General features: G+C 41.3%; 1 protein-coding gene across 10 annotated transcripts; it reads left to right on the plus strand.

Annotated features, from left to right (window-relative positions):
* Positions 1-1,538: 1,538 nt before the first annotated feature.
* Positions 1,539-39,169, plus strand: SEMA6D (semaphorin 6D). Of its 10 annotated transcripts, none has more exons than XM_032762666.2 (19): positions 1,551-1,858; positions 23,525-23,674; positions 24,023-24,134; positions 24,708-24,768; positions 24,852-24,914; positions 25,002-25,103; positions 25,335-25,425; positions 25,680-25,799; positions 26,298-26,386; positions 27,094-27,311; positions 27,428-27,559; positions 27,774-27,929; positions 28,019-28,192; positions 28,889-29,029; positions 29,127-29,204; positions 30,138-30,229; positions 30,575-30,631; positions 32,819-32,986; positions 35,471-39,169. In XM_032762666.2, the coding sequence occupies exons 2-19, from the start codon at positions 23,572-23,574 to the stop codon at positions 36,772-36,774; spliced, it is 3,261 nt and encodes a 1,086-aa protein (XP_032618557.1). In that variant the 5' UTR covers positions 1,551-1,858; positions 23,525-23,571; the 3' UTR covers positions 36,775-39,169. The 10 variants fall into 10 exon arrangements, with proteins under 10 accessions (XP_074925746.1, XP_032618557.1, XP_032618607.1 ...); XM_032762716.2 differs by having other exon boundaries at positions 1,552-1,858; positions 30,168-30,229; XM_032762686.2 differs by lacking the exon at positions 1,551-1,858 and adding an exon at positions 1,908-2,226.
* The last annotated feature ends 15,357 nt before the right edge of the window (positions 39,170-54,526 follow it).

Here is a 54,526-nt window from a genome sequence, read left to right on the forward strand (position 1 = left end):
CGCTTAGCACTCCACTGCCCTGGGTTCAGAGCCTGGAGAAGGGGGAGGGTGTAGAGTAACCCGAGAGGGAGAGCGGGCTTGCCGCGCTCTGGCCGGAGCTCCGGCCGGGGGAGAGCGGGGCTTTGAGAGTAACCCCAGAGGGACGGAGAGCGGGGCTTGCCGCGCTCCGGTCGGGAGAGCGGGCTTGCCGCACTCTGGCTAGTTGCAGACTCATTGAGGACTCTCATAGAATTGTCAGATGCCTTTCTGTAAACACACACACACACACAAATACTTCTCCGCCCCTTTTATCCAAGGAAAGGAAATAACAAGTATAGATCAAAATGCAAAACTACCAAACCATTTATTTTCATCCTCTATTCTACATCACTACAGAGCCTGGCCTTTAATCCGAGTTCTGCGTTAACTTGAAGAACAATGCTACACTTTTCCTTGTCATGACCAGATGCAAAGGCAATTCACTTGTGCCCAGGAGATCTACATTTTGTCTCCTGGCTCCTTGCATGCCTCTGCTTAAGCATTTTGTATGGTATGTAAACCACAGTCACAGGAGCTTTCCTTTCAGCCCTGAGGACAGGTATGCCGGACTTTACAGACGCAGTTGACAGCCCTTTCAAACCAGCTGGAACGGAGCCCCGGCCAGAGCGCGGCAAGCTCCGCGACGCGGCAAGCTCCGCGACTCAATCCGGCTGGAGCCCCGGCCAGAGTGCGGCAAGCTCCGCGACTCCGCTCTCATGGCTGGAGCCCCGGCCGGAGCGCGGCAAGCCCCGCCGCCCGGCTGGAGCTCTAGCTGGGAGAGCGGGGCCATGCCGCGCTCCCGCCGGCGCTTCACTCAAAGGAGCGGGACCATGGAGCAGACCGCAGCCGGGGATGGGGTAAGTTTAAAAAAAAATAAATAAAAAGGTGCCCTTTAGGCGGGGGGTCCGATTCCCTGGCAGCAGGGGTCGTTGGAACAGGAAGCGGAATGACCCGCACCCTTCCGTCCCCTTCCCACAACGCCAAAATGGGACCAGGTGCTCTGTGGGATAGCTGCCCACAATGCACCACCTCACAACAGCGCTGCAACTGGTGCAAGTGTGGACACCCTGCAGCGCTGGCCGTACACAGCTGTACGAGCACAGCTGTAACTACCAGCGCTGCAAAACTGCCAGTGTAGCCACAGCCAATGGGTGTAGCGTGCAGCGATGGGAGCCGATCTCCCAGCGCTGCCGCCCTGATTACACTGACACTTTACAGCGCTGCATCTTGCAGCGCTCACGGGGGTGTTTTTTCACACCCCTGAGCGCGAAAGTTGCAGCGCTGTAAACTGCCAGTGTAGCCAAGCCCTAAGGCTGAACTTTGCGGAAAGACTGTGCGTGCAGCGCCTGTTGGCAGCCGCTGTTTGTCCTCGGGATGTCTGAAATAAGCCCTGCATAATAAAGGCAGGCGGCGGGGGAGAGCGGGAGAGAGCAGGCTCCTCCATGACCGCTGCCAGTGTGGCTGAGGCGCTTGCCGCTGGTGTAGCAGCTCCTGGGCGGTGGGGGGGGCTGAGGAGGAGGAGAGGCCACGGAAGGGTCACCCAGCGCTGGGGGCCTCAGCAACAGCAGCCAGTGAGGGCAAGCGGCCCAAGCCTGCCTCTGCGAGCCTAGGGGGGGTGGGACCCTGGGCTCCAGCCGCCTGATTGTTGGGAGGGAAGGAGCCGCTCTTGACGAATTGACTGGAGATGGCTCGAATTACACCGTTTGCTGTGCGCGCGTTTGTTTTGCTCCCGGTTTGTCCCGGCGCTCCCAGAGCTGGCGGGGTTCAGGATTACGCCGGAGCAGCCCGACGCTAGCCTCCGGCTTTGGGTTTTGCCGTAGCGCTCGCCTTCCCGTATGAGGTAAGCGGTTCATTTGCAGCCCTTGGTGCTGGCAGGGCTGAGGCTGAGCCGCGGCAGCAGCCGCATCTCTTGCCGTCGCTGGCTGCACAGTGCCCAGGCTAGTTTTGCAGTGCGTATTGCCAGGCTGGCGTGTAAGGGACAGAAATAGGCTGAGCAAAGGTTATTTTTACTTGCTTGTTGCCGACTCTGCGTGACTGGGGGAAGGGGAGGAGACGGGAGAGAGGGTAAAAAACTTCCCAGCGTCTGCAAGGACGGTGCCGAGCCCGTCCCCGTCTGCGCAGTGATTGCATCGGCGTTAGAGGCTGCGTCCCCGGGCTGCGACGCGCAAGTTGGTCTCGGGAGCCTAGTGGTGTTTATTTTGGGTACAGGTAGGTGGGTCCGAGGCCGGCGGGGAGGTGCCGTCTAGAGGCCATTGGCACTGATCCGGGCTGGGCTGGAAGAGCTGCGGGCTGTGCTGGGGAGGGTTTGTTTTGAACGCCTCCCCTCCCCCGGCTGTGCCAGCCCGCGCTGCCCGTAATGGGATGGGGAAACCTGGCAGGACGCATCGGCCAGGGAGAGCCCTTAGCAGCCAGCCTGCCGTGGGGACCCTGGAGCGCACAGCCGCGGGGGATGGAGGGGGGGGCAGCGCGCCGGGACGGGGGCAGCAATAGGAACTACCTGTTACTCCTGCCGCGGTGCTGGCAGCCTCCTGCTGTGCCCCGCTGCATGGTTCCCCCGCCGCTCCCCAGCACTGCCTCGCGTGCGCCGCTCTAGCCAGGCGCCGCCGCTCCCCCAAAACAGCCGTCCCTGTCCCAATGGCGCCCTCTCCTGCGCCCCTCCCTGGGCACGTTAAGTGGCTTTGAGGTTGCATGTGAATTCACCAGCCCCTCGTGAATTCAGGGGGTGCAGAACAGAGTGTGTGTGCGCGCGCTGAGAGCCATTGAACCAACCTGTAAACCCCGGAGATAATGGAACCCACGTCAAACCAGGGAGTGCAGGAGCATCCACCACTACCCCTAGTTCCAGCACCTACGGAGAGCGCTTGCCACACCTGGGCTAGCAGGCTGCGAGCTTCCTGATGGCGCGGGGCATGCAGCGCCCGTGCCCAGCGAGCCCTGGTGCTGCCTGCCTGGGAAATTCCTCTACGTGGCAGCTCCAGTCTGCTGCTCCCGTCGGAGCCGGATCAGGCCCCTCTATCCCCCGTTAGAAATGATTTATTGGCTAATCATGACCAAACCTTCGTGGTTCCTCCAGTAGTCGGTACTAGTCACGCGTTGGGAGCCAGAGGGAGCTATATTTCAAGCTACCATCAATTATGGATGGAAACAAATAAGAGAGTCAATTCTGCATTATCCCTTTGCAATGGCAAGAATATCTTAACCCTTTCACCCTGCTCGCCTGATGACAGCAACGTTTTGTTTAAGTGTAAAGTGGCGAAACTTTGTTTCGGTTCTGCAGCAACTGGTACAGCAGCTTATACAGAGTAATTAGCAGTGGGTTGTCACTGCCTTTATTATTTATAAACCCTGGAGAGAAATGAAAGGCTGCGCAGATATTTCTAGGTGGTGATTAGTCCTGTGTTTTAAAAGGGATCTTTTTCAAATGCCCTGTCATTGTGTCTTGTATTTTATGTCTCTGCTCCATAAACATATTGTATGGCTGGAAAATGCAATTAAATGCTTTAAGCTTCTGAATTTTATTAATTTAAAACACTATAGTTCCAAGTGTGTAGCATGCATATAGGACTCCAGTAAGGTAGAGGACATAGAGGTTCTCTGGTTCCCAAATTGTTTAATAGTGTTGGTCAAATTCTGCTAGTTTTAGGTCTGTGAGAAACCCCTAAGAAAAATTTGGCCCTCCATGTATAAAATAGCTACATACACACACATATATCTATGCAGACGGATGTACTTGCTCAGGCATGTGTCAGCAGTAATGTGACTGTTCGTAATGTATACAGATGTAGTACTTACTTTGCAATCAATACTGTAGTTTATAAGTACGCCCCACACAATCCCAGGGAACAATATAGAGAATTTGCAGCAAAGAACTGTCACTGAAAAATTAATCATCCTTGACTTATGTAAAATCCATGACATTTTGCTTAGTTATTTTGGGGGGGGGGGGGGGGACATGTCTGTACTAGAATAACTTTAGCTCTCCATTAAGTTATTAGTGTTCCAAAGAAGCATGAAAGTCTTTTAGTAATGGCATTAATTCTTCCTTCTTTTAAGTGTTGTTGTCTTGGTGGAATTTCTTCCTAATTCTTCAGAGGCTTTTTAATACTTGTGTATCACTCTCATGGAAATCCTTTTATTGAGGATTTTTCCAAGATTCCTTCTTTATATTCTTGAGAAGTCTGGAAGCTCATTATGAGGCTGTACTAGCTCTCTAGCGGCAAAAGGATTTTATTTGGCTTTATTCACGCTATAAAAATCTATCCACCTCAAATGTGTATGTATCTAATTCAGTAAATTAAGCTGTATACAATCATGTTTAATGTAGTGAGTGACAGGCATATTCTGTTATGTTGGCAGATATTGTATAAACATTTACTCTGGGTTGGACAAATAGAAATTGCTAGATGAGCCCTGTGATTTTTTTTCTCTATATAATCATAAACTTTAACACTTTTTATAGGAACTAATATACTTGGCTGTTTTTAAAAACAGAAAGAAAGAGTTTGCATTAGGAATTTACTATCATTTTAAATTATTTTCAAAGGATAGCCAGAACTGTAACCCAGAGGCTTTAAATTGGGTTATTTAACAGGCTGCTCACTTTCAGCTGCATCTTTAGTTACATTGAACTACCATTCTCCTTCGTATCCTGCAGTCTGTCACTACCTCTTCATTTCTGCTCGGGACGCAACAAAGATATCATCATCATCTAAACATGCTGTGTGTGATGCAGGAGAGTGTGCTAAGAGTACAGTGACCAGCTTTGTCACAGTTCCACAAGCCAGCTGTGTGCTGCATTTGTTTCAATCACTGATGCCCTTTTAGCTGGACCATCTCAGATTTCTGCCTCTTTTGTATGGCTGATTTGTTATGAGTGTGGCAGCAAACACCTTAGCCTTTGGAACTGCTAGAACTTTGATCTAGTCTTATGAAGTTCACGCATTTAGAAAGAATGCTTAATCATGTGTCCAATTCACTGTGTCTAAATAGGTTCTAGCTCAGATATGTACCATCAAATGAGATACAGGATGGTAAAGAAGTAGTTGTAAAAAATCACTTAAAAATCTTAAACTACAAGGCTCCATGTAGATATGACTAATTGTCACAACTGCTGGTCTGATTACATGCGTGTTTTAAATTACTGCACTTAACACAGGAATGGGTCTTGCTCACATTGAAGGCAATAGGAGTTTTGCCATGGAAGTAGGCTAAGGCCCCCTTTTATATACATATTGAAAATGGCTTGGTTACTCTTCTTTCTGAAAAAGAAACAAAAAATCTCCGGCAAGAAATCACATGAAGAGCATATGTGGATATCGCCAGTTCTTACCATGCATGTTATAGTGAGTAAAATGATAAAAAGTAGCTTTGCTTCAATTTTTGTCTTTGCCTTGTAAGACCAAGGAAATACTTGCATTGTTTGTTTATTGCCCAACTGGTCCCTAATATTTACCAACAAATATTTTCATTTTTTTGCTTTGATTAATAAATACAAGAAATTGGGGGGGGGGGACTGCCCTATTTCTTGCTAAGCAACTAAATAAGAAAATAAGATGATCACATACTATAACTCCAGTAAGAAGTGTAAACATATATCCTGCTATTGGAGAAATTAAAAATTTGTCCCAGGAACAGTCAAGGAAAAGATGGAAGGCATAATATTTGCATTGGGTAATACAAGCAGTCCTATATGTAATTAAAACGGTGCAAATGTTGATCTAATCAAAACTGCTGTTAGAACAGATTATCTCTTTTATGCATCAGATAAGCTTGCTGCAGTTACAGTTAAAATCCGTCTAAGCCATTTTATTAAGTTGTTACTTGTTCTGTGAATAGCTGCCAGCTTCAAGTTCAAGTTCTCATGTCACATGAAAGAAATGTTCAGTGAAAATCATATTGCTAGCCTTATGATGCTGTTTTCAATAGCTGTGTGTATTGTCTGCCTTAGTCCACTTTCCCTTGTCATGCCTTGACAGTAATTATAGTACAGCTAATAACAAAAGTTGATTCAGTTTATTCAAACAAGAAAACTGTTAAATTGTCTAACTTCCAAAGGCAAATGTTTGTCTAACTAGAGAGATCAAATCTGGAGTGTACATATGTAACATATGAGGTGTGTTTATTTCCCTAACTTTTCTGTTCCATTAGGCTTTTGTTAACTAACCTAGATTAGCATTTTAACAACCCTGAAGTGAACTTCTGCCATTCTTTCTACTTGGGCACTGTGTGTAGATCATCCATCATTCTGTCGTTGGCCACAACAGGCTACTGGCTTCATAACCATTTGGAGCTACACAGAAACCATCCGACTGTGAACAGCACAGCTGGCTACAGCAATTTTGTCTTCCATACCACTGGCAGCATTGTCTGGCTATGGTAACTAAAGTTAACATCCACAACATGAAGTTTCTTTTGTTTGGCAGGTTTGGCCTTGCCCTGAGGCAGCTCAGTGGCCACACCTGCAGAAAAGTCACAAAATGGTTACTAGAAATAAAAAGCACCAATGGACAATTTTAAAAAACCTGGCTTCAGGATCGCAGTCTGTTGCTTAGCGTGTGATTATTAATTCAATTATTACTTGAACGAGAACATTTTATTCAAATCCTACTCGGTTTCAGTTTGGAGATTATGGCATATTTTGAAAAAAAAGATAAAGAAACAGAACTTGCTTTGACTCAGCCAGTCAAACTGCCAAAGAGCACAGAAAGAAAGAGAAGACTTATTCCATGTATTCTACATGTTATTGCAAAAGCTCTTTTCCTTCCACAACGGGAAACATGTGATTTAGCAGAATCAGTGCCCAGAATCTAATAGTTTCAACAGATGCTTTTCGCAGATTTAGGTACTTAATAATAAAAGAACTACATACATTCCACTATTTATTGCTTTACTCCTGAACTGTGCTAAGAAAGCCAGGTAACCAGCAAGTGAATACAGTCACAGCTCTATTGTAATCTTACTTGTTGGGGTGTAAGCATAATTCAAACAAGTTGGCCTAACTGGCTGTCTCTTGGTGGAAATCCATGGCTTTCAAGAAGTAGGGAGGTCAAGAAGTGTTATCAAAAATGGGGGGGAGGGAGAAAGTGGAAAAAGGGGAGGAGCACAGGACTTAAGCAAGCGAGTGACATTTGTTTTGTCCAGAATGTTGAAGAACATTGTAAATTAAATCAGTCCCTAGACAGCTTTGATTTATACACTTACACAGTCGATTGCCCTTGGTCTGTCTGACCTTGGTAACATTACAGAGGTCATATTTACAAACAGATATTCTTCTTGACTAATGGGTAATTACTGAATAATGTTATTTTCTGCCATTTCTGTACAGGTTTTTCATAAACACAAGCCATACAGTTCATCTCTTTTCTTCAGCTGAAATAACTGTGACAACATCCCTCTTGTAATATCTTGAGTCGTAGTAATGTGCAAGATCATGTCCCAGCCCCTCCCATTGGTAGGATTCCCCTCAGAGTTTACAGTGCCATAAAACAAATGGTACTTATCTCACTTTTCTAAAACATCTCTGCATTAGAGCCTTATTGAGAGTCATCTTCCCCATACTGGCATGCGAAGATCCACCGTGTGCTCTGGTCCCTTTTCCCAAGGATGTTTATTGGCATCGCAGTTATTCAGGCCCTAGGAATATTACCACATGGACAGATGATGTTGTTGCTACTCCACTATGTACTGTGACATACACTAGTCATAGCGTCAGAAGAAAATTCTTGTACTCATGTTTGAAATCCTCCTTCCATCGTTCAGTCAAACACTACCCAGGCACCAGTGTGTCTGTGTGTGCTTTGGGTTGTTCTGGGAGGCTGCAGAGGAGAAAAAAAGTATATATGTATTTAAATTTCAAATGCCAGAATAAGATCCTAAGCATACATATAAGAGGTAAATTTCAGGGTGGTATAAAACCTTAGCTGGTGTTTTGAAAACACTGAAGTGTTAGTAAAGTAGCCATTACTCTGCCCATTATTGTAGGCTGTATTTAAAAAAAAAATTTAAGGGACACATCTGCAGTGCATGTCTCCACAGTTGAACAGTACACAATTAAATGGATGGGCATAAGATCTTACTACTACCCTGGCTAGAGCAGGCTTGATAATTTACAGAAGTGATGCATTCAGTGTCTAGGATCAGATAATCAGCAGCCCAGTACAGAATCACTCTCCAGTCCCTGCAGTTGGCTAAGAGCCAGCTTTTTTGCAACTATAGCTATTCTGTATATTACCACCTGGAGAAAGGGCGCTGAGGTGAGAGGGGTACAGATAAGAGTGTGAAAGTTGTCAACAGTGAGAGAACAATGTCCCCAGGCACCTCATGAAAGGAGTAATAAGAAAAAAAATCATCTTACAGAGTTGAATGGTTTAGTTCAGTTTGCAAAGATCTGCTTCTCCATGACAGCTCCTTAAATCCAACACATGTATTGAAGATTAAGACACTTGAAAGGCTAGTCATTTGTTTTTGCTGACTAAATCATATACTTCCATGATGTAAATGCTGTGCAGATATTTTTAGGAATACATTTTTTGAATTAATGATAACCTAGGACAAGCATAATCAAATCACATGCTTTGGGGATTAATCTGATTCCCTGCAGAGGGTAGGATAGAAAGTTTTGCTCTTTATAAACAGCTATACAAGTTTTTTCAAGATGTGCAGTGGATGGTGTTTTCCTTCCCCTGAAGCATCAGGCTTTGCTCCCTGCCAAAGAAAGGATACTGGACTTGATAGAGCAGTGGCCTGGCATGGAAAAACTACGGTCATATATTTATTTCATTTTTTGCAGCATACATATAGTTGTTTCATGCAGTTGTAGAGATAGATATATACACATGCACACATGTATTTTGTTTGGCTCAGATGTACTTGTTCATTCACACAGGCCCAAATTCATCTCTGTGTTGGAGCTATCTGTAACAACGGCTGAGGGCAGTGGTCTATGCCCCCCTATTCACAGTCCGCAGGGAGCAATTAAGGGAGGAAGGATGGTATAATGGTCAGGGTGCTAGCTGGGAACTTAGAATACCTAGATTCAGTTCCCTTTTCTGCACCAGGCTTCCAGTGTGACCTTGCGCTAATCAGTTATCCTCTCTGCATCTCAGTTTCCCAATGGATATAAGTTTCTCCTTACCGCATGTAGACGGGCCAGCGCTTCCTGCTGGTTATCCTGGGAATTAGCTCACTTCAGCCCAGAGCGCCCTCTGCAGGCCAGTGATCTGCCTTCCAGCTACTGGCCCCCCATGTCCCTCCCAGGACCCCGGTGCCCCTTTAACTGGGTCTCCCCTTCCCAGGGGAACCCCCATCCCACTATGCCTCCCCTTTGCCTCAATATTGGCTACTGCCCAGTCTCACCCTGTTTACTGGGGCAGGCTGCAGTATCAGCCACTCATCACAGGCAAAGGGGTTTGGACCTGCTGCTGTTCACTGAGGCAGGCTGCAGTATCAGCCACTCATCAAAGGCAAAGGGGTTTGGACCTGCTGCCTTTGTCTACTCCTGGGCTGCCCCCTGCAACCCCCAGTACCTCTCGGACTAATGCTAGGCTGCAGCCTGGGGCTTTCCAGGCAGGAGCTCCCCAGCTCCTCTGCCTTTCCCCAGCCCTGATCTACTCTAAGTCTCTTGTCTAGCTCCCTACAGCCAGGCCCTTCTCCCTTTGGCTCCCAGCCTCTTTATAGGGCCAGCTGGGCTCTGACTGGGGCATGGCCCAGCTGCAGCTGCATCTCCCAATCAACCCAGCTCTTTCCTTCCATAGTCCTCTGCAGGGCTGGCTCTAACCCTTCCCAGGGCAGGAGCCGGGTGACCATCCTGCTACACCACACAATATCCTTGACCTCCTATTCTAGGAGCAGTGGGCGCTGTCCGGGGTTCTCTGCTCGGTGTCCCCGTCAGGCTCCCTTCTTATGACCCTCTGACCGCACTTCTATCCCTGTTCTTTTATTAATTGTCCCCCGAAATCAGTTGGGTTCAGAGGTCCTGTAGATCCTCCCCTTACGCTGGAGCGGGGATCTGTTAACAGGGGCAGGCTTCTGCCCGCCCACTTCCCGGAAACCCAGTAGGTACACTGCACAATATGTTGTGAGGATAATACCTTTAAGATTTAGAGATGCTCAGATACTATAGTGATGTGGGCGATAGATATAAGAACCTGGCAGCTGGTGCACGCTGGCCCCATGTACAGGCTACAGCTGTCCTAAATTGTGCCCCTGTTGCAAAGAGACATGACAGTGGTGCAAGAACATCTACCATTCCTCCTTCAGTCTCCGAAACCCCACCCACTCCTACTGCAGGTGCCTCCTATTAGGGTGGGGAGTAGAGCCAGCTTTGCAGCTCCTGCAGATGGCCTTTTGCACCAGGAATATCCCGCCATGGGTCACAGCACAATAATGAATTCCCTTTTCTCGCAGTGTGTGCATGTGCATGTATATGATACATTTGCAAATATACACTCACAAACAACAAAAGTAGCAAATGTAATAATGTGATCCAAGTGTTCAGTGTTAGGCTAAAAAGAAGTATCTGCCATTATGTGAAAATCTAGCGTGACTGGAACAGAGTCTGCATTTGATTAGACAATTTAAAAAATGTAAGAGACTTTACACTTGAGGGCAATGCTGCAAAACAATTGCACAGTACATGTTATAAAATTGGTTTGCCTTCACCAGATTTCGATGCACTGTGGCTCAAATGCTAAATATGAAATGTCACATGGTAAATTAATGCTTTTTGATGTCATAGAGTAAACAAAAGCAACAGGGTAAACAATTACACAAAAGTTTAAATAATCCATGAGAGAAGAATATAATTCACAGTGCATTCTCTTCTCTAGCACAAGAGAAACATTCCGTACCACATTCTTTCCCTCTTGTAGTTAATCTTTAACACTCAACAAGATAATATTAAGAGTTAAGTTTGAGCTCCAGCTTTGTATACTCTTTCACGCCTGCATTTGCACATGAAGTTGATTGGTCTGACAAAAGTGGCAGAGCACGTTTTGCATATCCCAAGGGGTCAGTTTAGTGACCAACTACTAGATTAGTCCATAGAAGAGGCCAACATATATTCAAAACAGTTGTTCACCCATTTTTACAGGCTAAATCAAGTGTGTGGGCAAAATTTGAGGCTGGCTAAAAATTCAGCCTTCAATGTGTATACTAGTAACCCTGCTCCCAAGATACTTAGGAGGCTGTGATCTGTTTGTTGCCATGTGTGACTCTTCTCTTTCCCTTCACCTTTTCTACCAGCCATTTACTTCCTCTTTGAAGTGATGGCACTCCTGCGAGCCTGCTCTCCCCCACCAAAGCAGCATTCCCAACCAGCACCCTTCTAGCCAGCAGCCACACCACGACCTTGCACTGACATCCAGCAGCTGCAGTATCTTCCATCAGCACCACCCCCGCAACCAGGGTCAGCAATACAATGCAAGAGGTTTGGGATGGGGAGGAGGTGTGGAGGAGGATATTCTTCATGAAGGAAGATTCAGCGCTACATTGTCTGGGCCACTGGCTGTTAGACAACAGATATGCCCCCTCCACAGTGCAATTCTCTCACTCCTCAGCATCCTACTCTCGAGGGCACTAAGGGCCTCTCCAAATACCCTCCTTTCCATTTCAGAACATCTCAGCCCCCTTCTCCTGCAGGCATACCCAACCCTCACTCTCTCATCCCTCATGGGCTGGCCCGAGGTGCTAGTGGACAGTGCTGATGCTCTGGGAAGGAGTCCTAGGGAGGGGCCGTTTTCTCCATCGCTGAAAGATGGTAGTGCTCATGAAAGAGAGAAACTGATGATTCTGTAGCTGAATAAATTGCACCTTAGATCTACATTATATCCTCACTTGCACGCACTGGTTTATACCTGTCCCACAGCTCTCCCTATCAAGGACTACTAACCATGCTGAAATGAATGGTGATGTTGCAATATAAAATCAAGCACTATAGGTCTTGTATAAAAACAGTTGTTTATTACACTTGTGACTCCCATCCACATTTGAAAGTTAGGTCTCCACTCATGAAAGGTATCAGTTCACTTTGGCTTCGGTCTTTTTGTTTGTTTCTAAGTCTATATTAAAGCCTATATCTAATCATATAAATATTTGCATCATCATTAGAGAGCATGGAAACTCCTCTTTAGATTTCAGTCTCAAAGAAACTTCACACCCAAAGGCAGGCACCCATGGAAAACACTGGGCAACTTTGACATCCATTTAAAAATCACAGGAACATGGAAGTTAATTCTTAATGGGTCTCATGAAACACAGGTTCATGAGCTGAGAAAAAAACAGAAAAAAGAAAAATACCTGAGTATTGATGGACCCTGAAGTGTTGTCTTGCTGGTAGGATTGGTCCCTGCAGGTCTGGACCAGAGCACTGAGTGGAAACTTGCATTATTGCTGTCTGTGCTGCACCTGTTCTGGGAATAAATGGAAGACCTACATCTCCAGGACTGGCAATATGGCACTTTTCTAAAAACAAAGCAGCTACATACCAAAATCCGTTCTTCACTTTCATACCACACTGCTTGGGTGCTGTAACCAACACATTCATCATATCATAGAGCAGTCCCAGTCCAAGGCAAGCAGTTTACATTAGTAAAATATAGGTCTGTTAAGATGGTTAATTAGAATACTGCATAAGCAAATGTACCTTGCACTTTGTCACTAAGCTCAGGCTCTGGCAAACTGTCAAAGGGAGTAAGTCCCACAGGAGCTATATTGAGAACAGCTCTGGCAGCAGATGCAGCTTCAAAACAAAGTTTGCTTTCAACTGTAGAACGTGTGTAATGCCCTGGCAATGGACAGAAAATGGAGTAACGTATCAAAAACCAGCGTAAAGAACGATAATTGAAGGGATCACGTATGTTTTGGTCTACTCTTATTTCATTTTGGCTGAAACTGCCTTGTCTGAGTAAATTTTTGATCATAAGAGAGTTCAGTCCTCTAAGTGTGTTTAATCAACCACTGAACTTTTGCATCACTATGCCCAGAGCGCGGGGCGCTCTGCCGGTCGCCGTGAGGGCGGCATGCCTGTGGAGGGTCCGCTGGTCCTGTGGCTTCGGCGGACCTCCTGCAGGCGTGCCGCTGAATCTGCGGGACCAGGGACCTCCCGCAGGCAAGTCGCCGAAGGCAGCCTGCCTGCCGTGCTTGGGGTGGCAAAATACCTTGAGCCGCCCCTGATCGCTATAAGTCACCCTAGCCCAGTGGCTCTCAACCTTTCCAACTACTGTACCCCTTTCAGGAATCAGATTTGTCTTTTGTACCCCATGTTTCACCTCGCTTAAAAACTACTTGCTTACAAAATTGGACATAAAAAGAGAAAAGAGTCACAACACTGAAAATTATTACTGAATATTACTGAAAAACTGCTTTCTCATTTTTACCATATAATTACAAAATAAATCAAATGGAATATAAATATTGTACTTACATTTCAGTGTATACTCTATACAGCAGTATAAACAAGTCCTTATCTGTATGAAATTTTAGTTCTGACTTTGCTAATGCTTTTTACATAGTCTGTTGCAAAAGTAGGCAAATATCCAGATGAGTTGAGTACTCCCTGAAAGACTTCTGTGTTCCCCCAGGGGTACGCGTACCTTGGTTGAGAACCACTGCCCTAGCCATTTAGCTAGCATTCTGTCATTTCTTCTAGAGTAAAGGGAGGTGTGCTCTCTTTGTAATGTTACTGAAGTGTAACTAACAGTACATTAAGCCAATTAAGATCAAACCTGTGATATTTAGTACTATGGTTTCATCACTTTAATATTAAACAATGTTTTACTTTGACATAGCTCAAGAAGTTTTGATGCAGCCATCTTTAAACAAGTCAGGCAATATCTTAAAGAGACGAATCTTCTATTTGCTGTTTCAGAATCAGTATCATGGCTCCAGATACTAAATTTCTCCAGAAATTTTATAAAAATTGTCCCCATAAAAAGGTATGAATGTGTGTATATTGCAGGATAAAATGGAGGAGCCATCATATCAAAAGTGTTTATGGACCATATAAATGCACACATTTTCTTCAGTTCATTTTATGACTGATGTGTTTAATTCTATGCAGTCTTCAAGTAAGCTCAGGGGCCACAACAATAGTGTAAGTATGTGACTTTGTATTGTAAGGCCAGAATATTCTCCTTCTCTACTCTTTATTTGATAATTAGCCAAAATGGGCTAACATCAAGCTTTTAAATATGGATTTACCATGGGACAGCTAACGTGTGAGACTTAAATGTAGAATAAACACCCTGTGCCAAATGTTGCCCTCAATAACATACATGCAGAATCACTGAAGTCAATCCATGTTGAAAGGAACACACATGAGAGAAATTCCATGGAAGAAACCAACTTTGTCTACTTTCAGTAACTATATCAGTATATTTAAATCAGTACAACCCCCCCACCCCCTTTGTGTGGGCAAACTTATACTAGTAAAAAGATGCCTTATATTGATATCACTGACTCCCCTTCCTGTATGCCAACTTGGTGCCTTGAATGAGATTTCTTTGTACTGGTGTAACTTTATTGGGGGGGGGGGGGGAGGAATCACCCCCCCAGCAGACATAGTCATTCCAGTACACAAATCTGTGTTCAGACTAGGCCTAAGATCAAAATTTGGCCCCTTGATTGTAAAATTAACCATAGTTAGCACTTAGAGATGTGTACATTTAAAGAGCCTTGCATAAAAGCTACTGAATATTTACACTGCTCCTGTGGTACAGGAAGTAAACATTATCACCCCCATTTCACAAAACAGGAAATAGAGACTTTGAGAAATTAACCAAGGCCACAACAACACAGTAACACACCCAGGATTAGAACTCAGGAATTCCTGCCCCCTGGTCCTGTTCTCAGCCCACTAGACTATACTGTTTTTGTCTTTTAACTTAGAATATAGAGAATACAGTGTTTTCAAAGTTCATCTACCGATATGTTGGGCCTGATTCACCATTAGCCAGGATCTTGTTAGACATTTACACTTGCCACAGAAGGTATAAAACTCTACTATTCTGATTTAGTAACACAGAACCCCCACTTCACCCAGGTATAGATAACTACTGCACAAGGTGCTGGGCAACACAGAATCAGGTTTAACTTTAGCATGTTTGGCTTTATCTGTTAGGCCCTGGATCTAGTAAAAAGTTTCCAAAGCCCCTGAGAAGGATGGCCTGCCATAGAAGGCAACAAAAAAACCCCAACAACCTGAAACAAAAAACCCACCTTACTTCTTGGAAGTGAGCTGCACCTTTTCTCCCCTGCATCCTGCTACTTTAGCTTCTCAAGCCCTTCTGCCATCTCACCAGGGGCCATTTATCACCCATAGGCTGAACATATAGTGAGAAATCCTGGCCCCACTGAAATCTGGCAAAAGTACCATTGACTTCACTGGGACCAGGATTTCACTCATTGTCTTCCACACAAAAACTCATCCCCAAAAGGCCATCCAGGAATATGCTCAGCAAATCCCTTCAATATCATCATCAAGAGCCATACTGAAGTGCCACAGAAGTGGCTGCAGAATGCTGCGTCAGGCGTACTCAGACTTCTAGAAAGAGCGTCCATTCCTCTTTTGGAGCCCAGGAAACTGGTGAGCATGCATGAGCCAGCAGCGACAGAGAATTGGACCTGGAGCAGACCTTTTCATTTGCACTGTTATTGGAATGAACAAGTTTAAAGCCCTTTTCAAAAGGTGCACCCTCAAAAGCATACTAGCATGCATCAGGACTGCAGAAAAGCACCTCTGCACACAATGGCATGCACATACTTATTTTTACTCACAGGTATAGTCATATGTTTATGTTAGTTTCTCAGGGCACCCTTATTTTCAAATCTTGGTGCTTCTCAAACTTTGAACCAGCAGGCAAATTCGAGATTTATACAGAAGTGAGTCTCCAAACTTCAGGGGATAGTAAAAAAAAAAAAAAAAAAAAAAAAAAAAAAAAANAAAAAAAAAAACAAAAAAACCCTGATGACTTTGCCAAACTACAACCTAGTATTGAAGTGGCAGTAATCTGGTAATATTTTGTGACCCACTTCAAAGACACACCATTTCTCCCAAAGAAATCCCTTTGCTGCCCTCATAATACCTGGCTTTGTTCTGTGCTAAGTGCAGAAAGAAAACGGCAAAGTTTGACAAAGCCTCATTTAATATTTTTCATTATAGTAGCTTTTTTAACCCCCGAGTTTAATTTATTACTCGGTTTAATTTTTCCCTCCTAGAGGACATTTCTGATTAGTAGCTAGGTTTGTTTCTTTCTAACCTGGCCCAAAGTGCTCTTTGCCTTTACCTGTCCCCCCGATAGCCCAGTCTGTGCTTGGTAATTTATGAAATCTTAGTAGTATAAAGTAATTTGGCTATGATTTTTAGAGGGGGAAAAACTGTCAGTTTGGTTTTAATCTATTTTATTTAATTATTGCTTCTCTGCAGTTGGCTCACTTTCCCTTCCCCCATTTCCTTTTACATGGCAGAAACATGCAACAGTGATTAATGGAATGTCACACATAAATTGACAAAGTTTTGGGTAGATGAATGACTAAGGAACACTGATCTTTTCCCTATTAAGTGTGATTGTTTGAAGCCAGGCTCATCTTTTAAGGGAAATGGTATTGGATTCCACCAATCAAGAATTGAAAGGTGGCATTCTCATCGAAGAATGACAGGAATTAGCCATAAATAGGCACCTAAAGATTTGGGGCAACTTCTTGCTTTTTGCACAGCCAGCCCCTTTATTTGCTGTGAACTCGCCAGTGAGAATTTTCACCCAGGCCAGCTTCCTTTTTTACAGGTTAAAGTTTGTACCAACAGACAACTATCCTTGTATTTTAGTACCTGCAAATTCTAGTTAAGGCACTGAACTGGAGTCCAGAAGATCTAGATTCAATTCCCATTTCCTCCACAGCCTTTATGTATATATGACCTTGGACAAGTCACTTGACCTCTTTGGAAAATCTGACCATAAAACCTAGTAGCTCCCATTGTTCTCAAAGGGGCTTACTGGCTGCTGAGCTCTTTGAAAAATCTGCCTTTAGTTGTAGCTGCTGAGCCTTTCTGAAAATTCTGGCTTTCATCTGTCAGTGCTTCAACTCCCCCTCTGTGAAACGGGGCTAGGAATACTTTTGCTGCCAATATTTGCACCTACAGTAGCAAAAAAGTTGGTGCTGCATTTTGTAGGCAAAATTCATCAAAGACCAGTTTGAAGCCTAGCTGAAAAGAATCAGACTCAGGGAGCGTAACTGAGCTCTAAATTTTCTTCTGGGCAGATATTTCCAATAATTCATAATCAGGTGATTCTGGTGAAACAAATACCTCAGCATTTCTATTTGCATAGTCCCCTGCAGACCTCCATTAACAGGGTTGAATGAGGTAAGAATTATGTATGTTTCACAATAGCATATCTGTGTGCGACAGAAGTATTTACCAGGCTGGCAAAGCCTGTTCTAGTGGCAAGGTTGAGTAAATTTTCTGTTCATCCCAGGAACAGTCTATCTTCAGGTTTTATTCCTTCCTGGCAGTCTTGATCTCAATCTGCCAAATCCAAATACCTTCACAAAATGGCTGCCCTTTCCCTCCTACACATACTGGCAGTGTGAGTTGATACTCATTTTCTTTCAATGCTTTTAATATACCGAATAATAAAGAAACCTTTACCTCTACAATCACAGGTGACTGACTCTAGCTTTCCCTGTTGGATCTGCTCCCTCTTCATGACAAAGACCTTCACATAGAAGTAGATGTAGAGGATTACCTGCTCTTTTCATTTCCTCTGAAGCACCTGACAATGGCCACTGTCAGAAAACAGGTTACTAGGCTAGTAGGTGGATCTTGGGTTTGACTCAGTATGGACGTTCTTACCTTCCTCTGATAAGAGTTTGTGAGAGGCGAGGTTGGGTTAGAAGGTTAGGTTAGGAGAGGTTGGGTTAGATTATCAAATTTAACAATTCTCAGTTTTTTATATTTGCATAAAGTTTGCGTCTTTGGATCAATCCTCTCCGCTCAAGGAAGATTTAAATGTGGGTTTGTCCATGTTTGTCCTGGAAAATTTCTCTGTGGGGACTCATCCACTAGCATTACACTGCTCTTTAACTCCTGGATTTTAATGTGTTACTGAGCAGACTAATTCTTACTTTGTTTGCTCTTTATTTTGGGGGGTAAAGTGGGGAGGGGCTCTTCCTTTTAGCAAGGTTATTTTTTTATGTTACTGTAATTTTTGACCAGCACACATGTAGCTACCCTTTGTTCTTGACAGCCATTTTGTTTTGTTTTTTAATTTTGCTCAAGTAAAAAAAAGGCCCTGCTCAAGTACTCTTCTTTCTGACAGAGGTTACATCAAGATTTCATGTGACCTTTGTTCAGATGTTTTCCCTGATTGTTTTGAGTTGGGGTATAGGAGGAGGAAATCCTTCCTGTGTCTAATATACCCACAATCTCAGAAATGTCTTCCTGGTAGATTGGGAATTAAAAACTCAGAATGTGTTTATTTTGTGGAATGGGCAAGGGCTCCAAAAAATCATGGTGTGAGGCACATGGAATTGATGCATCTACTGATGTGAGGCACATGGAATTGATGCATCTACTGATCCATCCAGCTCGTGTATTTCTACCAGGCCAAAAGAGCTCTTTGGTCAGTTAGAATTGATGGTCCTTCCACTTACCCTAGGCCTCCTCCTGGCTTGATGCAGAATTCCTCTCCTGAAGCCTCCAAGGTTCTTTGCCAGCCATTTTGCCTTTCTTTCAGTTGTGGCTGACCTACTATATCTTGAGGTCTTTGATGCCTCACTTCATTCTTTTCCTAGTCTTGAGACTAGGATTGGTATTCAAAGCTTGTAAGAGCCAGAGTTCTCTTTGCAGAAAGAAGAATGTATCTCAGAGCCACTAAGCAGTATCCCACTCTGATGTATACTTAAACAAGAAGGAACTAACTTGACTATTATTATTAATTCCATTCTGTTTAAGTGCATTCACTGGCAATTTAACGCTAGCTGCATCATCTGAGGAGGCTGTGTCAAGCCAAGAATGGTGTCAGGAATCGTTAGTGTTTATTAGTCACTGCTTATCAGTCTTGCCTAAGAATGTGACCCATCAGTTCTTGGCTGGTGGACTTGAGATGCAGAAGCATCATTAACAGTTAAAAATGCATCTTTTTCAGGTCGGTCTGTAATGGATAGAACCTCATATATACTCTCCATTGCCAAATACTACTGCCATCTATGCTGGTCTCACCTAGTCCAGCATGAGCTCACTCAAGTCAGCTGCAATAGGAACTTGGACAGTCCTTGCAAAGAACCAGTCCTGGAAGTGACACCAACTTTTACATCCTAAGCATCCTAACTTTCAGTTGCACTTAAGCACATTTTAACTGGGTCTCAGAAATATTAGGAATTAGGAGATCTGTTTTATTTTCTTAGGACAAATAATTTACTAGAAAAAGTGATTTCAACAAATGCAGGACATAATGTTTATGATTAAATCAATAGAGATTTGTACCTGCAACTCAAAACTGAACTAATGCTTTGGAAAGTTGCTATGAGGTATGGTACTGCAGTTGCCATGTTTCTAATGTGAAATAAAACCTATGCCCAGACTACGTGTGGTCATTAAAAATCCTTCAGACATGTTTTCTTACATCTTGCCCAAATTGCATTTCACTTGCCCCCTAAAAGCATTGTTGTATAGTGATACTACTGTATTTCCATAGCGTATGTCATGATCTCAACACATACTGTACAATCTTTTGGGTGCCTCAGACTAAACAAGATGCTGCGTAATTAGACTTGGAAAAATTAGATTTTTAATCAGTAAATATTAGTAAAGATCAGTTTTGTTGGACACAACAAACCAATGAAAAAATATTTCCAGGAATGATGATCAAAATTTACAGAGAGAGAAAATATGGAAAAAGCTTCTTGAGAACTTGTAGAGTTTGATTAAAATAATTTACTTTGTGTATTTTGACGTTCACATTTTGGGTTTTAATGATTATAAAGCTTTAAACTTTTTGAATCTTAGCATCTACTATCATTAAATAATTATTCCCTGAACCTCCCGCTCCCCCGAATTTCCCACAGCTGTGAAAACTTACATTTAAAAAAAGGAAAAAAATGCTTAAACCCATAATTTTGCACAATTTAACATTTAAATTGATAAAAATAAAAAATATTATACATGGGCCTTATAAAAATAAAAGTTGAATGCTGCCAAGTCTGTACCTACTTATCTGCATTATTTAGTTAGTTACAGCATTGGATGGGGGAAATACATTCTCAGGGACTGATTCTCTCCATTGCTGTGCACTTAGCACACCAATGCAAAGGAAGTGCAGAGTGGGTGACAAACACTACCAAATCAGAATGTAGCATTTTATGCTCACCTTGCACACGTGTAAATCATTGTACAAGGGAATAGAATGTCAGTCATTGAGGGCTTGAGTCACAAAGAAATGTAGGTGTGGTCACTATGTAGTCAGCATCATGCCTTTTAGGTGCCTAGAAAACCACTGGAGTCACAAAGCCTGAATTAGGCTTCCTGTACAATACATGGGGAGAGATAGATGCCTAAGCCCGGGATTTACAAAAATCCACGTACTAGGCAGCTCCTCACTAACGGAAGATGCCAAAGCAAGGAGTGTATGCTAAACCCCATGCCTCTCTCGCAAATGGGCACCTAAGTCCAGACTGCAGGGGAGTGCTTCCTGACACTTGGGATCTCGGCAGCAAACCCTCTTTTGCCGTTCGGTGCCTATGCCATTTCTGCAAAAAGCCAGGCAATGGGAGGAAGCACTCCCTCATGACTTTTAGCTATGTGGTTAGGCTGCTCCCATGGGCTAGGTGAGGATCCCCCCGGTTCAAATCCCCCCTCAACTGTGGGTAGAAGGGATCTGAATTGAGATCTGCCACCTTTTACATGAGTGCTCCAGCCATGGAGCTATACAATATTCTGATATGGGACTCCCTCAGTGAAGCTGTTCCACTGTGGATAAATAATGAAAGAACCGCTGGGGCCAGAGGGAGTGCATGAGAATTATTCTGTAACATGGTGGTCACAGCACTCATGTAGGAGACCCAGGGTCCAGTCTCCCTTGATGTATGCACCCTGACTTGATTTAAGCACAGTAGAACTGGTTTAACTGGAGACAGTGAGAGCACTCCACATTAGACTATCCCATAGCTACTCCTGGAGGAATTCTGTGCCACTGCACATGCGCAGAATTCATGTCCCCCACAGATTTCATTGCTTCTCCACAGAAAAACAACTTTCTGACAGAGAAGCAAAGGGAAGCTGCAAGAGCAGTCATGCACCCACTCCCTAGCTGTGCAGGTACATCATTTCAGGAACTCAGAGCAGACAGTGGAGAGGTAACTCACACAGAGCGGGGGACACCCCAGCCAGTGGCTCCTACCCTGAGCCGGGATGAGCTGCTAGCCCCATCTGGGCTGGAGGCAGGAGAGGATGGGACTTCCTCTTCTCCTGAAAGGAGTGGCTGGGGCTGTATCAGACCCTCCCTTCCCCCTCCTCAAAAAAACCCCTCTCTCAGCTGCAGGAAGCTCAACATCCTCCCCTGCTTCCTGCCCCATTGCTCCTCAGCTGTGGGGGAAGGGATCACTGTATGGGGAGCAGCTTCCCCATTTACCCAACCCTCATGCATCCGGACCTCCCATACCCAGACACCCTGACAAGCCTCACTTCGTACACCCAGAATGCCCCTATCCCTCCATACCTGAACACCACCCCACTGAACCTCAAACCCTGCATCTAGAGCCCCCCTGCACCCAGATCCCCTGCCTCCAGGCACCCACCTCTGCACCCAGACCACTGTCCACTGAGCTCCCTGCACTCAAACCCCCACCCTGATGCCCCAGCTCAAGCCCCTACATCCAGACCCCCACACCACTGACCCCAACTAGCTGCACCCAGCCCCCCATCCCACCAAGCCCCACTCCCCCAGCACCCAGCCCACCCCCCCCCCGCTGAAACCCCCCCTACACACCTAGACTCTTCTGCTGAGCCCCAACCACCTGCGCCTGGAGAGTCTCATTGCCCCTGCATCTGGAACCCCACCCCCCAACAAGCCTCTGTGCATCCAGATCCCCCCACACCTAGACCCCACCTGCTGAGCTGTCTGCACCCAGATTGTCCCACACATAATCCTATCACCCCTGGATCCCCCATACTGAGCCCTTCCACACTTGGATCCTGCCTGGTTGAATCAGCCTGCCTCACCTGGTGCAGAGGGACAGGGCCCTAGGGTGTTTCTGGGACAGATCCAGGCCTTGTGCTGTATTAGGATTGGGTAAAGTTGCCCCACTGAGACTGTGTCCTGGGGCGGGGAGGGCTACAGGATGATCACTGACCTGTATGCAGCCAGTAGCCTGTGCTCCCCGCTGCCATGCTGGAGTCTCGGCATTTATCTATTGACAAATAAAACTGGCAGAATTTTAAAATATTGTGTGAAGAATGTTTAATTTTTAGGTGCAGAATGCCCTCAGGAGTACATAGCCCACTGAGCGCACTCCACATTAGACTATCCCATAGCGCAGAGAGTAGGGCACTCACCTGAGAGATGGCAAATCCCAGTTCAAATTACATCTCCCCCTCAGACTTGAACCAGGGTCTCCCACATCCCAGGTAAGAACCTAATTATTGGACTCAGCGTTATGAGGAAGCACTTCCTCCAAATTCCCATAGGGCCCAATCCACTGGCAAGGTCTGAGCACGCTTACTGGATCAGGCCCACAAATGAGTTAGGTGTTCCTCTGCTTATCCTCCCCTGGTTCGTGCATCGCCCTGGGGCTTGTGCATCTGGACACCTGGTGTGGAGCTGCTGTGCACATACTCAGAGGAAGAAATATAAAGGGCCTAGGAAGCTTTTATTGCAAAATTTTAGGTGCTGATAGAGTTTAGGTGCCTACAGGGGTTGAGTGGGGGATTTTTGAATCTCGGTGGGACCTGATTCTGGGATTTAAGTGCCTAAAGTGGTAATTAGGCACCTGAGACCTTTTGTGAATCTAGCCCTAAGAATATTAGACTTAGATTTAAAACAAGCTTCAGTCTAAACGCTGACTTGAGGCTTACACAAACAATGTGTGTCTTGATGTTAGTAGATAAGATTTAGGTAGTTTATGGGATAGGATTTTGTTGGCTGACATTTGGTAATGGGGGAAGGGAAAGAGATAGCAGTTTAATTAAAATTTTAAACCCAACTTTAACAATGTTCTCACCAAGTCAGCAGCCTACATGTATCTTTGTGATTTAGCTGGGATAACATTCATCGGCTGCCTCTAAAATACCTCTAAATGCAACTAAAAATTAGCAAAGATCAATACGGTTCATAAAAGCTTCAGTCAGCATTGTCACATAGTAGTTTTCCGTCAACATACACAAAGGGGCCTTTCATAAACGCTAGTTTACTCCACCACTGCTAACATTAAAATAAAAAAAAACTCTCTCTCTGCAATAAGAAGTCACTTTTATTGTCTTGTAGTATTGAAACATCATTGCCACACTTCTGTTTTACAGGTAGTTAAACAATATTACCAAGAAGCTGGTGCTATTTTTCGCCAGCCATGAGGCTGCGTCTGCTTTGTGTGATGCTATTGACTGTGTCGTGGTGCCTAGCTGTCAGCTTTCCTGAAGACGATGACCCTATTAATGTTGTTGACTACCATTGTAAGTAATCTGCAAATTGCTTGCCTTTAAAACACTAGATGATTGTTTTGGTTAATTGAAATGTTAATTAATATATTGACAAGTAAAAATGTTTATTCTTTTGCAGTTCATCACACTTATTTACTGGCTTGTACTCGTTTAAAAAAAGCAATCAGAAATACTGTGATAATTTGAGTAAAAAGAACGTTTGCTGACATTGGCCAGCTTTTATTCATTCATATTCAAGATATTACTTGAGGAATTTAGTTTAAACCCTTCTACACCTAGTATATACAGCTAATCAATGCTGTATATTGATTCTTTAGCTCTATAATCCTGAGTGATGGTGTAGCCCATTTTTACTTGCAGATTCAAGGCAATATCCAGTATTTAAAGGACGCCCTTCAGGCAATGAATCTCAACACAGGCTGGACTTTCAACTGATGTTGAAAATTCGAGACACACTTTATATCGCTGGCAGGTAATTTTCCTGTAGTCAGTTTATTAGATTTAAATTCTTTTTTCTCCTAGGTATGCGTTAATGTGAGCAATGTATTAAAAAAATAATCTGCAGAATTAGAATGGGGGAGGGGAAGCCTCCCAGAGAAATAAACAGTATCTATGCCCCATATATAAACATTGGATTTGAAGGCCAAAAGCAGCAATATGCTGCTGAGTTATGCTAAACCATTTTCCTTCGTTTACATTACAGCTCTAATTAAAACATATTCTGATAACTTTAAACATGGAATGACACTTCAGGGATATAGGAAAAGAGTCTAAAACTTTCGCATGTTGACACACTGAGCTGGGCTTGGACCTATCTATGTGATAGATAAGAGCTGAATAGCTGAAAAACACAGATGTGATCTAAAACCATTACTGTACTGGGAACCAAAAATGTTCAGTGTTGACTCACAAAATCCATAAAGGCTTCAAAATATATTCTTTGTCTATCAAGTCTCCTAAAAAGTAGATCTATAATAAAAACCATCCATACATCTGACATATTCATGCATTCACTTGATGTGTCTTATGCCCTTGTTTCCAATAGGGATCAAGTTTATACTGTAAACTTAAATGAAGTTCCCAAGACAGAAGTTACTCCAAGCAAAGTGAGTAGATGTAAGGAAATTGATTGGCTTTTTTAAAGGAATTTTCAGGTCAAGAAGTAAACTTTTTTATTTGATTTAAACAGAAATTAACCTGGAGATCGAGACAGCAGGACAGAGAGAACTGTGCCATGAAAGGCAAACACAAAGTATGTTTATCATATACAGAGCAGCAAAATTCTACTACTAAGTGCAGGCGTGAAATCTGTTCTTAATACAAGTTTTTCTTCTTTCAGGACGAATGTCATAACTTTATTAAAGTCTTTGTTCCCAGAAATGATGAGATGGTGTTTGTTTGTGGTACAAATGCATTTAACCCCATGTGCAGATACTACTGGGTAAGCACATTAAATAAGTCATTAATCTGTTGTTTTATAGGTTTGCAAAATAATTGTGTTGTGATAGTTAAGCTTTTTGGTACAACTGCAGAATGTTTCTTTTCTGAAGTGTCATGGAATATTAGATAAAAATGGACAGAAACCATCATTCAGAGTTAAGGTATATGTAAAAGTAGAGCTGGCACGTAGAACAGAAAGGACCACCACCACCAATTTATTTTTCTTCTCTAGCTGAATACCTTAGAGTATGACGGAGAGGAAATCAGCGGATTGGCAAGATGCCCATTTGATGCCAGACAAACCAATGTTGCCCTCTTTGCTGGTAAGAACTCTTGATTAATGATGCAGAAGGTGCCAGAGGGCTTTAAAAGAAAGCACAGAGAAGCTGCAGGTGTCACGGTGCCTTAGATTCTAAGATTGCGCTAAAGGGTCTCAAAAGCATTAGAAGCGAAATTGTTAAAATATAAGTTAGAGTAATTTTGGGGAGAGTGGCAGTACAAAGAGAGATTACAGACTAGTAAGAATTCTGTGTATTATTAATGGCCCATTAATACCACATTTTGACTATTGTTTTAGATGGGAAATTGTATTCAGCAACAGTAGCAGATTTTCTGGCAAGTGATGCTGTTATTTACCGCAGCATGGGAGATGGATCTGCCCTAAGAACAATAAAATACGATTCCAAATGGATAAAAGGTAATTTTGAAAAAATTACTTTCCTGTGTATGTGACAGATATAATTTTATTGACCTTGAGGATGAAGTGTATCATAGCCAGTATGTTTTTATATAAACACAGTGTTAACATACATGCAATGTTTAGTATAGCAAGATCAAATTGATAAGAAAGCAACTTTGTGCTGATAAAGCACAATCTTTGTTTAAAATGTAAGGGTCCTCCCCCCACTCACAGTTAAATAGGGTAATGAATGAATCTGTAGTAACAAAGACCTTCACTGTAATACAATTCCTTTGAGGCCTTTTTACAGTCCATTAGCTGACATTAAAGATTACAAGTTCATTTAAGCTTGAATGCACCCATATCTGGACTTCCTAAAGTGTCTTGAATATTGGAGTTCCCTTTAGTTGGTATGTAACCAAGGGAAAGCCTTTAAGTCATGCAGAGCAGGCAGTGTCTTATACTTATTGAATGGTTCTTTTAGGTAAACAGCTTTCTCTTCATTCTTTCTTACAGAACCACATTTCCTCCATGCCATAGAATATGGCAACTATGTTTATTTCTTCTTTCGAGAAATTGCTGTAGAGCATAATAATTTAGGCAAGGTAGGTATATAAAGTCAGTGTGTCACAGTGGGCTGTGAAGTATCAAAAATCTTGCCAGGGTGAGATGTGGTTGTCATGGAAAATAGCCTCAGCAACAAATATAGTTTACATCATATTGTATTAATGGTATTAAGTTGATACAGTTTTTTCATCCTTATAATTGTCAGGTATCTTGAGCTTTAAAGCTTTTTGCATTCGTCCTGTCTTGTTAACAAAGTTCTCCACAGGTATCTTTTAGCTTTGCCATTTCTTTAACTCAGGAAATTAGCAGATACTCTGTTTTTGCCTACTGTTAAAAAAAAAACCTGGGGGGGAAGGGTTCAAAAGGTGGCTCCCTAATGCCTCTCGCTAATGATATCTGTCATACTAATGCAGAATATGATACTTCTGCTTCACCATGGAAGGATATTCTACAGTAAATTACTAAACCACTTACACATGGTTAATTAAAGACTTTAAATCTTATTAACAATATGATTTTGAAAAAAGGTGGAGGCAAGGCTGGGAGTATTGTGTTGGCTCAATGATGCATTAAAATGCTTATGCATTAGCAGCTAAATGTTGTTTGCTTTCTTCATTTCTATACAGACTCAGAAAAGCAGCTATAGAGCTGCAATGTTCCTGTTAACAAAATTATCCTCGGAAAATGGGGGTATTTTTCATAGTATTTCATAAGCCAATCTCTTTGCCTTTTGTCCCCTGTATAGGCTGTGTATTCCCGTGTGGCACGCATATGCAAAAATGACATGGGTGGCTCCCAGAGAGTGCTGGAAAAACACTGGACTTCATTCCTAAAAGCTCGGCTCAACTGTTCTGTTCCTGGGGATTCATTTTTCTACTTTGATGTTCTGCAGTCAATCACAGACATAATAGAAATCAATGGAGTCCCTACTGTTGTTGGTGTATTCACCACACAGCTAAACAGGTGAGAGATGAGCAACCTAACATCAAAAGAAGCTTTCCAGTTCCCTGTTACAACTAAGATTGTTGCAAGAATTCAGACTACAATAGCACCAGTTTTGTTTTTTTTTTATTTTACAGCATCCCTGGTTCAGCCGTTTGTGCTTTCAGCATGGATGACATTGAGAAAGTATTCAAAGGAAGATTTAAAGAACAAAAGACTCCAGATTCTGTCTGGACAGCTGTACCTGAAGACAAAGTACCAAAGCCCAGGTAAAAGATTCTTGCTCATGACACAATAATATTATTCCTGTAAACTGCTATGTTTAAATCAATGACACATTGGAGAATCTAGTCATGTAAAATTGAAGCAGTGGCTTTCACTTGGACCATAAGTATTCTCATCTGAAGCCTGCCATGCTCTTTCAGGATGCTTACCCTGTCTCATTAAAATATTGAGAAAGAAAAAATGTTGCTTTTCTTTCAGACCCGGTTGCTGTGCAAAACATGGTCTAGCAGAGGTTTACAAAACCTCCATTGATTTCCCAGATGAAACCTTATCCTTCATCAAATCCCATCCATTGATGGATTCTGCCGTTCCATCAGTCATCGAGGAGCCCTGGTTCACAAAGACACGGGTCAGGTATGGCATCTTGGTGAAGCAAGTCACATCTGTACATCAAAAGAAGAAATATTCTTCTGAATAACTATGTGCGTTTTGGTTTTTGGTAGATTTAGGTTGACTGCAGTTGCTGTAGACCATTCCGCTGGACCCTACCAAAACTACACAGTGATATTTGTTGGCTCTGAAGCAGGAGTGGTACTTAAGATCTTGGCAAAGACCAGACCCTTTTCTTTGAATGACAGCGTATTACTGGAAGAGATTGATGCTTATAATCATGCAAAGTAGGTATTATTTTACAAGAACTGCTCTCAAGAAGACCAAAAATATTCCAGTGTGTTTCTCACCTAGTCATTTTCTTCTCGTGGCCTAACAAGCAGTGGTGTTTTTTCTTTTTTTTGTAAACACTTTCTCACCAAGTTCCTCATTCTTCGTCATTTCCCATTGTTTATGGAGGAGATATGCTGCTGGATAACCTGAAAATATTTTAGTACATACATTTTTGGGGTAGCAGAGATGTTAAGTCATTGATGCAATCTCTTCTAGATACCAAACCCCAGTACTTTTACACTATTACCTTAGCTAAGGAATTCCTTTAAAGAATTTCAAAGTGTTCAATGATAAATAAAATAATCACTAATGAAATAAAGATTGTTTGTTCTGTAAGCAAAGAATTTGAGTAGAGCTATGTGAAGTGTTCCATTTAAAATCCAAATGGACCCAGTGCAGATTTTGAGAGTCTGTTCTATGACAAGTGTATGAGACACAGTGAGATCACAAAGCTAGTGGGTTTGGAGTTTTCCTACCTGGATCACAGAACTTGTCACCCAGCTGCAGATCTGGGGCCAGAAAACCAGCTCTGATAATCCTTAAGTTGTATGGAGAATCACTCTAAAAGTAGATTAACTTACACTGATGTGTAAGCATTTCTACAGCATTCATCATTGCAATGTCCAAGCACAATGACTTTTACCAAACAGATGTAATGCAGAGAGTGAAGAGGACAGAAAAGTCATTTCCCTTCAGTTGGATAAAGAACACCATGCTGTATTTGTGGCATTCTCCAGTTGTGTTGTTAGACTTCCCCTCAGTCGGTGTGAGCGTCATGGATCATGTAAAAAGTAAGCCTACATTCCTCAACTCTCCCATAAAATAAAGGCACAGACATCTCTGCTGATGGATGAAAGACATTATTTTCTCTGGTTTGATCTTGCACAGGTCTTGTATTGCTTCACGAGACCCATATTGTGGCTGGCTAGACCAGGGGGCATGTGGAAGGGTGAAACCTGGCATGTTGTAAGTGTTATTTTTTAAATCAGCCCAGTGTATCTACTGGAGGTTATATATGTGCATGCATTCATTCACTAAATCTCCTTTTTTAATGCTCTAAAAATACTACGTTCCTCTTAGTAGATGTAAAAAACCACAATGCTAAATTCCGGTCTAATTCTATAGTCTTTACTTAGGGAAGACTTTGATTTCAGTGTTCGTTTTACCTGCGTAAGGACAATCAAACCTATAGGGAGGGCTACCTGGAGCATGATGCAGACAAATTACTGACCGTAAGCATCATCAGTTTAGCAAAGAGATTACAATATGCTAGTTACTCTCTCCCAGGAGACCACAACACTCAAGAATGAGTTTTAGACTTGGATTATTTCCTCTCTCATTTTCACTAGCTCATAACTACATGGGGAAAAGTCTCATACAGCCTAAATTTTCTCTTTGTCTCAACTTTTTGGACTGTTTAAGTGAAATTTGCTCACTTAAGTTTACAAAGGTGAAAAAATACATTTTATAGCAGAAAACATGTAAGACTTTTCCACAGCCAATCTGTACATTTCCAAAGGCATTTTGCAGAAGCAGGCTCATGGAGCACATTGCATTAGTTATTGTGATGTTAAATGTGATATTTATAATGGGTCCAATATTACCCTTAGATAGGCTTGCACAACGCCAGTTGATATAGTTGGAGCTGCATGGATATACTAGCAAACAAGAATGGTTGCACGATACATAAATTGATTAGTGTGAGAACTTGATTTATTTCTTGATGTAAGTGCTTAACAATTTAAAGACTTTACATAATTTTTATATTTAATATATAGTCTTTCTGCTGTCCTATACTGTACAACTCCTCTTTCCCATAAGTTTGCTGAACAAATGTGTGTCTGGTTTATGCTTTCAGAAGAAAATCATTTGTTTTCCTATTAATGCTATTAATTGCAGGTTCTCTTTGTTTGTTTCATACAACCACAGCACTGGAGGATATGAGCAAGATGTAGAATATGGCAATACAGGACAGCTTGGGGACTGCCATGGTAAGACACAGTCACTGCTGCTAATTTATAATGTGTCAACAGTAGTTTGTGGATGTTAAATTTATGATGAGCCGTTCAGTGACACCGTGCACGCACCACCTAGTGTTACCACGAACAGTCACAAAGCTGAGCTACTCTGGTGGGGGGTGGCAGAGATGTTTTACCTCTCCCTCTCTCCTTCCCTCACTTTGCTATTGACTCCAGAGAGCTGTAAGGTATTGAACAATTTCCCTTTTTTGGTAACAGATCGTATTTTCTTTTTTATTTTCATTTACTCAGGTCTTAAAATCTTTTGCTTTCTTTTGGTTACTTTTCACTGATTACTTGTTCCTTTAATTCTTTTAGAAATTTTGCCTACTACAACTACACCAGATTACAAAATATTTGGCGATCCAACATCTGGTTAGTTTTTTTTAATTTTTTTGAATTAATGACCTTTTCTTTCCTTCAGTTCAGCATTTTCAGCCCTTTTTTCCCTTCCTTTTGTGCAGGTGGCAAGCCTTCATTTTTGTGCTTTTACTCATGTTCCCACGGATAGTAAAGCTAGCTGGACTCTTGTTGCTCAGCTCTTCACCCTGTGTAGCTGCATGTTAACAGCTCATTATTTATTGAGACACATGCTTTATTAAAGAGCCTGATTAACATAGATGACATCTTCACTGCACGAAAGTCCACTCAGCTTTACCCCCCGCACCCCCATGCATCTGTGAATGCCCTTCTTGGTCATCTCTAATAGATAGATGGCAAAAATCTCATCCTCTTCCTTTTTTTCCTGCTTCCTCTCCCCCTCACCACCGATCTTATTAAGCAAATACACATTTTTTAAAATGTGTATTTCTAGGTTTTGGAAATGTTTCAATAGTTATGCTAATGTTAATCATTTAATCTCGCCCATGGGGTATAGCAGAACACGGGCTATAGCAAACTGATGCTGGACTAGAGACCTTTGGTGCAGTGTTGTCCTAGGGCCTTCATACCCTTTACTCCTTTCAACATTTTTTCACAGCATTTTCATTGCAGTTCCCTATTTTCCAAGGATATAGGCACCAGTGTTGCTCTGTTGAACTCAATAGTAAAACCTTTATCGAGTTCAACAGGAGCCATGATCAAGCCCTTATTTTCCAGAGTTCAGTCCAGCCTGAAACTTGGTCTCTGGGTTTCAGCTCTTGGGGACATTCCTGTTTGCCAAATCTGAAGGAAATCTGTTGGCCTGTTTAAGTTAGTGGTTCCCAAACTTGTTCCACCGCTTGTGCAGCAAAAGCCCCTGGCAGGCCAGGCCGGTTTGTGTACCTGCCGATTCCGCAGGTTCAGCCGATCATGGCTCCCAGTGGCTGCAGTTCGCTGCTCCAGGCCAATGGGAGCTGCTGGAAGCAGCGCGGGCCGAGGGACATACTGTGGCGCGGACCGAGGGATGTACTTGCCACTGCTTCCAGCAGCTCCCATTGGCCTGGAGCAGCGAACCACGGCCACTGGGAGCTGTGAGGGCTGAACCTGCGGATGCAGCAGGTACACAAAGTGACCTGGACCGCCAGGGGCTTTCCCTGCACAAGCAGTGCAACAAGTTTGGGAACCACTGGTTTAAGTTGTGGGGCTGGTATTTGCACTTCTTTTTCTCAAAGGGGTGTGTGTTTGATACACAAACAAATACTTTGCAGATTTATTTGCCCATAATATAACTTAGAGTGTAAATTTGGGGGTGGGGGGGGGGGATGACAGCCATATTACTTGAAAGTGCTGCCTTACTTGCATGAACGTTCACTTCATCAATTCGACTTTCAGTCTGATTTTTTTTTAGGACAAACACATAATGAACCTGATTTTTGAGCCCTGAATTAACACATATTTGAGTGCTACTTTACTCAGGCAAATCCCCAGTTGCAGGCACACATGGCTATAAATGTCTGGTCCCGTGCAAAACAAACCAGGGATTTGCACCTGAAAAGTAGGCTCAGTGTAGACTATTAGGTTCAATAAGTTTGCCGCTCATGGGCATTACCACATAGGCCATAATGACTTTATACACTCAGTTCATTACTAAGAAGGATCTAGCAGCATAGTTCCTTAGGAACCATTACAATATAAGGGGTAAAAATATGTGTCTTGTCTCCCAGTGGTGCCTAACTACATCAGTTCCTGGTGATCGTAACAGTTCTAACAGAGCTAAGCTGGTCTCTCGAGGATATTTAGTATTTTGGCCTCCTACAAGGTCACTAATAAACATCTTTTTAGAGATTTTTAAAAGACAGTGAAATACGCTGAAACAGCTTGTATAAAAGTAAACAATACAGCAACAGAGTAGAGTAAATTGTGCTTTCCCCCTCCTTCAGTTGCTTACGATAACTTCCACACTGCCTTCCATTTGACTTTCCTGGTTTTTGAATAATAGCTGTAATGTTATTTAATGTATAATTTGTACTTTTAATCTAATTTTTGGCAGCCCTGTGTACTTTCGTGAAGTGTAGGTCATATATTGCTGTGACATGTAACTCCCATTAAATGCCTTCTCCAGCTATAATTTAGAAATACCACAAAACAGTGAGGAAAGCCTGTTTGTAATACACATTAATAAAAATCTGTTTGCCACCACAGACATGGAGTTATCCTCAGCTTCCATTACCACAATGGCAAGTATCCCAGTTATATCACCTAAAGTGATTGGTTCCTGGAAACCTAAAGTGACTGGCTCTCGGAAATTTGTAGTTCAAGATGACCCAAACACTTCTGATTATTCTGATCCATTATCAGGTGTCCCAAAGGGTAAGGCCTTACCAGGGAATACATTACAGCTGAATGGAAACCTGATAGGTACAATTAGAATTTGAAAATGCTGGGACTGTTATGTTTATACTGTTTCCTATGAATATACAGAAGGTGCAATCATGGTTCTCTTGCCCATTTGGTACATGGGTGCAAAGTGATATTCATAGTTTGCAAAACTTCAGCTGATGTCAGCAGGAATTCTGGATGCATAGCAAGTGTAAATTCAAGCCTTACAATCCTCACCTGCCCTTCAGGCAGCTGGTTACTAGAGCTGGGTGAAATTTTTCAGCTGAAACTTTTGCTAAAAGAAGCAGATTCAGGTCACCTGAAATATTTTACAAATACACATTGTTTTCTCTGAATTATTGTGGTTAAATAAATAAAAAAAAAATCTGAACAAAGCAAAACTTTTGTTTCAACGTTTTTTAAATGAAACATTGATTTTTCAGTTTGAAACAACTTTTTGCTGCGAAATTTACTTCGTGTATTTTTAAAATGATTAAAAGTGTTTTGAAATGCTCAGACTAAACAAAACTTTTTGATCAACCCAAAACAACACATTTTTTTCTTTTACCTTTTGGTTTTCCAAACACTTTGACAAACATTTTCAAAACTTTTTTTAGAATGGCCAGTGAACTGAAACATCTGTTATTCGCCCCTCTCTATGGGTTACAGAACAGCAGTAGTTATAGAGCTTGAATGAGATTGCTGGTCCTCTCAGCCAAACAAATAGTGCCTTGGCATATTAGCTAATGTTTAAAGACAAATTCTAAAGTGCAAAGTAACAGCCCATGGGTATGTGGACAAAACCACTCAGATGAGGTCCAGTGTTGTACTCGTTGAACACCCAAAACTCCCATTCAGTTCAGTGGGTTTGCAAGGAACTGCAGGGTCAGGTTTGAGATTCAATCCACTGAAATGATACTTTGGAGAGAGGAGCATTGGTGCTTGCACTCAGACAGCTGTGTAGAGTCTCCCAATACACACTTCCGGCTTATCTGAAAACTAAAATAATGTGCAGTCTGATTTTATAAATTACATACAATTCATCTTCTGTTGCCTTTCCTCCTTTCAGTCAAGTGAAACATTGCATAGGCTGTTACAGAAACAAAGATTTCAGACTGGCAAAACAATATTACAATCAACAACAGCCAAAACTTCATGAGAGACTTTTATTAGTACATATACTATCCTGGTGACAGACATGTTTGCACAATTCTGTATTTAATGAAAGTCACAAGCCAAGGGAAGAGCCTCAGTTCTACAAGTCACCAAAATATATCAGGTTTCCTATCAGCCATTATAGCAGTGCATTTATCATTTTAATTTGTTTCAGTTTTATTTGCTTTAAGTCAATACGTTTTTGTCCTAATTTGGTCTTATTTCTTATTCACATTCTATGACATTTCTATTAGTGAACCTTTTCTCCTCTTTCCTTTCCTCTTCTACACCACACCCATTAAAACTTATAATCCTGAACATTAACAATGTTCAAAGGCCTTGTCTCTAACAAAAATCAGTATATTCCTTTAATCGCAACTCTTCTTTATTTTGACTTCTCCTGGTATAGTTAACAGAATTACATTTAAAAACTAACATTGTCTTAATTGCAAGATGTCTGTGGTTGCTTTAAAAACAAAAACCCAAAAAACTAAGGGACACTGTGATAATATGTGAATTACAAACTAATCCAATATTCATTCTTCTTCTAGATTTTAACAAATTCTAATACTTTTTATTAACCATGTATTTTAAATGATACGCAGTCTGGAATGCTCATTACTGAGTAAATAAGAAAAAAGAAGTAAAATACCTGTATAAAATAGTGTAATCTTGAACTGTAAAACATATAAGTAAATAATCATGCAGAGTATTGTATTCTAAGGATAGCAGAGTATGAATAGATTAGTTCATGTGTTTTGCACAATAGTAACATGTTTATAACACCACAATATGTACATTATTCAGTTTTACAAAACATTTGCATAATCCTGTCTCTCTTTTGATTTATGAGTCAGGCAGGAAATTGAGAGAAAAATTCCTCCATGAGTTATTAATTGTCGTCTGGCAGAGTAGCACCTTTTAACCCCAATTTTCCAGCAGAAATTGTTAATATTAATAACATACAAACCACTATTTGTGAGCCTTAAAAGATATTTGGAGACAAGGCTAGACACTAGACCAGGACAGTATATAACTAAATGTAATTTGGGTAATGGAACACTAGCAAGCTTCTCTCATTCACAAATGAAATGCAGAGTCTACATTTGTGCTGCTCAATACTAGCAGTGTAATTTTTATTTTAAAAATTTACACTCTGCAATGTGATGGAGGATACAGTCCAGACAAATTTCATTAACACTAGTCTATCTTAAACACTCATCTAATTATATATCCTTGTCCTTCACCAAGGCAGGCAGCCTTGGTTTTGGACTGTGTCTGTGACCTTTGTTATTTTAATGTATCACATGTTTGTTGCAGGTGTAAGGTGGGAAGTACAGTCAGGAGATTCCAACCAAATGGTACACATGAACGTCCTGATCACTTGTGTCTTTGCTGCTTTTGTCCTGGGAGCCTTCCTTGCAGGAGTGGCCGTTTACTGCTACCGAGATATATTTGTACGGAAATCCAGAAAAATACACAAAGATGCAGAATCGGCTCAGTCCTGTACAGACTCCAGTGGGAGTTTTGCTAAACTGAATGGGTTATTTGATAGTCCCGTCAAAGAATATCAGCAAAACATTGATTCGCCTAAACTGTACACAAATCTGTTGAGTAGCAGAAAAGAACTGCCACCGAGTGGTGATACAAAATCTATGATAATGGACCACAGAGGCCAGCCTCCAGAATTAGCTGCGCTTCCTACTCCTGAATCCACGCCAGTACTGCAGCAAAAGACACTGCAGGTTATCAAGAGTCAGTCAGACAAGGCACATAGCAATCTCAATGCTTCAAGAAAAGAAACCCCTCTAAAAAGCCCTCAATTTTTCCCTTCTAGTCCCCCACCCCATTCTCCATTAAGTCACGGACATATTCCCAGTGCTATTGTTCTTCCCAACGCTACCCATGACTACAACACATCTTTCTCAAATTCTAACGCACATAAAGCAGACAAAAAGATGCAAAATATTGATCACCCACTTACAAAACCGTCAAGCAAAAGAGACCACAGGCGATCTGTTGATTCCAGGAACACCCTGAACGATTTTCTGAAACATTTAAATGAAACTCCTAATAATCCCAAATCAATTATGGGAGACATTCAAGTGGCTCACCAAACTTTAATACTGGATCCAATGGGAAATATGTCTGAGATTCCACCTAAAGTTCCTAACAGGGAGGCATCTTTATACTCTCCTCCATCTACTCTTCCAAGAAATAGTCCAACAAAACGAGTGGACGTCCCTACTACCCCAGCAGTACCAATGACTTCTTTAGACAGACAAAGGGGCTATCACAAAAATTCTTCACAAAGGCATTCAATATCTGCCTTGCCTAAAAACTTAAACTCACCAAATGGTGTTTTGTTATCCAGACAGCCTAGTATTACCCGCGGGGGATACATGCCTCCTGCTACAGGCACAAAGATGGACTACATGCAAGGGACGCCAGTCAGCGTTCACCTACAGCCTTCTTTATCCAGACAAAGCAGTTACACAAGCAATGGAACCCTTCCTCGTACAGGGATAAAGAGGACACCATCCATAAAACCTGACGTGCCACCAAAACCCTCATTCGTTCCTCAAACAACTTCAGTCAGACCACTGAACAAATACAGCTACTAGGACTTGTATATTCTGTTCGAGTGTGGTATGGACCAGTACAGGTTGTGGGAAGATGTTGTGGGAGAGACATAAGACAGAGACTTGCTTGTAATTAAAGAGAACAAAGTGGCCAAAGAAACTGTCTTTACTTCAGCAACATCTATGTCTTGCCACACATTGCTACAGCAAGACTTGCTAAAATAAACAAAGGAAGGTGCTGGTCATTACATTTCTTTTGTTTGGAGCTAAGGAGACATGTAGCACAATGGGAATGGGGGCTACTTTACTGTTCTAACTAGCTGGTAAAGTACTTGGAAATATCTGTAAGCAATTACTTGAAAATGGGTTCCATTTTAGACTGCCAATGTGTGTGGTCTTCCCATTAAATGTGAACATTTTAGTATGTATGCATTCACCTTGCCTCTTGCACAAATGTCAGAAAATGGTAATGTCTCAATGAATATCTGGGTTAATAAGCAATTTGCTGAAATTCAGTCTGTGGCCCAACAGTAGCATTGTATGTTTCCATGTTTGGCATTTTGTTTATGCCACAGATAAAGCTGTGTGTGTGTGTGTGTGTGTGTGTGTGTGTGTGTGTGTGTGTGTGTGTGTGTGTGTGTGTGTGTGTGTGTGTGTGTGTGTGTGTGTGTGTTGTACACACTAGGTTGTACATAGATTGCCATTGCATCTTTTCTGCTGTGGAATTGTTTACATTGATCATGACTGAACAAAAAAATGACTCTCTCCCTTCTGCAGTCCATTGGGTTCAGTCTGGAGACAGCTAGAGAGAAACTGTGCATCTCACTCAGCATTCCAGATTATATACATTGCTGAATTAATAATCCAATGAAAGAGTACAAATGTGCTAATTCTAAAATAACTTTATTATGCTGCTATCAATTCAGATCTGTACATTTCAAATCTAGTGTTTTGGGGTGGAATGTGGGGAATCTCACTGTGCTTCCACAGTTCCTCCATTTAATACCTGGCGACTGTGAATTTGATCCCTTGCAGTTTTCACAGAGAGCAGCTAATAATCTAGAACACACTAGGCAATGCCTGTGTAATAAAGTTACCTTTTTGTTGCATTTAAAACATCCTACACTCTGATAGACCTTTGTCAATATCAAGGAGAAACCGCTAATTGGCCTGGCAGAAGCAGTCTGTGAAAAGTGAACTGTAGTGCAATCAGTTTGTTTATGTTGTGTAATGTAAGTATTTTCTCCAAAGTCATGCAGGTAATGACGATATTCTGTAAATATTATGTGTGAGTTTACCTGAATCTGTGCATTTTGTGCCTTATTCATGCGAATGATAAAAGTACTAAGAACCTGTCAATTGCCCTCTATATAGCAAATATTTCCTCAGTGACAGTTGTTATTTTTTTTAACATGCACCCAAAAAAAGATAAAAAGCAAGAGTAATTAGTGGTAAATAAAGGCAGGCTGCAATTCAAGAAGACAGCAATATTAAATCACTTTGCCATGATAAACATTCCACCGATCAGTTATAATGTGAAATCAAATAAGCTTTCTAGGGTAATGGAACACCTGCTAAAGTTGTGTAAGCCATTTAGTAGGTTTTACAGTATCCACTTGCAGCTGATGTTCAACACAGATGGCTGTTTTAGCTTGCAAACTACACACTACCACATTGTTTATTGAACATAACCATAGAAATAACCATGACAGAGGAATACTCAATTAGTAGGACAAATAACTTTAGTCGGTTTCTGAGACAATGAAGATCTATATTACATATCGGAGGAGGAGAAAAGATTAGTCTGAAAACTAGATCACTGTTACAGAACATAGAATAAAGGATAGAAATTATTCCTTTTATTTTCCTCTTCGCTTTAAGGCTATTTTTGGTAAGGAACTTTTGTTTCCTGAGGCCTCTGGATCCAAAATCCTGTGATCTCTTTTCTTAAATGTTTCAGTCTCACAACTAAAACACTACAGGATTAATAACAATTAAAAAACAAAATCTACTCAGTCAGCGAATGACAAAAACTGATTTGAATTCACTTCACAAATATTAATTAATACAGACTTGTGTGAAACCAAAACATAAATGTATGTGAACCCTGATATGAACCTTGATAACGTTCTGTAACATTGTGTTGCCTTGTAGATGGTAATGTGAGTTCTATCAGTATTTATGTTGAAATTTCTAACATTCAACCTAGTCATTCTTTTAATTTAATAATACAAAAGATGCTTTATCCATTTGTGCAAAGGTAAACGCAGATTGTATCTTTTTTAATGGTACGGCATAAAAAGTAACCCTAAAAATGAAGCTGCTCTATACCACAGAGTACTTTAACATGTATAGATATCTTGTAAACTTGTATTGTGGATGTGTAAATAATACATTCTTTGGGTTTTTAACACCGCATGTAAAGTCAAAATAAAATATTCAGATCTACTGAATGTCTGACTTTTTTGTTATTGACTGTATTTAGAAAATGTATTGTCCTATGGATTAAAAAGAAGGAAAAACTCTGCTTGCTTTTAATAGCTGCATTAAGAAACCACAGACACATCCCCTCATCAGCAGTATTGGGTGTCATGCAGATTGCAAAAGACCAATAGCATGGCACACAAGTGTACTTCCGTTTTCATAACAGTCTAATGCTGACACGAAGGCTCTTGAGAGCCTTGTGCAGACAACTGTTAGACTTCTGAGTTAAAAATAAAACATCAAAATAACTGGCATAGAGGGAAAATGTAACACGGTGTCAGATTAGTCCATATGATTCATTACACAGATGCATTTTAATTTAAAAAACATGCAACACTCCCCTCTGAAATCTGTACTGTAACTTGATTTCAGGCTTACAGTTGGCAGATTTGCTTCCTGGAAATCTCTCGTGTCTAGTAACCCTTCTCTGTTCCATCCCTTATGCAAATACAGCACACTATTAAGGAGGACAGTTTTCCCCTCCATAATATAGATATAGATGTTCACAATTTCCAGCAAAGCTATTTTTTAACTTAAACTAAATCAAGTATTGTCACTTCCCTAAGTAAATGATGCTTAAAAAGTGCATGTTTTGCTGTTGTTTGGATTTGGGACTGGTAATAAAACATAGCAGAACTATATACAACGCACGTACTTTAAACCATACAATTGAGTATAGTTAATACAGTATGTGCCAACATCATGGTTAATTTAAAAATAAGCAGGGCAATTTTGTAAAGCAAATGTTCAGCATTCTTTTAATAAGATTTGCTTTTAAGTGATAAACAAAAAAGGTTTTCTATAATTTTCTTTTTCAAATCATTAACCTGAAATTACTTTATACCAAGAGAGTGGCACCTAAAAGTAGTTTTACTAAAAGCATTTTTAAACACATTGGCTAAAAAAAAAATACAGGATGAAAATCTGATAACCAATGTATGTTTTTTGAATGAAAAACAAATTTAGATTTGTGGACTGTTTTAGCTGATACACATTTAAAATTTGCATTTAATATATAACTTCATTTTCTTCATCTGCTCAAAGTAACTACATTTTTCATTGTAAAAATAACTGCACTCAAGACGAAAATGACAGTAAATATATTCAAACTTGTTCATTATATGTAATCATAGCACCTTTTGGAACTGAATAATTCTCAGACAATAATGCTATAAGATTACAAAAAATTATTGACTCGGCACATAAAATACAGTTAGTTCCACACAGTGGGATGCTTTTGTTCCCAAAATAGTTTTGTTTATTCTAGCCCCAAGCCTTCTATCACTGTATTCCACATTTTGTTTTATATTGAACCTTTCCACATTTCCCAGAGTAGTATGTCATTTGATACTATATTATACAGAATTTCAAAAGCATGGACACACTGCCCAAGATGCCATAACTGACGCAACCCACCATACAACCTGTGAAAATGCTTTCATTCAGCACTGAAATTAGAAAATTGGGATACAAGGAAAAGACCCTTTCAAAACTTCATCATTAAAGGAAAAAGTTCCACTACCAAAAGAGAATCCAGCACATCATAGCCAGATCAAAGTGTACTGTTGCTGCAGCTGCAGATTCAGTTACTTTAGCAGCGAAGACAAAGTAGTTGCAGATAGGTTCTCTATCCTGGAAGGGAACTGAATAACCAGGAGGAGTTATCTTGATCTTGAATTTTTGGGGGGTGGGATGGGGGGGGGGGGCTTAAGTGTCTAGAGTATAATTTGAACTTGAAATAAAAATTATGCATGTAGGTATTGAAGCTGAAAGGCAAAAGATGTTTTGCTCAGAAAGTGAACTAGGTGCATTTGGTACTGACTGAGGGAAGGATGTGTCCACGGGTACGTCTACACTACAGGATTATTCCGATCTTACATAAACCAGTTTTGTAAAACATTGTATAAAGTCGAGTGCACGTGGCCACACAAAGCACAATAATTCAGTGGTGTGCGTCCATGTACCGAGGCTAGCGTTGATTTCTGGAGCGTTGCACTGTGGGTAGCTATCCCTGTATCATAGCCTGGAGATTTTTTTTAAATGCTTTGGCATTTCGTCTTCTGTAACGGAGCTCTGATAGAACACATTTGTCTCCCCATACAGTGATCAGATCCAGTATCTCCGTACGGTCCATGCTGGAAAGCTTTTTTGGATTTGTGACTGCATCGCCACCCGTGCTGATCAAGCTCACAACTGGCAACAGGAATGCAATTCAAAAGTTCGCAGGCTTTTCCTGTCTACCTACCCAGTGCATCTGAGTTCAGATTGCTTTCCAAGCGGTCACAGTGGTGCACTGTGGATACCGCCAGAGCCAATACCGCGATTTGCAGCCACACTAACTCTAATCCCGATATGGTAATACCGATTTCAGCACAACTCCTCTCGTTGGGGAGGAGTACAGAAACTGGTTTAAAGAGCCCTTTATATCGATATAAAGGGCCTCGTTGTGTGGACGGGTGCAGCGTTAAATCGGTTTAACACTGCTAAAATCGGTATAAACGCGTAGTGTAGACCAGGCCCAAGTATTAAAAGTTTAATCTGAGGGCTCAGTGCGAAGGAGAGGCCCAGCAAGTTCATCCATCTTCCTTCACATGGGAGCAATAGGGAAAGAAAAAGGGTCCGGCTATCTTTTATGTCCCTCTTTCCAAGCTTTCTGAATAAAAGAAAAATGCAGGTTAAAAAAAAAAAAAATCAAACGCAGAAGAATAAGGCTGCGCTCACATGACAATGGTATGGTTGGAAGGGAGAGACAATTTGTGAAAAAACTAAGCAACTACGTTCAGCAAAATTCAGTGCAATTTTAAGGCTGTCAGAAAATTATGTCTTATTAAAAATCATTCATATAATGTGGTTTAGAGTTAGGGTAGGTGACGGGGAGTCAGGACTCGTCTGTCCTAATCCCATATTTGCCACTAATTCACTCTGCGACCTTGGGCAAGTGGGTGTAATCAGTTTACTGTTTACATCATGCTTTGAGATCCTCAGATCAAAGTATTATATTGAGTATGTCAAGTTTCTGTATTTGAATCAAGTTTTCCCTTTACGGAATTTTATTTTTTCCTCCACCTCCCAGTCTGGGCCCTGCGGGCCTTATTTATTCTTGCAAGTCTATAAAGGGAAAAGCAAAAGGAAATCCCACTGAAGGGCACTTTCCTTGAGACGGTTAGGAGGACCTGGGAGGTATACGTGGTAGTTTCCCAAGTATATGCAAATTACATGGGATGGAAACATATTTTTAAATTAATCAAGACCCACTAGCATCATAAACACAGCATCTGGTGTTCAACTGGCATGTGAGCTGTAATATAAGAAGTATTGCCAGAAGAGCAACTGAGTTTGTTTGCGCAGTTCAAAATTCATATTAAAAAAAAGAAGGAAGAAAAAACCAACCAAACAAACAAGTCTAAAAACCCTTGAACTGCTTTTTTGTTGGCTTGCACTTTATTAGGTGGATTTTTACTCTCAAAAATTATGAACATCTGCCAGCCTGGGGGGCGGGGCAGGGGCAGAGTCTATTTTCACTGTCTGCCACACATTGCTGCCTGCATGCAAACGCCTTTGTGAATTTTTGGAGACTGCTTTGTGCTTCTACACATCTGAAATTATAATCTGTACTGAACCATATACTGATGAATGTTTCTACGCTGCCTGAAATGAAATGTATTGGAAGCTCTGATTTTACTAGTGCTTTCTGAATTCATACAATGACCTGATTTATGGCCTGATCGCTTGCTTTTTCCTACAGTCAGACATGCTTTGTGAACTCTTTCTTGAAATGGAAAGTGGATCCAGATAATTGTGCTATCCAGCTAACGTAGCTCAACAAAACATCCATACTATCGTATGAGGCGCTCCAGGCGTAGTCAGAGAAACCCCTAGGATCCTAGGTGTTACTGAATTTTTCCGAACAGATTGGCACATCTGCTCCTGACATCAGCCACGGAGAGCTGTATATACTTTGTTGCTCTATCTTGTGTAATACTTTGAGGAAGAGAAGGTGAAGAAAAAAATCATCTTGGCTATTGTGAGAAATGGCCCTATCGCTCAGCAAGAAGAGAGGTTTACTGGAGGGGGGGTGGGGAGATTTAAACAGCAAGAATACTGCACATTCTTACAGTCCCAATCCTGCAAAAGTAACTGCTAGCACAGACCCTTATGCCAGGGCAGAGATCAACTGGCATCAATAAACTGTGCAAAGGTATAAAGGGTCACACCAGTGGATTGTTTTGTAGCATCAGGCTTAGAAGCATGAAAGGGTTTAAAACCACCTCCAGAAGTTCAGTTTAACCATGGTCAGAAACAGGTCACCAAACTAAACTGATCATTGCTCTGTTCCTGTACATGCATGACAGTTCTTAGAGTGTATACAGCCTGATAGAAATGGAACAGTTCCCTAACAAGACAAGTAGGGAGGGGTTTTGTTTTTAAGTGGGTCACTTGGACCACACCCATTTCCCAACTCTAACTCACATTACTGATCACATATGGTAAAATTATTGAGAGTAAAGCTGAGTGCATGAACCACAACAACCAATATATTAGATGAATGTAACTTCCCTTTCTGTGCACGAAATAGGCAGAAGATCATGATTTCCTCAAAAGTACTTGGTCAAATGTAGCCAAGGAATATCTTCCCATTTTTTGTTAAGGCTTGACTGACTATTTTAAATTCAAGCTATGTTGTGTAATAATGAACAGTCAAATGAGTCACATGGAACAGTTGCTGTTCCATGATTGGGTGAATTTACAAGCACTTCCATCTGTGAGAATTGTTTTTGTGAGAGCTTATGCATTCACAGAGAATATGGCCATAAGTTTCCATAACTTTTAAATTCACTATGAAAGCACATACTATGAGAAACAAGATAAACTTAATTGACAGCTTGGGCCCCAATCCCACATGCACGTAACTTTATATACATGAACTCAGTGAGATTACTCAGGCAAGTAAAGTTAAACATACAAAGACATATTTGTGGAATCAGGGTCATCTTTAGTTCAACATTTTGCAGAGGACTTCAGTTCTGCTAACTACAACTTCATATATTATATTACTGCTCTTAACCTTTAAAACCTTTCAAAATTTCCTCTTTGCAAAAATGAATAGTTTTAGAACTTTGAAGGCTTTTGGAAAATATCAAAAATCCTTGCGCATTCATGAAATTTTCATTTTTTAATTTTAATTGGAATAAGCTTTACCAATTTTTATGAGAGACCTTTTATATTAAATAGTTATTTTTTTTTCTCATAAAAGTTTAAGTCTTCATCTTCAGGACTTACTTTGAACCATTCTTCCCCAGGCAGAGGGAAGTTTGGAAATAGACTATTAGTTTTACAACATTAGGCAATAATTCTCTTTAACATGCATGAAGTGTGCATCCATAAGAGAACTACATTGTTCAGTTCCCAGAGGGCATAAGCCAATCTTAAAATGCAACTCCATGTGAGTCCTGCACATAAAAGTGACATGATCAAAATCTAGGTTAGGTGAAGTACAACAAGCTGTGAAGAAGTCACATGTAATTTCAGATCTGCTCCATAATTGGGGCTGATAGTCTGGAAAGATCTAAAAAATTACATTTCCACTATCTCGAGTGTCTGCTCTGTGTTACGACACTTTGCAGGTTCCTGATTATGTATATGCACAGCAGGAACGTTTAGTCGAAGGTGGATTTTCTCCTTCCTAGGAACAAAAAACTCCATTTAATTCCATTGAGATTTATGCGTATACATCAAGGAGGAGAATGCACCTCGGAAGTCCTTATCTGTGCCCACCATGAACAGTCTCAATTCTAAGAGTCAGAATTACATAAGCCACAAAGTACAATCAATTGCCAAAAATATATTGTCTGTCACATTTCAGGATAAAACCACTTAGAAACCACTCATGTGAGTTGGAGGGGGGGGAACTGTTTGATCTGAAATTGGCTGACAGAGTAGACAGCTTCACGATGTTGGCTTCTAAAGAAATCTCGCCGCACATGCCACATTGGCAAACAAGGTCAGCAGTTTATACTGAAATCCAGCATATTACTAGCTTTTATATAGACTTTCCCATCTGCTCTAAACCACAGTTCAGCATGCCCTGGTCAAAACTAACACCCTTTTTGTGGTTTGACTTTATTAACAAACAAATGAACAAGATAAAGTCCAGTCCAAGCCTTCTCCTCTGCATGGCTGCTCCTAAGGCCAATAACTTGCAGCAGCTTAGTCTACACCCTGTCCTCTTTGCCTCAGACGAAAAGGTCCCTCTCTCAGGGCAGCCTCCCTTAGAAGCCTGATTTCTCCATTTTAATACCCTCCTTCCAAGTTTGATATTTCTGATAACTGTTGCAAGGTGGAGCTGGTCTGAGCCCTGCCTACAGGACAGACTGTTAAATCTTTCCTTCCTTGGTCCAGTGTGGGGCAGCCCATCCCATCAATAGGAGCTGGGCACCTAACTGCCATTTGTGTGTCTGAAAATCCCCTCAGTCATTCAGCCATTTAACCCTTGGCCTTTCCACTAAGACCATCAATCAGGGTGCCAGTTGTGGTGAGAACCACCAATCCACCAGCAACAGGAAAGAACCGTGCCACCTACAGAAAGCTGACTGAAGCACCCCTCATCCAGAGAAAATCACAGACGCCAAACAGCCATTGCATAGACATAAGAGATGGCATTGAACCAACAACCTACAAAATTCTGTGCGTTTAAAAAATGTTTGAATTTTTCAAAGCTGTGGATTGTTTTGAGAGGTTTTTATTTTATTCTGGTTGTGGAGGGTGGGGTTTTTGGAAGGGGTGAGATTTTTAAATATTAATAAGTTTATGCAGTTTGTTGTTGCTGTGGTTGTTCAAACCTAAACATGTTTCAAAAATTGGCACTGAGAACTCTGGCCTGAACTCTGAATCTTTCAGATTTCTTAAGTTTGTGTGAGGCCCAAAGCATTAATTTTATATAATGTGTGTTAAACCTTGAAAGTTCAATTGAAGTTCATGAAAGTCAAAGTATTTTGAATGCATAATTTCTCAGTCTTTTTCAAAATGTACATATTTTTGCTCCAATAACCAGCAAAGCTGCAAAGGGATCATTAAGGTCTTTTGACTCAGTGTGTAATGAAGGACTCATCGGCATGGAGCTAATAGACATGATAGTCTGCTGAAGCTATTGCAGTTTATCATGTTATTGTGACACTAGCACTATCTACTAAAAATTCTTGAGAAAAGGTTACTGCCCACACAGTCATTTTTCCAAATGCACTCAATTGTTAGTTTTCTGGAGGGACAATTTATTGGCCACAAAGACCAATCACCTGCTAACTCCCATTTTAAAGAACAAAGACCTTTTATTTCTGAACCCCCTAAAACAGCTTTTGAAACCAGCCATTTCTCCTGCATCCCACCCTACAAATGACAGTGGCCAAGCCTGTTTTTATTGTATGTATAATAAAACCAGTAAAGAGATTACCCCTATAAAGGAAAATCCTAGTCTAAGAGACCACCCCAAAATATTCCCAAACATACTCCATACAATTATTCTCCACTTTTATTATAAAGTTCTCTCTGCTTAGCAGCCAATTGTTGTTGGCCACATGAAACAGGTTTCATTGAATACACACTGGGGTTATCCTTGTGGACTGAGACTGAATTCAAGATGATTAAGTAGAACTCTCCCTACATCACTGGTAAAATGGTCTCCTGGATACATATATGGAAGTCTATAAACCCCTGATATCTCCACTTTTTGCCTTTAACTGTAGTCATTGTTTAAGGTCATTAAATACATCCAGCATCACATTCCTAACAGTCACTTAAACCAAATGTGCAGAATCATGATGGAGCGGGAAGGGGAGGAACTATTTAAAAGACGCAAACTAAAACAAGAACTTAAAAGTAAAATATTCAAAGTATCGCACCAAGTGTTTTTATATCCACTGTGCCTGCAAGAGCCAGAGCTAATGTGCTAGAAAGAGAATTTCATGCTACAGAATCCTTTCTGTGAGTTTAAATCCTCAGGCACAAATATCTTGGTTTATTCCCCAGATATTTAAACAGCCTAGAACTAACCTGGCAAATTGTTCCTGATCATGTTAGGCAGGGATTTATTAACACCGCCTGAGTTCTCATCATGATAGCCACCTTATCTGTAGTGGCCACATTTTGTTCTTGTTAAGTAAACAAGACTAGCACGCTGAAAAGTACCCTGAGCACTTTATATTAGATACTGGACTCAGATGAGCATTTCAATTAGATTCATTAAGGAAGTTATTACTTGATAATTGAATAGCAACAGACTGCTAAGGATCACTTAGTGAGGTCTACTAAGTATGTAAGAGAGAAATCTACTCCTCATGTAATTCCATCAGCAATAAACTAGCGTAATTAGATTCTTACTAACAAACTCAAATTGCCAGGAATGTTGAAGCAGATAATTGGCACTTACTACAGGTATCTTCCTCAGTTAGTGTAATATCAATTAACATACTTACTAAATGTCAGGTTAAACTCTTAACAAATAATTAATACCAATGGACTCTGGGTCACCTGGTTAAATATTTAAACTTTCATATTCAGAAAAAAAGTAAAATACAAGTCCATTAATTGCTCTTTTTTAATACTACATATGATATACTGTGATACTATTTTGGATTTTAACAGCACCTTCTATCACAGGATCTCGGATCCCTTGGCAATACGAACGAATTAAGACACCTGTATACCTGGGAAGTCTCCTTAACCCCATTTTACAGATGGAGAAACTGAGGCAGAGAGCAATTAAGATTCAGCAGGATTGTGGTAACCCTAGTGTAAAGTCCAGTAGATACAGGGTATGCCTGCACAATAAATTAAACTGTGATTGTAGCATCAGTAGGCATACCCATACGGGCTTTAATCTCACTAGCCAATGTAACAACAGTAGCGAAGACGTGACCACGTGGACTTTTGGCAGCATGGCTTACTTTGCTTGGGAATGTGGTATAAGCTATACCAGAATTTTTTTTTTCTGATATAAACTGTATCTACACTTGAAGGCAGAGAGCGTAGACAAGGTGTTAGACAGTAAGCTTTGTAGGGCAGGACCATCTTTTTGTTTTGTGTTTGTATATTGCCTAGCACAATGGGGTCCTGATGCATGAGTCGGGATCCTAGGTGCTGCTGCAACAATAAATAAATAATATAGTAATAATAATAATAATAATTAATCTTAGGTCCAAACCTTCTGAGTCTTATAGTGACAGTGCCCTGATCACCCTCACAGAACTCTCCCACATTCTCCTACTAACACATTTCTAAAACCAGCTCAGCTGTCAAAACTCCCCTCTGGCCCAATGTGGCTTTGCGGGTATCAGTGTCTGCCTGGGGCCCAGCATATCTCACTTCACACAAAGACCCCACAAAACCTAGGGCTGTCTCTGTTTCCCTCTAATTCCTGAAGAACCTTGAAGTGTCTGAAGGATGGTTGAGTTCCATATGAACTATACAGAATCTAAGTATTTGGGGAAAAGGCAATCTCTAATAACAAACAACACAGAAACTCTAACAACGAGGAGTCCTTGTGGCACCTTAGAGACTAACAAATGTATTTGGATATAAGCTTCTGTGGGCTAGAACCAAACCCTAACATACTTTTTAAAGTTAAAGCTTCAGTCCCCTTATAATTTAATGTTTGAGATACTACTCTAGTCCTCTGGAAGCCTTTTCTCTCTCCACTGGCAATGATGGTCTGTCTTCCAAGACATTTGAATAATGTCTCTGTTCCTCTTGTAACATCTTCCTTGCCTGCTCCTCATGCATAAAAAGCTAATAATCTTGCAGCTTTCCGTGACATTTTTCTTCCCTTAAGTGAATGCCTAGTTTTATGCAGGGCTGTTTTGTTTAGTGCCTTGTCTTCTGCATGTGTATTTTTATGAAATGGTGTACCTACGCACACACTAGAGTCTGTTTATTATTGTCTATTATGAGTTGCTTGTGTTCCACTTAATAGTATACAGGTGAAACAGATTAAGTGATTATTTATATTATGCAAATTACAGCAATGCTTAAAGGGCCCAATCAAGACTACGGCATCACTGTATTATGTACTGTATAAATGCATATGAAGGCATGATCCACGTCCTGAAGGCCTTATACTATATAGTCAACCAGGGGCCTTTTGTATGTGAAATGAACTTGATCCCCAATAAATTATATGTTACAAAGTGTTATGTGCAACAGTGTAGCAGAACTGTATGTTTTATATGACACCCTCAGCATGGATTTCCACAGCTCCTTTCCTCAGAGATTAACTCAACTTCCCAACACTTCCATAATGTAGGCAAACACTCTCCCCATTTTTTAGACGGGGTAACTGGGGCACAGAGAGGTTGAGTGAGTGAGTGGTAGAGCTGGGAATGAACCAAGAACTCAATTCCTAGTTCTGTGCTCTAGTCACTAGACAACAATGCTTCCTACCTCAGGTAATAAGTTAATGTTCCTTATGTTTGTAAAATATCTTTAAATACCTTCTTAGTAATCACTAACTCCTAGAAGTAGCTTTTGTCTCATGTAAACGGCTTTGTTAAAGAGTCTCACTGTTTCTAAACTTTCTCCATAATCCAAATCCCCACATATCAATGTCAATGCAAGTGCATTTTATATGAATAGTATTAACAGTTTTGACTTAACTTTAGTGGAGTTACACCAGGGTTGAATTTGGCCTAGGGACTTCAACTTATTACAAAGATTATCCCTGTTAATCTGACCACTGTTTAGAATTCAGGCGTGAGACCATGGTCCACAAATCATCTATCTCAGGGCCACGTATGTTTTTTAGCATTCCTCCCATTGTTTCTTATGAGTAGCTGTAAAACCCTTTCTAGATAAAAACCAAGAGGCGGCATTTACACCCACAGAGAATCTGGCCCTTTTAAAAAATATATCATGAAACAATGTTGCGTGCTATGTTCTCAAAACCAGAGTCAGAGTTACGTGCCATTAAACATAAGAAAAGTCTTATAAAAAGGTCTTAGAAAAAGTGACAAAAACACAGATATGTTCAGAACTGCTAACATGATTATAGCAAGTGCTGTAAAAGTCATTGCTTTTCTTTGAAACTGATGTTAACAAGTAAAACTTTTACTTGTCTTTGTTTACTGGGGTAATGTAAATACTGCATGAACTGCATTTCCTTGCCATCTAAGCATTGTATACATGACATGACGGCAGCTTGTTCTAACAGTGTTTATAATTTCAAAAGAGTTGCAAACCTCAGTGGTTGAGTGGGAGAATTTGGGGTCTTATTTACATGCGAAATGTGCTGTTCCTTATATAGCTGAAAAAACCGCCAGTACTTCAGACCTAATTCTTCCTGAGATCTGCAGTGCAGATCACTAGTATGTGCCTTAAACACAATGGGTAGCATTTTTAAAAGCACCTCGATGACTTGGGAGCCTATCTTTTTAAAAGTGACATAGGCATTTAGGGCTGGATTCACAAGGGTGATTTAGGAATCTAACTGCTATCTTAGGCACCTAGGTCCAACATTTAGTTGCCAACTTGCCACCAGCACTCTCACAATCCCTGCAGCCATCTAAAGTTCCTAGGCACGTATGTTCCGCTATTAAGGTCCACAAGCCACTTAAATGTCTGCTGCCAGGCATGCTGATAGCATTATGAGAGAGACCCAGCAGCCACTCAGTTTCAAAGAAAATAGCTTGATTGGTCTAAAAAAGCCACCAATCATGAGGGGTGGGGTTTGCATGCCAGCACCATCGTTCTCGTCATGGGGGGCAAGGTCTGGTCCAAGACAAAAAAAAAAAAAAGCACCGAGATAAGCAAAAAGCTTGAGGTAGGTACAAGTAGGTAAAAATCCCACCCCATCTTTAAAAGATAGCCCAAATCTTGCTTACCCCAGGCCTATGAGGACAGGGCAGCAGATTGTCTAGAGCAGCCTCAGGTTTTGAGCACATCTAGAACAGCTGGAGAAGGACCCCCCTGTAATAACCATTAGTGCAGTGCTTACAGAACTCACCCAGGATGTGGGAGACAGGTTCAGTTCCCCCTTATGCCTGATATGGAGCAGGGATTTGAACCTGAGTCACTCATCACCCAGGAGAGCAGCCTAACAACTGGGATATATAGTCATTCTAATTCTCTCACTGGCCCAAATTTAATAAGCTTTGGATCAGACCCCTAGAGAATATCTAAAGAACAATACAAAATAAACTGACCAATATAAAAATTAAACAGACATATCCTCCAAATTAAGCCATAAATATAACAAATATACCACAGCAGCAAGCAAACAGCTGAGCACAGAGATGGGCTTTGCAACATGCTTGGCGGAGGGTGGGTGGGGGAGGAGTGAAAATGCCCTTTCATCAATCCCCCTATATCCAAATGTAGGGACTTTTGCCAAGATAGTGAGAGCTTAATACAACTTAACTGCACCAATATGTGCATGATGGACAAGTCCAGTTCTGCCTGCAAAAGCTGCACAGAGGCTGGAGACACATTGTTAGGATATCTGGGGCCAAAGGAAAATGAAATGATTTCAATATTTTTGTTCAATGGCTGAGCCAGGCCAGTGAAATATCTTTCTATTTGATCTCGTTATCTCTCTCTTAATCAGGCCAAAGAGGACACGTCCTGCATGCAGTTCTGGGCACCACACTTTGGAAAAGATGTGGACAAATTGGAGAAAGTCCAGAGGAGAGCAACAAAAATGATTCCAGGTCTAGAAAACATGATCTATGAGGAAAGATTGAAAAAACTGGGTTTGTTTCATCTGTAGAGGAGAAAAGTGAAGGGGAGATATGATAACAGTTTTCAAGTAAATAAAAGGTTGTTATAAAGAGGAGAGTGATAAATTTCTCTTCTTAGGACAAGAAGCAATGGGCTTAAATTGCAGCAAGGGAGATTTAGGTTAGACATAGGGAAAACTTCAAAACTGTAAGGGCAGTTAAGCACTGGAACAAGTTAACTAAGGAGGCTGTAGAAACTCTGTCATTGGAGATTCTTAAGAACAGGTTAGACAAACACCTGTCAGAGATTGTCTAAATAATACTTAGTCCTTCCTCAGTGCAGGGGACTGACTAAATGAACTATCAAGGTCCCTTCCAGTCCTACATTTCTATGATTCTGTAATTCTGCTATCTTGCTGGAACATACCAGTTCTGACTTTCCGTTTCATATGAGAAGCAAAACAAGAAAATGAAATGCACAAGTGTTGTTGTTTAATTTGGCTAACATAAATAGGGCTGTGCTCTGTAGATTAGTGGATGAAACATTAGCATCAAGGACCACCAAGCAAAGAGCAGCAGCTGGCAAAAAAAATCTATTATAAAGCAAATTTCATGATGTTTACAGAGGAACAGGAAACTGCAAATGGAAGAGCGTAGAAAAGGGAATTCTAACACGTTATGTGTTCTCAGTGCTTCTCTTTCCAGCCGCAGTGAACCTACTAATGTAATGCAAAGGACCATAGTCCAAACACCAGCAGAAGTAAGACAGCCCCTAAAGAGGATGTCTCTGGATGAAATAATTTTAATATAGTGGATTTAAATGGCGATTAGCTGGTCTATATATATTAGAGAAAGTACTGGAATAGTGGAAAATGAAGTGTAAAGCATCAAGATCTAGCCCTGTGTTTGGTGTTCCATGTCAAAAAAGTAATGAAAAGGCTCAAGTCAAGGAGCTTTAGGGGAAAAGAGAGCAGGATTTATAAAAGGAACAGATGAGTAACCTTGATAAGCATATATAAATAGGATAATAAAGCTATGATGGTTAGAAAGCAAGAACAAGAAATGAGCCAAGGAGTCCTGGAGATAAAATGTTCTTGACTAGATATGGAAGAGAAATAAACCAAAAAGCAGCTAAACTGCAGCCTATGCTATTTGCAAACATGTAACAAGAGGCTGAGAATAGATACAATGACAACTGCAGCCTAATTGATGGGAGACTTGCCCAACAGGTTGTGAGACTGCTGTGTGGCTTCAGTCCAGGCCATGTTGCTGGGGGCACAATGTTAGAAATACTGACAAGAGTTTACTAAAAATAAATAAAAGTTTTCCAGGACAAGGGGAAATATAGCTCCAAGTCACAGTATTGTGTTAGATCTCTAGAAAAGAAGAAAGTGTGCAGCAAGAGTGTGATAGTTCCCCAAGGCCCACAGAAGAGACACAGGCAGCCTGCTAAGTAATTTTATAATGGTGTTGTCTTGCCACGGGCATTGGCTCTGGGTGTGTTGAGAGCATGACATTGAAGGGGCGAAGAAAATAACTACCAAATTAGCAAAGAGGGCTGACTGACGAGGGGAAAAAGTGAGCTATGGTATAGAAATACTCAATGGGGGGAGGAAAAAAATCACAAGTCAGTCTCTCAAGAAAGTAGAACAGAGGAAATGGACTCAATTTTCCTTGTGGTTAATAGGAAATGTGAGAGTGATTATCTGGCCACTGTAGATGGGATTTACTGGGAGGTGTAAGAGGGTAGAGGTCAGACAGGGGTTTGGGTACAGTACTGAGCATGTCAGCATTCCCAAAGAACTACTCACAGTGGAGGGCGATGCTGGATAAAGTTTAGGCTAGTGTTTTTTAATGTTAGCAGAAACATGCTCAGGAGATATACGGGCAGGGGAGAGTTAAGACAGAACCTTTGGACCAAGGCCCTGAGGTCAGCAGCAAGTTCAAGGCAGCCACCTACCTCATTCTGGCAAGCCACCAGCCTTATTTGGGGCCAGGGTAAAAAGACTCTGCAGTGGGAGGAAGGCCACAAGCCATTCAGGAGGGTGTCCTTCCAAGCTAGGAGAAATGCTCTGTCTAAAGGGTCCAAGTTTGGCCCTGGATCTGGATCCTGGCAGGGGTTGCCATTTTGTTATGCGTGTACACATTGGGGCCTGGAACCACGAGAGGGTGCTACCATAATATTACTCTTACAACCAAGACTTTAAACAAACACTTATAATAATAATAATAATAATAATAAATCTAGTGCCTGAATTTAATGCTGACACAACCACCAAGAGAGCAGAGAGGAAATAAGCTCCACTAGTCAACAATAGTCACACTCCATCATATACCTCTTCAATCCTTGCCATATTTACTTGTGGTTACTATGCATCGTTACTCAGGACAAATCAAACTCACATTAATAAGAAGTTTGGTGTAAATGCTCTGCTGATTAACCATTCCTGATTTTACTCCTAAAATACCTAATTATATAACAAACATGAGAATGACTGTTAGGATTAATGCTGTATTGACTCAGGCCTGGTCTACACTATGCGTTTAAATCGATTTAAAGAGAGTTAAATCGATTTAACGCTGTACCCGTCCACACTACAACACCCTTT

This window comes from Chelonoidis abingdonii, chromosome 9, assembly GCF_003597395.2.
Source record: "Chelonoidis abingdonii isolate Lonesome George chromosome 9, CheloAbing_2.0, whole genome shotgun sequence".
In the NCBI taxonomy this organism is placed as follows: domain Eukaryota; kingdom Metazoa; phylum Chordata; order Testudines; family Testudinidae; genus Chelonoidis; species Chelonoidis abingdonii.

What these genes read in the sequence shown, in the direction of transcription:
- SEMA6D (XM_032762666.2), top strand. Translation starts at nt 23,572, where the DNA reads ATGAGGCTGCGTCTGCTTTGTGTGATGCTATTGACTGTGTCGTGGTGC. An exon ending in AGCATAATAATTTAGGCAAG is followed by an intron (nt 26,387 to 27,093) that starts GTAGGTATATAA and finishes TCCCCTGTATAG; the next exon opens with GCTGTGTATTCCCGTGTGGC. An exon ending in ATTTGGCGATCCAACATCTG is followed by an intron (nt 30,632 to 32,818) that starts GTTAGTTTTTTT and finishes TTGCCACCACAG; the next exon opens with ACATGGAGTTATCCTCAGCT.